This window comes from Miscanthus floridulus, chromosome 2 (genome assembly GCF_019320115.1).
Source record: "Miscanthus floridulus cultivar M001 chromosome 2, ASM1932011v1, whole genome shotgun sequence".
NCBI classification, from domain to species: domain Eukaryota; kingdom Viridiplantae; phylum Streptophyta; class Magnoliopsida; order Poales; family Poaceae; genus Miscanthus; species Miscanthus floridulus.
The window spans coordinates 6,049,811-6,120,763 of NC_089581.1; the positions used below are offsets into that span (position 1 = coordinate 6,049,811).

At 46.9% G+C, this 70,953-nt stretch overlaps 5 protein-coding genes and 1 pseudogene across 6 annotated transcripts; 5 read left to right on the forward strand and 1 right to left on the reverse strand.

Moving 5' to 3' along the window:
* Positions 1-10,887: 10,887 nt before the first annotated feature.
* LOC136537755 (uncharacterized) lies at positions 10,888-12,501 on the forward strand. Its single transcript, XM_066529714.1, has 2 exons — positions 10,888-11,156; positions 12,150-12,501. Exons 1-2 carry the CDS (start codon positions 10,963-10,965, stop codon positions 12,235-12,237), a joined length of 282 nt encoding a protein of 93 aa, XP_066385811.1. The 5' UTR covers positions 10,888-10,962; the 3' UTR covers positions 12,238-12,501.
* A 1,957-nt stretch (positions 12,502-14,458) lies between these two features.
* Positions 14,459-15,176, reverse strand: LOC136537756 (splicing factor 3B subunit 6-like protein). The gene has a single exon (XM_066529715.1). It carries the CDS (start codon positions 15,076-15,078, stop codon positions 14,686-14,688), a length of 393 nt encoding a protein of 130 aa, XP_066385812.1. The 5' UTR covers positions 15,079-15,176; the 3' UTR covers positions 14,459-14,685.
* Positions 15,177-23,134: 7,958 nt separating this feature from the next.
* On the forward strand, positions 23,135-26,589 carry LOC136537757 (peptidyl-prolyl cis-trans isomerase CYP22-like). 2 transcript variants are annotated; one of them, XM_066529716.1, is made up of 7 exons: positions 23,139-23,510; positions 23,629-23,652; positions 24,456-24,543; positions 24,839-24,931; positions 25,506-25,538; positions 25,774-25,830; positions 26,148-26,589. In XM_066529716.1, the coding sequence occupies exons 1-7, from the start codon at positions 23,311-23,313 to the stop codon at positions 26,256-26,258; spliced, it is 606 nt and encodes a 201-aa protein (XP_066385813.1). In that variant the 5' UTR covers positions 23,139-23,310; the 3' UTR covers positions 26,259-26,589. The 2 variants fall into 2 exon arrangements, with proteins under 2 accessions (XP_066385814.1, XP_066385813.1); XM_066529717.1 differs by lacking the exon at positions 25,506-25,538 and having other exon boundaries at positions 23,135-23,510.
* A 946-nt stretch (positions 26,590-27,535) lies between these two features.
* LOC136537759 (protein MIZU-KUSSEI 1-like) lies at positions 27,536-28,670 on the forward strand (annotated as a pseudogene).
* A 24,631-nt stretch (positions 28,671-53,301) lies between these two features.
* On the forward strand, positions 53,302-54,281 carry LOC136536013 (uncharacterized). The gene is made up of 2 exons (XM_066528446.1): positions 53,302-54,160; positions 54,265-54,281. The coding sequence occupies exons 1-2, from the start codon at positions 53,302-53,304 to the stop codon at positions 54,279-54,281; spliced, it is 876 nt and encodes a 291-aa protein (XP_066384543.1).
* A 5,285-nt stretch (positions 54,282-59,566) lies between these two features.
* On the forward strand, positions 59,567-64,067 carry LOC136537760 (uncharacterized). The gene is made up of 7 exons (XM_066529718.1): positions 59,567-60,000; positions 60,536-61,131; positions 62,248-62,812; positions 62,889-62,989; positions 63,082-63,162; positions 63,249-63,376; positions 63,507-64,067. Exons 2-7 carry the CDS (start codon positions 60,592-60,594, stop codon positions 63,787-63,789), a joined length of 1,698 nt encoding a protein of 565 aa, XP_066385815.1. The 5' UTR covers positions 59,567-60,000; positions 60,536-60,591; the 3' UTR covers positions 63,790-64,067.
* Positions 64,068-70,953: the final 6,886 nt, after the last annotated feature.

Consider the following 70,953-nt stretch of genomic DNA (forward strand, 5'->3'; position numbering starts at 1 on the left):
AATAGTGTGGTAAAATTTTACAAAGTGCAATGGCAAAACCATTCAGAAGATGAGGCCATGTGGGAGCAAGAGAGTTACCTATTGAAGCATTACCCACACCTTCTCTCTGGTTCTAATAGTTAGTTGCTGCGCGGAATGTAATTCCTATCTCCTTCTCACACTAGGCACATGAAATCTCAGGTCAAAATTTTGTTTTAGGGGGGTAGATTTGTAACACTCTCGGTGTTATGTTGCACAGTTTTTGCTAAAAACACTGCATGAGCATCAACTTGTGTGTAAATGCATGTAATATAGAGTATAAATCAATATTCGGAGCTTGAAACATTCAGTTGAAACATGAAACGAAGGTTATATTTCGTGTCTCATATTATCACTTAGGATTCTAAATGAATTTTTATCAGACGGAAATGCTACAGAACGCATCGGTGGAACATAGTAAAGTGGGTAGCCCAAACTTCGTAGGTGACGTTGAAATATGTGCGGTCAAGGATGAGGTTCGCTAGCTAGTATATCAAGTAGGTCAGAATTGGAATTCAACGTGAAACCGTTCGAGGTCTAGCCATTCCACGTAAGTCTATAAATAGGTTGACGAAGCCATGTTCAGTAATTTTTGTAGAGCGATCGGCTTAAGAAGTGGCGAGATGTCGTGGCTTAGGTCAGCTCTACATACCCTCTTGAGTGTAGAAGAAGTGGTTTGACGTTTGGACCATCGGGTAGAATTTTTCAATAGCTTTAAAAAACATCCAACTCTCATATTTTTGAACGAAGCCAGCGCTAGCCGCGGTCACCGCCCCTGCTCGGGCTGACACCGTTGCTAGCCACCTAGCAAGCATTGTTGCACCGACCGCATCACCACCATTGTGCCTATGCAGCCATGTGCGCACGCGTGACTCCCTGCGTTGTGGGCCATGACCTCCTGCCGCCACGGTCTAGCGTGGCTCATGCATGCCGCACGCGCCCAGTCGCCACTGCCATCCACCGTCGCAGTGCGCTGGCCGTTTGGCCATCACTATTGCCCGGTCATCACCGCTGTTGCATGCCTAGCTCATGACTCATGCACACGCATGAGCATTGGGACCCGACAAGCCTGGATGCTTTGCCCTTCTATCACGTCCGCATGCACCACTGCTCATCGTCGTGTCTACCGACGTGTTCGGCTCGTCCAGACCAGTGTCGCCACTCGCCTGAGCACGCTCACGTGCACCACCTACACAACCACTGCTCTCGTTGACATTGCGACTGCGCACGCATGGGTTGGCCCCACCGACCCTCGTCTCCATGGTTGCGTGCGTGTTCACGCCACGCCTTCCTGTTGCCTCATCTGGAAAGTCACTGGCCAGTCATGCCACGCCAAGGCCTAACTCTAGGGGCCTGTCCCCTCTCACATTTGCCCATGTTCGGAGGACGAGTGGGGGTACAGCATTGGGCCTAACTTGCCTGGGGCGGTAGTACGTTGGCAGGCGCTGATTTAAGCTTTTGTCATTGCCATTGTCACCTCTAAGCCAAACGCTGTCGCCCTCAAAATTGGCCGCGTACCGTCAATCCCTTTCCAATTCACCGTGCGCCCAAATAGCTAGAGTAGTTAGCTTCCAATTGGAGTCAATTCAACAGGCTTCCTTCCTTCGGTGAGGTAATGGGGAGAGTTGTCCCCTTGGCGGCCCACCATGGCCGGCAAGACGAGTTCTCGGCCCGAGGCACTGCTCCTTGCTCCTTTGTTTCAATCGAGCACGGTTGTTGCCTCTCCTTGACTCAATTGCCTCGCCCATGCAGTGGCCCCACCGATGGTGCAGCAGGTCACCGGGAACATCTTCTCTGTGGCCAACGTGAACTGGAACCACCTCGCGTGCGTGGCTAGGCCACTGCCATTCCTCGTGACTCCAACTAGCCTGTCCATCGCATCGCTGGTGAGGTCCTCTTGCTTTTAGAGTAGCTGGTTGACTCAATTAGGGCCGAGGCTCGTCGGAGCACGGGGGCGGCCATCAGTGAATAGGCTTTGATGTTGCTCCTGTCGCCAGCCCGGTTGGGCGCAGCAGCTATTCAATTAGGGCTTCAAGGTGGTTACTTTTAGACTATTGATGGTCACTGAGTTGCAGTAGAGGCGTTCGGGTAGGTGGTTTCACCGGCGTCGGGCTACTGCAGCTAGACCCTACCGCGTCACATGGCCACACCTTCGTGGTGCGCCGTTCTGTGCATTTGTTACGTCAATCGGTCGTGCATGGTACGTAGATGCTCATGGGGGTGCTGGTGTGTGCCAGAGAGGTTGGTGCTCACCGGCGTTTTGCCAGCGAGGCCGTGTCCCTGTAAGTCTAGCCAAGGGCTTCATAAAACATGAATTCGAATAGAAGTAGGGTCCTAGATGCAAACTCTATGACTCGGTGAAATTGTATTCTAGTGGGTTGTGCGAATAAGGTAGAGAACGGGGGCCTTTTCACTAATGAGCCAGCTGCACACGACTCCACTGTGGGGCGCCTGAGATGGGCCGCGTCGTGCGCCGCTGAGGTGGGCCACGCAGGTCGCTGCGTCTGCGCACGGGCGGGACGCCGGGGTGGGCCGAGCCGTCGCTCGCGGGCCGCGCGGTAGAAATTCATGTTTCCATTATCCAGTGAATTACAAATGTTATTCAATATAATTTCTAGTGGAACTTTGATAAATTGTGGTAAATTGTGTAGTTGCCCAAAAATAGGGAGACCAATTTTGTTAGGCTCACAAAAATACCATCTACTTGTTAGTACAGTTAGATTACAGTTAGCTGGGACGATGGTAGGCTCATAAATTCAAACTGGAGAGCTTAATATTATGTAGATTAATAATTATAGGAATTTTTGTGGTAGATTGGTGATAGATATGGCTATGAAAATTTTAGAGTAGGCTGACTAGATTATTAGGTAGTTGCTATAAATTTTGTAGCCCTAGAGTAGGTTGATAAGTAGAGTAGCTATTATCCTTGCTTTATCATATATAACGTAACTCAGCATTAGGAGTAAGGATACCTGTAGTTGCTATAATAATGGATGCCATACTTCATACTTGTTATTGGTAGCAATAGATAACTTAGTACCGTGGTCGGTAGCACTAGCGTAGTAGTTAGACAGAGGTACTTTATTTTAAGAGCTGATGTTGCAAGATTACTAAGTATTGCATCATCATTACATGCATGTAGATCACGAGGAGGAGATCCTCGTGTAGGAGGGAGCCCTGGAGCCGTTTGGTGCTGACCCTACTGACCCGTCGCCTGCCTAAGGCAAGCCCCGGTGCATGACCCCTATTTTAATGATCACCAAATATATATATATATATATATATATATATATATATATATATATATATATATATATGTGTGTGTGTGTGTGTGTGTGTGTGTGTGTGTGTGTGTGTGTGTGTGTGTGTGATGTGCATTTAAGTTACAGGCATTTTATGAAAACTATATGCATAAATATATCTACCCATGAGTCCTACTAGTATAGGTCGAGTAGTGCTATGCTCAAGAATTCGGTAGCGTGAGTAACCTGCCGTTACTCGCAAATAGGTAATAATTATGATCACTCATGATAAATGATGGAAAGGAAAAATGGCTACCAAGCAGGGATATGGTTTGGGTACTGGTAGGTGTAAGGGGTTGTGTCCTGCGGCCAATATGGCATAGCTCGGTTACACTTTTTCCCTGTTTGTGTCAATTAAGGACCGGACGTTGCATAAGGCATCGTGGGCAAGTCACAAATTTATTATCCCAAGCACATACTTGGGTATGGGCGTAGGGAAGACTCGTTGCTCTCTTGTCATGGATTTGGCTCTTTTTGAACCGACTGATTGGATTCGGGGATGGTGGAGGTCCTTGCACCACACTGAGTCCGGGACTTAGAAGTGGGGGCTTGGAGTCCAAGTTTGGATGGGGACCTGGACACCCAGGACAGGAGGGTGATGGGTTAGTCCCGCTTGTGCCTGGGGTGCAAGCGGGGCATGTGTTTTTTGGGTACCTAGCTAGGGGCATTGATTCATGAATCACCGGGCGATCTGGTACTACTTGTTTCGTGTCTAGCACCGTAGTAAGAACTAAAAGATGAAAGGTGATAAAATGGAACTGATTGCTCAGCTCTTGCTTAAAAGTAGAACATGTGCTCATATAGACTAGATAGATAATAACTTAATACGGCTGATAATAATAACATAAACAAGGACTCACTATTAGCATCGCTTTCTACTAAAAGAAAACCAGCAAACCATAAAGCTCATCATATTCCTTGGAGTCAAGAAATTATTTCCACTAGTCGGATAAGTCTTGTGAGTACATTGTGTACTCAGGGTTTATTTACCCCTGTTGCAGGTGATGCTTGAGAAGCACCGTTGTGTGGAGGATTCTTTTGGTGAGCTCAGACAGATCCTCGTACTTATCGCTAGATATTTATTTTAAATTATGCTGTTTATCATTCCACACTCTGACATTTGGTATTATAATAATGTACTTTTAAGAAACTCTGATGTATGAAATGGACAAGTATTGTAACTCGTTCTCATTATTGGATCCTTGGGAAAAATGTGGATCTTTCGGGTTCTCCTTTGGTGTGTGCCCAACGGATACCGCCCGCTGTAGCTTACTTTTGGGGTGCTTAGTGTCTAGTGGAAGACGAGCACCTCTGTAAGCGTGTTATTTCGGGTGGTTCTGCCATAGAATCCTTTTCTCATTTTCAAACCTAGAAGTGTGACAGTACTTTTAAGTCACTTGATGTCTCCATTGTCAATAATTTGAATGGCAATCAAAAAGAAATTATTAATGATATCTTGCGGTCTCTCTCCTGCTTGCATTAATGTTGGCTTTGTAAAGAAGAGTGAGAGCAAAGAAGGGAGGAAGGGGTTGAATGACAATCAAAAAGAAATTATTGATGATATCTCACAGTCTCTCTCCTGCTTGCATTAATGTTGGCTTTGCACAGAAGAGTGAGAGCAAAGAAGGGAGGAAGGGAGTGAGCCAAACCAGCGGGAGGCATAGGGGAGGTGAGAGGGGATGTTCTCTTTATTTTCCATTGCAAGGCTGGTATTTATAGAAATGCCACTAGGGGCTACAAATGGATGCAGTGGGGTTTGTATTCACAAAAATGCCACCAAAGACTACAAATGGCCCTCAAATATTATTTTCCGAACTCCTAGGCTATGTAATTGGGCCTTGAACACAATAATAGGGTCCCCAACATATAGGGCCTATTTGGTAGGGCTCCTCTCTGGCTCTAGCTCTAGCTCCTATGGAGGAGCCCTGCCAAACGTTTTCCAAGAGAAGCCGTTTTTCAGCAAAAAGCAGAGGAACCAGAGCCATTTTAGAGGAGCCATAAATTGTGGCTTCTCCAAAATGACTCTGGCTCCTCTAGAAGAGCCTCTCAAGAGGAGCCATGCTAAACACCCCTATAATGTTCCCCTAACAGTAGCCCTTGGCTATTTGGTTTTGGTCAAAAGTACAAATCCCAATAGTTGAATACTACAAAGCGTGGCCCAATTACAACTCAGACTCGTCATGCAACTTTTGTCTGTACATAGATAGTCCAAGGACTACTTTGTCTCTAGCTAGCCTTCGGTATGTCTTGATCTAGTCTTCGGTGGCAACCTTCGCTCTAACCTCCATGCTCCTATACTTGGCAGCTTGCTCCTTTGACCTTGAGCCCTTGGTACCTTATTTTCGTAATTCAGCCTTTGTCAAAGACATTGATGTAGTTGAGGCTGGCGAAGCAATCGACATAAATCATTCAAAAAAAATTTACCGTTCAAAAGAAACAGTCGACACAAGCGAAGTAGTTGTAGACTGAAAGCATCTAGGCCCCTAGTTGGGTTTCGGTGATTAATGACTATGCAAGATTACTGTGACTAATATGTGTTTTATAGAGGCAATTTGAGTTAGGTTATGGTAATGGTAATTGTTTGGGCAATTATGGTTTTCATGCCCCTATCGATGGAAATCGTTTTGGTTTTTAAAGGATAGACGACAAGGTTAAGGATGGACTAGTTCTAAGTGTCGATTGGCATTGGTGAGACACTTAGAGTAGTTTAGAACATTATTTTTCCTTTGGCCGTACTATTAAGGGGGTATGAACTAGTAGCTTGACTTAGGTGAGTCTAATGGTTTAGGTGTGGTGCACACTTGTTAAACTTAGCACTAGGTAGCTCAGGGATAGCCCAAAGATTGATTGGAGTCAAACTTATTCACAAATGTTCTCATTTTAGAAGTGAATGGAGTGTTGATCGTCTAACCCAAAGCTGGTTCTATTAGGACCGGACGCTACTGTGCAGAGTCCGGTCAGTTCATCTGTTCGACAGTAGAAGCTTGATTAGGACCAGACGCTGCTATATAGAGTCTGGTCAGTTCATCTGTTCGGTAGTGGAAGCTTGATTACGATCAGACGCTGAAATAGAAGGGGGACCGGATGCACCGCTACCTACAACTGTAGTAGCGAGGCTTCGGTACTATGTAGGATCGGATGCTGGAGAGGTTGTGACCGAACTCTGGTAAGGCTAAGTCCGGTCAACAATAGAAAGGTTCCAGAGAAGGAATTTAATGACCGGACGCGTCCGGTGGGTATTGACCGGACGTTGTTCAGGGTCCGGTCAGAGCAACGGTCTTCTCTGACAACTGACGTGTCTGTAGCTAATGGCTACTGACCGATGCATCTGGTCACTACATAATGTGCTGAGTTGGACCCTAACGGTTATGTTTTCAATGAGGGTGTATAAATGCGTCTCCTACTCGTCCAAATCATCTCTCTTGCCCATTTGTTCAGCTGATGAAACACCTTAGAATGCAAGGGAGAGCAAGAGCCTAGTAGGGTGATTGAGATTTGAGAATCCAAGATTAAGGACCTCATTAGTGCATAGGGAGTAGCAAGTGTACATCTACCTTTCTCATTAGGCTTGTCTTGGTCAAGTGAGAGTTTGTGCTCGTTACTCTTAGTGATCGTCATCACCTAGACGGCTCGGTGGTGATTGAAAGCTTGGTGATCCGATGGAGCTTGTGGATGACCCACGCCATGGTGTGAGCGGTTGTGGGAAATTCACCGTGATGGAGTGTCGAAGAATCAGTCTGTAGAGAGCACTTGATCCTTGTGCAGATCAAGGGGGAGCTACACCCTTGCGCGGGTGCTCCACGAGGACTAGTGGGGAGTGGTGACTCTCAGATACCTCAAAAAAACATCATCGTGTTCTTCTCGCTTTCTTTACTTTAAGCATTTACTTTTGAGCAATTCAACTCATGTCTTTACATTCTTAGAATTTCCATACTAGAGTAGAATTGGAACCTATGGTGCAAAACTTTTATGCAGTAGATCAATAGAGAACACATTTAGGCAATAGGGGTGAAGTGTAGGGCTTAATTATTGTAAGAAATTTAGAATTAGCCCAATTCACCCTCCCCTCTTAGGCATCTTGATCCTTTCATAGATGATCACGACATGTCCTGAAGCTTTCATTCATAGGTGCCAAGCAAAGCTTTTGTCTTTGGATAGATTGCTTGTTGAATGCGCTCATCGCCAACCCCTCTTGGCTTGCGCTTGTGAGAAATTATTTTGAGGATATTGATGGCGATCGCTCCACTCCAAAAATTTGGCAAAGGTGAAGTGGACACCTCGCCGAACTATTGATGGAGGTGTTGTTGATGATGTCGAAGTCATGGCAAGATCCCTTATCGAAACATTGGTGAAGGCATTGTCGATGGTGCAAGAATTGGTGGCGAAGCCTCTCGTCAGAAAGTTGGCGAAGGCATTTGAATGAAGCCGAAGTAGTTGGCAAAGCCCCTCGTCAAAAAGTTAGTGAAGGCATTGTCGAATGATGTTGAAGTCATTGACGAAGCCCCTCATTAGAAAGTTGGTGAAGGCGTAGTCGATGGCGCCAAAGTTGACGGTGAAGGTATAGTCAAGGCGTTGGTGAAATGGTCGTCAACTGACACCAAAGCTAATGGTGAAACCCCTAGCGAAGATGTTAGTGAAGGAATTTTTGTTGACACCAGAGTCGATGGTGAAACCTCTCATAGTTGATGATGCCGAAGTAGATGTCGAAACCCTTCATTGAAAACTTGGCGAATGCATTGTGGATGATGGAGGTGATGCTGCGCCCTCCTCACCAACCCCTCTTGGCTAGCTCATATGATAAATTCTTTCACATAGTTGAGTTGGTAGATGTTAGAAATGATGTAACTAGAGATCCTCCTGATCCGATTGGCGGAGATAGCAGCATTTTTAAATTATTTTGGAGCCAACCCCCATACCTCTTGGGGCAACAGGGCGAGGAGAGGTGAAAGGATCCCCTCGATGATTTTAGATTTATAGGACGAGAGGCGGCGAAGAGAATCCCTCGGCATTTTCATATAATGAGTCACTCGATGCTTTTAGATTGGTTTGGCGCCAACCCCTCACACTTTTTGAGGCGAGGTGCGAGAGGTCACGAGACAAGCCCTCAGTGCTAGCTTTTAGATTCGTTCTGCGTTGACCCCTCACACTTTTCAAGGCGAAGGGCGAAGGGTAGCAAAATGAGCTCGTCAGCACTAGCTTTTAGATTAGTTCTACGCCAACCCCTCACCCCTTTTTTTGGGTGAGGGACAAAGGTAGCGAAATGAACCCCTCGTCTTTGGCTTTTAGATTAGTTCGGCGCCAACCCCTCACACCTTTTTGGGCAAGGGGCGCGGGGGTCGCGAAATGAGACCCTCGGTACTAGCTTTTAGATTAGTTCAGTGCCAACCCCTCACACCTTTTTTGGCTGAGGGACAAAGGGTCACAAAATGAGCCTCTCGATGCTGGCTTTTAGATTAGTTCTTGTGCCAACTCATGGTCAATGTCGTAGATGGCGAAGCCCCTCACCGGGATGTTGGCAAAAGCTTAGACGATAACACTAGTGCTGATTGCAAAAATGAATTAGAGCAAATTTGCAAAACATTGAACTCATGGTCAATGTCACCAATGGTGAAGCCCCTCATTGGGGTGTTGGCAAAAGCTTAGATGATGACACTGGTGCTAATTGCAAAATGAATTAGAACAAAGTCTGCAAAACGTTGATGCACATTTTGCTTTTGTTGTACATTTATTCTTCACGTCTTTGAAGAGTTTGAACATTCAGGTCTCTAGAGATTCTAAAAGGATCAAGTTATAATATTTGCTACGCTGCGTTTTAATCTTCATAATCTTTAGAACCCACTAATATTGGCATTATCAAGCACTTTGAGACTTTGGACTACCGAAGGCTCATCTCCACGATTGAATTCACGAAATTGCAAAAAGTTTCAGAATTGTTCCTTGGTCGCCTCTAGCAATTATACCACGAATGCTATCCCAAAAGCAAAACCATGAAACACCATCAATTTGCTAGCATTGGCACTTCGACCTCCTTGGTCGTTGGCCGACGGTCCATTTCCATCGCCTTGCAAACCAACAACGTGAATGGACTCTTAAATCCTAATGGTGGTTGATGTCCAATCAACCTTGTTAGAGGCGGTTTGGTGCACATGGGCCGTCGCAAGATGCCCACTGGAGCCCTCTATCATTGACCTTGAGGTGGTGCACTCATCTTCTGTCCTCTAGAGCATTGGTACAAAGTTTGACCGAAGTTGGACTCTCCCTTCTTTAGTTATGGATCATGGTTGGGTTGACCAACCATGGCTAGGGTTACCTGAACTCTCATTTGGGCCTATGGGTGATCAAGGCTTCCATTTGGCTCCTTGTTGAGTGTAGCGGCCCTGTACCAAGTTTGGAGGCCATTGGACACAGGTCCAGGTCAGTTGACCTTGGCCTAGGTTGTCCGACATCCCTCTTTGTCAAACTCTAGCCCTGCCCATGTTGAAATCTTCCGTGAGTGATAACTTTGCCATCCAAACTCTGAATTAGGTGAACCAGAAGTCAATTCGTGTATCTCAATGAGATATTCGACGTGGTGTAGTCAAAATAGGCATTTGATGAAGTGTTTTTACTATGTATGTAGCCACCTTGTTCCTACACTCACATAGCCATTATAACTTGTGGAAATGGTTAAAAGTAAACCATATAACCATGGTTTATGTCATTTTTATCACTAATTTAGGTATGGTTGATGGAATAAAATGAGGTGTTAATGATCACCAATAAGCTCCCCCACATCGAACCTTTGCTTGTCTCGAGTAAAGGATTCGAACAAGAAAGGAGACTGAGCCAAGACTCGGGTGGATTTGATACACAACTTTCTTAGGATATGATGCGAGCATAAAAGATATTCCAAGTCATACTCATACCTGTGGGTTTTGAAGTGGCTACAACATCACAGTATGGTTCTGATTGGTTTGTGACCAAAATTTGCCATGCCATGGATTTGGCAAGTTGGCAAGGCAAACATGAGAGGTTGGCAAGTTTTGGTGCAAACCAAACAATAGCCAAAGTCATGGCTTGCCCGCCAAATCCTTGGCATGGCAGATTATGGCTGCAAACCAATCAGGCCCATAGATCCCTTCTCTTTCACAAGTAAGATTGGAGTTTTTGACAATGTTTTTTCAAAACAAGTCATAGCTCATGTTACTCCTCGTATGGTTCTTTTAGATCACTAAGTGGTTTTGTATATATATCCTCACTGGGATCTTTTCTTTGCCTCAAGATCCTACAACTATAGCTTATGTGGAGTTTTGGGTAGAAGAACTTAAAAGGCATATGTGGAGTTTTGGGTAGAAGAACTTAAAAGGCATACTTAGATTATTTATATTGTAAAGTTAAAGCATGAATCCATGGAGGAAAACAGTATACAAACTATAGTCAATAGTGCAAGTGTGTGGATATGAGTAGAAGCTTGACTCTTTACACTGCCATTTAATGGGCCCAATCTTTTACGGGCCGGCCTTCCTCTGATACTGATCGCCTGGCCCATGCGTTCCACCACCAAACCCTAACCAAGGATCCGACTCGGCGCTAGACTAATCAGACGGAAGGAAGACGAGAAGGGCCCGAGGCAGGAGGCGAGCGCCCGAGCGGGGGAACGAAGATGAAGGTCCGCGCGTCGGTGAAGCGCCTGTGTGGGTTCTGCAAGGTGGTGAAGCGCCGGGGCATCGTCTTCATCCACTGCACCGCCAACCCCAAGCACAAGCAGCGCCAGGGCTTCTCCACCATCGCCGAAGCCGCCGCCTCGTGCGTCCACCTGCCGCCGCCACCGTCCGCCTCCGCCGCAGCGTTCGCGGAGTAAGATGAGCCTCCACTCTCCTGCCCGGATTGTCCTTATTCATTGTTTACTTGTTAACGAGCAAGCAGTTCCGGAGTCACTAATGCGCCACGGATTACTGGCCGAATTAGGTTTCTGATTAGAGTAAGGTCAGATTTGCGCTGGATCTTTGCTCCTAGCTACGCATACAAGCTAGTAGTTATGCTAGATATCAAGATGACCAAGATTAAAACATTTGTTTTTGAAGTAATCGGTCATCTGAATCATGTACCTTGCAATCTAGGATCCTTAAATGCCCTCCAGAAGTCTGCTGTTTGTCATTTGAACTTGCATTAATAAGATTTAATCTCTTTTTCAAAGACATCAATTAAAAGGAACCTGACTAGAAGTTTGCGTTTGAAGATAATCTAGCTATATATTTATTAAAGAGGTGACCACTGTATTCTATTTGATCTTCTGGGGTTCTATGAGAAGTCAACTTATGTTACCACGATTGGCGAGGCTATGGGCACTGCTGATACAGGCTTCTTGTCAATTCTGTTAATTTTTTGTCAGCTGTTTCAGCGCATATTTGAGCTATAGGAGGCATTCTGAATTTCTGATATCTCATTTGCCTCCTTAGTCCTTACTGATTTCACTGAGCTACAGCCATTTTGGCATGGGGTGGGGCATCAGTTTTTTTCTGTGCATTTTGCATGACTGTATAATTTCGTGTTGGAAAAAGAATTACTTGGATATATACCTACTTTCTTGGATAATCAATACCATATTATGCTTGTTCTTTGGAGCTACGAGGATCTTGACTATGTACATGCCCTTAAGTGCCTTAAGCTCCGAACTGTTCTAAGTTTAGTATGTGATATGATGATCTCCATTTTCAGATAAAGTATTTAGAATGTAAGTAGTGATACTTTTGTCAAGATGACATTATAGCTTGGGACACATTTCTGTTTGAAGAATACAATAACATATTGCCAAATTTGACATTGACTGCTCTGATCTATGTTTTTCAGGGCTTCGAAGGTGGCGAGGCAAGAGATGTCTATGAAGTTCAATTGGCCGCTAGGTTTAGCTGCCTTGCTCAAGAATGGAGAAAAATAATGCATCAGGTCTACCATACGCTGACATTTTTAAGCAGATGTTGAATAGAGCCAGTTGGTATCATGATATCAAGAGAAGCATGTAGCAAAAACTTGAAACTGTACCATCATCATGTATTTGCAGTTACTACCCATCAGTTGAAGTCATGCTACGGTGGAATAATATCAGCACATATTGTTTCTCTCTTAAAATGTTTGATTCTTGAATGTTTAAATGTAATAGCACTTGCAGAAAGCTGCTATGCTTAACTCTGTTATTCGTCTTGCTGGGTGGCCCTTTTATCTTATCTGGTGGCACCGAAATCTGCTGCGATTGCATGACATGTTGTGGCTTTTCAAGGAAGAGATATTGCTGGACTCACAAGGCAGGGTTTAGCGTTTGTGAAATTGCTGGAACCAAAGGAATGCGCTCGTTTTTTTTACAGTATGCAGTTAACTTAAGAATTACAATATGCAATTAACTAAAGAATTAAAAAGGTGTAGGACTGTAGTCAAAAGGAGACGCCACCTTTAGAATTCAGGATGATACTAGTGGCCTAAGATATAAAAAAATTGTACAATTTTGCTGTGGTATATCATCTCTAATAATTGCAAACTCAGCGAATTCAAATTCTAAAACGACTGCGTTCCATTGCGTCCTGCACGGTAGAGATAAAAAGGACGAGCCGATCACAATCAGGACACCAGGACGAAGCTAGAACGAGAATTGGAAGGGAGAGAGATGCAGCGGGGCACGGCGAGGTGGAGGTTGGTGTCCATGGCGAGCCACCGCGGCGGGAATCCGGCCCGTGGCCGATCCCGGCGAGGAGAGGCGCTGCAAGCGAGTCAAGGAGGTGCGCGAGAGCGAGGTGAAGCTGTGAGCCAGAGGAATTGGGCGGAGATGGATTGGTGGCGGCGAATTTCCGCCGGGGTCATGAATTTAGCATGCACCAATAATTAGTTATGAAAATAACAAGAATCAGCACTTTAAATTCATTTCTGAAAAAGAATAAACCAACGAAAACCTTTTCTCACTCACCCACTCCCTACCCCAGTGGCTGACAAGCGGGACCAGGTCAACTGTGCAGGGCTGACCGTGTTGACCACGGCTCCCGGCCGTTTGACCGGCGATTCCTCGCCACTGGTGAGGTTTCCGGCGACGGCGAGGGCACCTACGTGCTCGGGGCAACCTCGCGCATCATCCTATGGTGACGGTTTAACGAGTGAAGCTTCGCGGCGAGGTCGACACTACAGAGATGATGAGTTAGATTTAGCACCGGTTCATATACTGCAAGTCGCTTAGGTTCCCCTCTATAGTTGGACACGTTGTGCGCTCACCTAGGCAGGATCGTCATCGCTTCTCCAGGACTAGGGGCGTGTGAGATGTTAGGAAGGCCATAGCACAATCTTACAGTATTACAAAATTACGGATATATAATCGATTGCCATAGCACAATCTTAGAGTATTACAAAATTACAGTTATATAACGGTGAATGTAAACTCCACATCACACATGACGCAAACTGTTACGAAATCGATAAGTGAAGCCTGATAGTGATCCATAATCACCACAGCAAAAGCTACTAAGCAGGATCGAATGGTCTGACCAATACATCAATTATAATACACCCTACAATCTACTTCGCTGACTAAAGCGCAACGCCATGACCTCCATCAACACAATCATCATTTTTCCACTGGAATGATGAAATCCACAAATTCTGACTAACCCTCAACTGATGAAATCCACAGAAGTTGATTAAGTGCACAGAAACACACTTTGACCTTGCAAAGGCATCTGAACATTTTCCAGTCACTCATCCTGAAATGTACGTTTAAAAGAACATAGTTTTGATATGGAAAACATATCTGTCAACATCCCACAAGGCATACACAAACATTCAATTGAACAACAATATAATGAACTAACAAGGGAATATCAGTCCAATCCCATACTAATAAGCACAAATGCTCAACATCACAAAGGAGTTTGAGAAAACATCACAAAGTAGAACCCAAGTAGGAGGCTCTGAAAATTCATTTTAATTTTGCATATAGTGGACCAACAACATTCTACTTGAACTTTTAGTGTATGGTAACACATACCAGCTACCCAAAAAAAAAAAAACTAACCAAACACTGATCCCAAATTTAACAGCCTAACCACGCTACTCCCAGTCTCACTACAGAAGACAGATCACCAATTCAAACATAGCCACAGGTGTATACTAACTCATTCATCTTGTTTTTAGTAGAAGCTAAACATTCCGTGGCGATTAGAAAAGCCCAAAAGGAACAGGCATTGTAGCACATTAACAGTTCATGATAAGCACATATCTATTCAATTGACCGAATAACAACACAGAGTAATTAGCAACACTGGATGAAACACAGCACAGCGCTACCAATTTGTTCCCTCTGATTACTCTTCACCATACAAGAGGCTGCAGAGGCAATACCCCTGGCCGCTCAGTCGCTGGAGCCAGGGCCGGGCGTCTTGGACCCTACTCCGTACTTCTCCTGGAGCCTGGTGATCTCGTCCTCCTTCTTCTTGACATCCGACTTCTTGGACATCTTGGCGGGCTGGTAGTAGAGCACGATGAGGTAGCGGTTGGCGACGTTGAAGCCGGAGAGGTGGTCGACGGCGTTCTTGGCGTCGTAGATGTCCTCGTACACGACGTACGCGGTGCCGCGCGTGTCCTTGGCGTCGCCCAGCCGGATCTGCCTGATCGCGCCGTACTTGCCGAAGATGTCGTACATCTCCTCGCTCGAGATGTTGAACGGCAGGTTCCGCACGTACAGCACCCGGTTCACCTCCGGAGGGAGGCGCGCGTTCCCCTTCCGCAGGCCCGCCGCCGCCATCGCCGCCGCGCCGAAGCTCGCCTAGGGTTTGGGGATTTGGGGGTGCTTTGCTTGCTGCGTGTAGCCGCCTCTTTCTCTCGCGTCTTCGTTTGCGTTATTGGCGGCCTTTTACATTTTTATCATTATAAAGACGGATACTCATTCGAATATCGTTTTTATGATGACACTTGTAACTTTATCAGATGAGAGAAATATTAGTTATAAATTTATCATTTTTGCGCATGTGGTATGCTACGCTAGCTCGACATGCTGGCGCTTAGTCAACATGAGCACGTGAAATGTCGTTGCTACCCCTGTCGTGCTTCTCTCTCCATCCCCGACAGCTGGGTATCGCGGCACTTGTCACTGTCACGTGGGCCCTACTAGTCAGCTTTGTCTTTCAGCTCCAGCGTCTAGATAGGAGACAACCAGACAGGCCACGCTCCTCCGTTCGCTCGTAGGAGCACCATCGGGCACCGCTCGCCATGGCCAGAGCTCCATTGCCCAACGTCTAGATGTGGCACGCACCACAGGCTTGGCACGACCTTCACGCCCAGCTCGCCGGAGCAGCTGCTCCCCATACGAGCTCCCCAGCGGGTGAGCCACCACCTCGGCCTCCCTCTCCACGCGCTCGCGAGGCCGCGGCGGAGCTGCTGCTCGCACGTGCGCCGACGAGGCCGCGGGGGAGCTGCTCGTGCCCGTGCCGGCGAGGCCACGGCGGAGCTCCTCGCGCGTCTCCTCCTCGGCTTCCTCACGGCGTGCTGCTCTGAACTCCATTCGACCGTCCCCCACGCGGCCACGCCTCCTCCTCCGCTAACTGTTGTGTGCTGCTCCATCCTCCATCCTCTTGCCCACGATATCGAAGAGTAGCAACCGTGGGGAACCGGCCACGAGCTGGAAGACGAAGCTGACTAGTAGGGCCCACCTAGCAGTGACTGGTGCCGCGGGACCCAGCTATCGGGGATGAAGAGAGAGGAGCAAGGCAGGGGTAGCAACGACATTTCACGTGCTCCTGCTGACTAGGCGCCAGCATGTCGAGCTAGCGTGGTATGCCACATGCGCAAAAGTGATAAATCTATAACTAAAACTTCTCGCATGTGATAAAGTTATAAGTATCATCCTAATAGTAATATTCGGATGAGTGCCAATCTTTATAATAGTAAAAATATAAAAGGCCCACTTATTGGAGAGGTGGAGCGGGCGCACGGGGGTGATTCGTTGCCGACTCTGGGAGAGTTCCCATCGACATGTGGCCAAATGTGGCCCTCCAATTTCAAGTGATTTTTTTTAATTTTAACACTTTTTGATAACTAATTTTAAAACTAACACTGTAAGTTTTTTTAAAACTAACACTTTTGGCCGTGCCTATTATCCTGGCGTGGCCAAATGCCTGTGTCGCGCCATGCATGGTGGTGCGGCAGAGGTCTGACGTGGCGACGACCAGTTTCGGTGACCGTTGACGTGGCAGCTCTTGCCGCGCCACCTACCTTGGCGCGGCAGTGCCACGCCCTGATCCATGGCGCGATAGAGCCGAATAAATACCACATGGTCGGCCGGCCGCCCGCACGCACCCTGCCCGCACGCCTGCCGCTAGTGCCCGCACTTGCCCATCCGCCGCCAGCGCCCGCCCGGCCACGCCACGCCCGCGCCCGCCCAGCCTCGCCCGCCCGACCACACCGCGCTCGGCCACTCCCGCCGCGCAGCTTCCGCGCCGGCCGCGCCACGAACGCCGACGCGTCAAGGCCGCCCGCTCCTAAGGTACCTCCTCTCGATTTCATATTTTTTTTATTATTATTGATTTAGGATAATTAGTGATTTAGGATAGTTAGTAATTTAGGATAGTTAGGGTTGATTTCATATTATTATTATTATTATTATTGATTTAGGATAATTAGTGATTTAGGATAGTTAGGATTTTATGATTGGTACCGATTTATGATAGTTAGTGATTTAGGATAGTTAGGTTAATGAATTTATTTATGATTTACGTAGGTTTGAGGTTGTGTGTTCTAGTATAGTTAGAATTTTGGATTTAGGGATTGTTTATGTATTTATTATTTAGTTTATAGTTAGTTATTTAGTTAGGGATTTTGGGTATAGATACTAGTTTACTCTAAACCCAAAAGGGTTTAGGTATTTTAGGGATTGATTATGTATTTATTATCTAGTATAGTTAGGATTTTGGGTTTAGGGATTTAGGATAGTTAGGTTAGTGATTTCTTTGTGAACTTACTAATGTTAATTTAAATTTTATTAATTTGAATACTCTAACGTTTTATTTATCAATTCGTAACAGGATGGTTCCTCCCACGCAGCACCCGTTATACCCTATTCTCGAGGTGGAATACGACGACCAACACCAAGCACACATCTTGAGTGACAATAACGCAGAGGTGGCCTTGCCTCCTTTGAGGCCCCGCACGCACACCAGGGCGCACCAGTGGGACGAGCGTTATGCGCCGTACATACGGCGTGCCGGCTTCCTTGAGCTTGTCCGTGTTGTCAACCACGGTCTTACGCCCCTTGACCCAGCACTACTTACTGCAGCTGTAGACAGGTGCGAGTGTATTCTTTATACGTAAACTTTCTTCTAACAAATTTGAGGCAACTAACAGTCGTTCTATTCTTATAATAGGTGGAGGCCTGAGACCCACATGTTCCACCTACCTTGTGGTGAGATGACCTTGACGTTGCAGGACGTGAATGCTATTTTAGCCCTTCGGTTGGGGGAACTTCCAGTGACAGGGATAGTTGACAACGATCACTGGAGGGAGCTGGTGGCTCAGTTTACTAGCCTTCTTCCACTGGACGACAATGCTTCCAAAAAAATAAGTGAGTAATTGAAGCCTATTTAATACCTGCATTGCTTTCCTGTAGCCACGAGGTCTTATTTTTTTGGGTCAATTTCAGGAAAAGTTCCGGGGTTTCGTCGTCCTAGATCACGGAGCGCTTTGATTATTTGGACCCATAGGCTGAGGAGGCTCTGATCGATAGGTTCGCTCGTGTGTGGCTCTAGCACTTTCTTGGTGCTTTTCTCTCCTCAGATGCCTCGAGCAACACGATCAGCTAGATGTTCCTTGACATACTACGACAGCCGTGGGAGAACATAGCGGTGTATAGCTAGGGCAGCGTAGTCATAGCATGGACGTATCGATAGCTATGCGTTGCCTACCGTTGTACATCAGGATATGCGAACCTTGGGGGTTGCTCGTACCTACTTCAGGTGTGGTGTTGGGAACGATGGCCCATTGGGAGGCTCCTTAATAATGATTTACCGGTAAGTACTTCGGTTCACTATATTCTTGGAGGCAGTTACATATGAATTCATTATTAATGGCTAATTCATTATCGTGTTTAATGCAGCGATGGAACGGGCAGAATACACTTCCTATAGCTCTGTATATCTGGACGGAATCAGCGTTAGTTAGAGGGAATGCGTGGCGCAAGTACAGGGAGTACACGAACGGCCTCGACATCTTGACACAGCACCAGGTTACGCTCTCTTTACTATCATACATGTGTCTTGTTCGATCTACACTATATCACAACCTAACTCAATTACGAAATTTCAGGTGCATTAGTGTCCTTAGGATGCTCCGGAACTCCAGAACTATCTCAGTCCTGTTACTAGGGACGAGTCAGACGAGTATCACTGCGACATCCCTCTTATTTTCTTCCATGTGGTCGAGATTCACTTACCCATCTGGGTCTACAGACAGTTTGGGAGAATGACAGGCTGCCCACCACCGCTTTACTCCACCAACCAAGAATTGCACGGGTGCGTTATCGATTAATAACAATGCTACAATCCAGAGGTGTGTGGTATAACTAACATCGTTTTGTTGTAGGTATGACCGCAGGAAGATGTACAAGACCAAGGATTGGTGCGTGACACACAACTCGCGCATCCATTTGTGGCAGAACAGGGTACGACATCCGGTCCATGCGGGTCCTCCACACGACCAGCACACCTTCGACGAGTACCTGCGCTGGCTTCACAGGTCTACGAGGACACATATCAAGCCCCCGTACACTGACGTGGCGACTGACGAGGACTCGGAGAAAGATGTCATCGAAGATGTGTATGACGTTACCACTAGGGAGGACACACAGCTACAGAGAGCACCGCTACAAAGATACGTGGTAAGATACTTGAATGGTACAATTTGTTATCTATTTGGTATTAAGTATGTATACTAAAAATGTTCAACCGCGTTTCTATACCCAGGCGACACAATTGTCGAGACTGTCCAACGAAGCAGCGTACCGGCTTCATGAGTCTAGAGGGCTGGGGCCAGGCGTTCTCGTAGCTTTTGTGAAGGTAAACATAAACTTGTCCGTTCTAAAAATGTTTGTTCAGTGTATATGCGTTTGGAAAATGCACTAACTTTAACGTCTATTTATGCAGAAGATGAAGAAGAGCTGTAGGAATCTAGCTCAGAAGCTGAGCTACATGGACACTCCTTATGAGGAACCGCCACTCCCGGCGCGGTCGGGTGCCACGTCTTCATCCTCTTTGAGGACACCAGCCGACTCTTCTCAGTAGATGACAAGTGCCACTTCCGCGGTGCGTACACCACCACATCATAGCGCTGGGAAGGACCCTGCAACCGAGGACGACAATGACGACGACCCTCCGGGCTTCCGCAGACAGCACGACTAGTGGGACGATTGGCCGCAGGACAAGATCGGCTTGTCTCAGCTAGGTGGTGCCCTGCTTGGTACCCAAGGAGCCTCACAGGTACTATCAAAGATAGTTTATTTAAATACGTAGGCTCCATAAACTAACGATCATAAAGAATTATAAGTAATCGTGTGTATCATATACTTGCAGGGTACGAGCCGTACGTACCGTCGACGCGACCATACCGATGTTGGCTACACTCCTAATGTGTTGCCAACAAATCCGAAGAGACAGAGGTGTCCGAGGGATCCTTACACTCCTGGGTCTTAGTGAAAGGACCTAGGATGCCGCCTAGAGGGGGGTGAATAGGCGTTTCTGAAAATTAACACCTTTAAATGCGGAAACAATTAGAAAGGGGAGTTTCCAAAATGGAAACTCCAAAGTAAGAGTACTACCACCCCTCACAAGTTAGCCACAAAGAACAAGGTATAAAGAATATATCTAGAAGCTACAACCCTGCAACACCAAGTTAGAACAGAGAATAAATATTTTCAGTGCAGGCAGGAAATACCGGACGTGTCCGGTATGAATACCGGACGTGTCCGGTATACACGATTTCTGCAGATCGGCCCCGAACTTGCTCCTTTCGATTTCTATCTTCAAACCAAACTGCAGGCACCTAGTGGAGATGACAATATACACAGAGAACCTGCAGAACAGCTAGAGCAACACAAATATCAAATGAAATATGAATTTAGACACGATATTTGTTTTACCGAAGTTCGGACTCGTTCGAGTCCTACTCTCCGTTGAGGGGGCTACGGGCGACCCAGCGAAGGTCAGCCCTAGAGGGTACCACGAAGGTCACTCTAGCCAGAGTCTTTTCCAACTCCTTTTCCTCCTTCCACTAATTTGATTCCGAGGCGGTGGAATCGACCGTTACAAACTTTCCGAAGCAACCACAATCTCTCGGTTGCTCTCCGGCGACGCCTAGCCGTCTAGGACCGAAGAGTCCAAGAGTAACAAATGCGAATCACGAGATTGACAATATGCACAAGTGCTCAAGTGGTGGCTTGCTCTCTTTTTCAAATTCTCTCTTAACCCACAAATTGATTTTGTAATTTGGATCACACACTCACTAAGAGAGGGTTTAGGAGAGTTGGCAAGGCTCAAAAACATGTGTCTATCTTAGCAGAATCAGCAGCCTCCAAAGGTGGAGGCTTGGGGCTATTTATAGCCCCCTTGAAAAACTAGCCGTTTTATAGCCGTTGCAATACCGGACACGTCCGGTATGTATACCGGACACGTCCGGTATGACTCATACTACGCCAACGGTAACTAAGTTACAGTAATGTTGTGAGGAGTCGGAACTCCCGAAGTATGCCGGGACTTCCGACCGTCGGAACTCCCGACTCAAGTCGGAACCCCCGACCCTCAGCAATTTTGAAAAACATGTAACTGAGTTAAAGTTAATGAGGTGTTGGAACTCCCGACGTATGTCGGAACTCCCGACTCACGTCGGAACTCCCGACCCTCAAGGCTTTTGAAAACTAGCCGTTGGCTTCTGGTCATCCATACCGGACACGTCCGGTATGACCAGGACAGTGAAACCTTCAAGTCTGTTGAAGTGCGAGACGTCGGAACTCCCGACCCATGCCGGGACTCCCGACCTACGTCGGAACTCCCGACGAACCAACCCGAAAACAACAATTTTACAGCTGCTGGACAAACACCGGACACGTCTGGTATGAATACCGGATACGTCCGGTATTGCCAGACCAGCAAGAAATCAGTTAGCACTTTTGTCGCTCAAATAATCAAACCTCAGTTGGGTTGGCTTGAGCACTTATGAAACATTATCTATCAACATGATGCATCCCTCTTAGTAGTACGGCATACCTATTAAACCCAAGATAATCGGAAATATGAATGTGTACCACTTGAGTTGTTCTTTTGAATTGATGCCGTCCCTTCCAATATTCATTAAGTAAGGGTGCTAATATGTTGATGTTGATCTTTTCACTTGAGCATAGCCATCTTGAGCATGTGACTTGATTCCATTCATCAAATTTGAATAACCCCAAATGTATCAAGTCACTTGCATCAAATACTTCATTATAGATTTGATTCTTCACATCAATATGACCATCTTAGCTTGATTAGTACCTTAACTAAATGCAAGTACTTTCTTCTTCACCCTAGCTAGGTTCTTCGGCCGCCAAGCCGTCGCTTGCCCTTCACCCTTGCTTAGTACCTCGAAGCCTTTCCTTGCTATCTTCACCATTTCAAGCCATCAAGTCATATCTTGTGTTGAATTATCCATTCATATGTATTGTTATCTTTTTCATTTTAATTTAGCAAGCTTCAAATATGAGACCATTCCATATACAATCCCTCATGTCTCATTAACTAATAATCATGAGCTTGCTTTCACATAGTACATGGAAATCTCACAAGAAATAAGCCTTCACATGAATTCCACTTGCATTGTTGTCTTGTGCTTGAACTAGATTGTTTATACAACAATACATCATTTTGGTTTTCATTAAGTATCTGTGAGATAACCTATTACCTGTTCACACTTAGCAAACGGGTTAGTCCTTTAATCACGTTGTCATTCAATCATCCAAAACCCACTAAAGGGCTAGATGCACTTTCACTTAGTTTGTTAGGTCAAACGAATATTGGCGTTTGAAACTTGCGGGGTTATTTGGTTATGTTATGTCAAACTTATGTCAAAACAATGAAAATGTTATGTGCCAGCTTGTCAACTTGCGCACGGATTTTATTTATCTGTTTCATATTCGTTTCTTTGCGTTGCGGCAGCACTGTCGATGAGATTAAGTATCAACTAGTTCGGGAACCGGCAGTCCCGGCGTATCTCGACGCCGGTGGCAATTTTTCATAATCGATTAGTTAAATTGGTGGTTAACCGTATTATGAAAGACGGAAAACAAATCATTGGCTTATCAAATTCTCTATTCGGCCGTGAAAAAAATTCAACAAAAGACAGAAACAAATATACTATTGATTTTACGTCAAGCAATACTTAGAATAACTTCCATTATCGGCGTGACGCGTTCGGATTAAACCATTCAGGTACCGCCGGCAGAGCGGCGGGCGCGGCGGCTAGGCGGGCTTGCTGCTCGGGCAGGCGGGACTGGGCACGATATTTATTCGGTTCTGCCGCGCCACGGATCAGGGCGCGGCACTGCTGCGTCATGGTAGGTGGCGCAGCAAGAGCTGCCACGTCAACGGTCACCGAAACCGGTCGTCGCCACGTCAGACCTCTACCGCGCCACCATGCATGGCGCGGCACAAGCATTTGACCGCGCCAGGGCAATAGGTGCGGCCAAAAGTGTTAGTTTAAAAAAAACTTGCAGTGTTAGTTTTAAAATTAGTTATAAAAAAGTGTTAAAATTAAAAAAAATCTTTCAAGCGGGGCCCATATGTCGGCGTCAAGTCTCGAAGCTTCGTTGGCGAACCTTGGCGCATAAACGCGAGCTGAGCCGGCTTCGAGCCTCGGCTTCGACTCCCCGGTGACCCCCTCCCAGAAGCTGCTTCTACCGGCCGCCGGCTGGGCCTCGGACCTTCGAGAAGCTTCCGGCGCTAGTCTATCGAGCACCGCAATGGCGTCCGGCGGAGCGGCCATCTCGGCGGGGCCGACGCCACCGTCGTCGACGGCGTCGGCGGTGGAGTGGCACCAGCGGCCGCCGAACCCGAAGAACCCCGTGGTGTTCTTCGACGTGACCATCGGGTCCATCCCCGCCGGCCGCATCAAGATGGAGCTCTTCGCCGACATCGCCCCCAAGACCGCGGAGAACTTCCGGTGATGGCCTAAACCCTCCACTAGCCATAAACCCTAGGTTCCATTGGTTTCATTCTTCTGCCGCTGATGTGTTTGACACTGGGATAGATCTCTAATCGTGTTGCTTTGTTGGTTTCAGGCAGTTCTGCACTGGGGAGCATAGGTAAGAGACTTCCAGAGATTGGTTATCTCCTTGCTGTGGGCATGTTCGGAGGTTAATTGTGCTAATCTGGCTCCATCCTGATGTGAAACCATTTATCCTACTTCGATAAGTTTGCTTTAGAGTTGCTATTTTACTGATGCCTATAGTGGTTAGCATGGTCATTTGCTTGGGAGACTAGCTGATGTGAAAAAAGGAAAGAACAATATTAAACTATATGCATTCTTAAGAGCAGGGTTTATCTTCGTTCAAAAAGGAAAGATAGAATGAATCAAGGAAGAGCAATTTTTTTCTGTACTTCTGTTGATTGTTATGGTTGGTGAGAACTTGAGCTTATAGGGGATGCTTTCTGTAACTTACAGACCTACTAGTTGATGTAAGGAGTATTCTTGTGTTGTTTGGTATAATAATAAGTTGCTCCTTGCTTCATCTCCATGTTTAATTTTATTTGAACTGATGTTGGGACTATGCAAGGATATGAATTTGGGTCTTTAGGATAATGTGCATAATTGTGGCATGACAACATAGCACTGCTACTTGGAAGGGTGTTTTTCCTATGGGTACAATGTATTGCATTTCGAACCTGTAGGTGGGCGGTGGGTCATGTGAATGACCATGACACAGGAGTGTGAATTAGTCTAGGAGGAAGTTGGATTCTTTCTGATTTTATTAGCTGCTGGTGGTTGTTATTGATTAACGACTTGATGAGGATTTGAGGAAAAAGTTGCTCCAGCAATTATGAAATTACTTTGCAGACAGCAGTCTGATATACGATTTCTGATGCTCAGTTTTGATGTTGATTGCAGAAAAAATGCTTTGCCACAGGGTTATAAGGGCTGTCAATTCCATAGAGTGATCAAAGATTTCATGATTCAGGGTGGTGACTTCTTGAAGGTTTGTCTGCCAAGCTTCAACCATCAATTTTATTACTTAGCATAGATTTTAACCCAGTGCTATCCTAGAACTAAACTTGTGTATATGTGTATGTATGTATGTATACTTATTTGTAATAGGCAACAAAAATCGAGGGGGAGTCTGATATATTGTTTTACTCTTTGGACCCTTCTGGTGATTTTGTTTCTGGAGTGATTAACTACTTTTAGTAATCTCCAAGCAGAAATTGGAACTACTTCATAAGTTCATATTGTATTCAGTACATAAACTAAACCCCCTGTTTTGTGTCCTGCAGAATGATGGTACTGGATGCACATCAATCTATGGTACCAAATTTGATGATGAAAATTTTATTGCAAAGCATACAGGGCCTGGACTGCTCTCAATGGTACTCTTTCTTTCCACCTCGATGTTTTTTCAATTAAAATGTTTTCAGAAGATACTTCTTTTATAATTTCTGTTTGTTTGCACTGGATCTATTGCCTGGACCCAGTGTAGTTAGATTTGTATTTCTGGCATTCTATAGTTGCACATATAACTTTTATACACTTCTTTGGAATGGGGATCATCATATGAGCATAACAAATTACTAGGCCCCCTGCCCCTTTACCATGTATGTGCTTAATTTATAGGATCTTGCACAAATGCGCTATATGTTGCCCTAAGATATTCTGTAATTTGTCCATAGTATCAGCCAATTTCGATGTTGTTTTATCTATATTCTTTCTTCATGTTCTACATCATTTGCAACGGTTTAGGGTAGATTACCTCTGTCTGTCCCAGATCTTATTTTCATCAATGCTTCATCGGCTGCCTTTTAAAATTTAAAATTATTTTGTAAGCATTTAACTGGTTAATATCACTTCGTTTCTTCTTCAAAGCATGTTTGATGCTCCAACAATACGTTAGCTTCTGTCTTATGATATCAACATCTGGTATTTGTCCCCCCCCCCTTCTTGCAGGCAAACAGTGGAATGAACTCTAATGGATCTCAGGTACATTTGCCTCCTCTAAAATTGCACATAGCCTTAATGCCTGAGTCAGATTTATTCCGCAATAAGTTTGAAGTAATATTATTTATTACTGCACTACTGTAAGTAAAACTCAGTTGGGCAATGCCTTTTCCTTCAGGTCATGTTTATAAGAACAAAAAACAGACTAGATATTTTCTTGTACACCCTGTTAGAGACTTGAGTACCTGATGAAAACCTTACTTTCTTGTGCTTGCAGTTCTTTATAACATGTGCAAAGTGTGACTGGCTTGACAACAAACATGTGGTATTTGGGGTAAGCTTACTTGATTCAAATGCTTCCTTTTTTGTGACCATTCCTCAGGATATTGGTTTTATTGCAAGTATGTATATGCATGCCTACAGTATTATGGTTTAAAGGTTAACATGATACATTATAATTGGTTTAGTTTGTTGATAATAAGATTTGAGCAAGATAAATCAAATGTTAGGATTCAAATGTTCGTGATATAGAATTGTAGACTGCGGGGCAATATGGTATTGTAGCGGCCTTTGTGTTTTCCTTTTCCTTTTCCTTTTCAGCTATCACTATGTGAGTTTAATGCCCAGCATTGTCATGTTTATTCAATTCAGAGAGTGCTTGGAGACGGTTTGCTCGTCTTGAGGAAGATTGAAAATGTTGCAACTGGAGCGAATAACAAACCAAAGCTTGCCTGCATTATAAGCGAGTGTGGTGAGATGTAGCTTGATTCCTGAATGCGGCTAATCGTGCACTCTTGGACGCTGCTGATGTAGACCATGTTTGGTTGATGAGAGTACTTAAGCTGTGGAAGCAATATAGAGCATGTAGTGATGTACTGGCATATCAAAATTTTCATTGAGGGAAGTGTATTGTGTCCATGCAACCTGTAGAATAATACTCCCAAAAAAAACTAATGTTCTTGTTTGACTTGGGAGTTGGGTCTTCTGTTCTGCTGAACATGTTTGATCCTATTGTTCCTGGTTTAGTTATCAAGAAGTTTACTATGGTGTGCTTCAATGATTCAGGAAGCAAAGCAAGCATTTTTTGGATTCAGCTCAGTCGAGTAAAACTTGCTTGAATGATTTTGGCGTGCTTGCCATTTTATTTTCTGTTGATGTATTGCAACCTGCAAGAGGCTTCCATGAACAAACAGGTCATCATTTACAAGTCGAGCCGTTGAGGAATCCACAGTTGTCGTATGTTCTATATGATTAGGCTTTGAGGCCTCGTTTGGATCAAAGGAAAAGCATAGGAAATGTACAGGAAACTCATTCCAGAGGAATTATCTTCTCTCTCATCGTTTGGAATAAAGGAAACCACAGGAAACTTTCCAAAGGAATGGCAGCTACACCTATACTTTTGGAGGAATCACAAAATGAGGTCTGAGCTCATTGGAAACTTTCCTACGGCTGTTCAACGCTTCTCTGCGTTTTTCCTGTGTTATGGATTCCTGTGTTCTAAACACCCCTTCTAGTTATTTTTCATGTTTTTCCTTTCATCTGTTTTACCACTACACACTCACCTAATTCCTGTGTTTTTTCCTATTCCCGTGTTTTTGATTCATACGTTCCAAACAGGCCCTGACAGAGCATTTTCCACGAGGATAACATATTCTGGGCACCCCCAATGGAGTTGTCCACCAATAGAGTCTAACACACTTCTAGTGGTTCTAGTACAAATAAAGTGGTCCACATGGATTAGAAAATGTTGAGACTACTATTCACATAATACAAACTATCACCACATGTTGTTTTCATTTTATCACACCTCACCTTTATTTTTCTTTTCTCCTTCTCTTTTAGCATGGATCACCTTCTCTCTCCCAAACATACCTAGTTTCTGCAAGCTATTATGATAGATCATCTACTTTTTTTTATCTGATTCTACGTGGCCATGGACTACTAGTAAAAAAGCAGCGATGGCGAAGCCTGGAATGTCAAGCCTGCCGTCAGCTAATTAGCTTGCACGGTTGCACCTGATGCGTTCTACCGATGTCACAAACAAATCGCAGCATTTTGCACTCGATACTCGTACGTGCGTGCCATTAACCATTCTGTCTGTCATCAGCTCCCTTTTTAAGGCCCCAAGGACTCCCTTGATCCCCGCACGTCGTCATTCCTTGTCCCCCTGTAGCATGCCAACCATGTCACGCACGACGCCGTCGAGCCTGTTGACGCGCGGCACGCCCCCGCTCTCCCCGACGGCCGGCGGCACTCCGAGTCGCCTGGCCGTCGCGCCGGCCTCCCCGTCCACCCCGCAGTGCGCCATCCCAGCGTCGCCCCACACGCCGGGCAGGGGCAGGGCGAGCGCTCCCACCCCGCCGCCGGCCACGCCGCGCACGCCTCGTCCGGAGATCACGCTCCGGCAGCCGACGTCGCAGGCGTCGCAGAAGCGCGCGCCCGCCGCCGTCAGGAAGCCGTCGCGCGCGCTCCGCGCGATCCGCGCGCTGATCCGGTCGCTGCCCATCGTCGCGCCCGCGGCGTGCCGCCCGGCGTCCGCGCTCCCGCGCCGCTACACCAAGCCGCACGACGGGCACGGCGGCAGCGGCGGCGCGCGCGTCACCGGCACGTTCTACGGGCACCGCCGCGCGCGCATCACCCTCGCCGTCCAGGAGCGCCCCGCAGCCTCCCGTCGCTCGTGCTCGAGATCGGCGTGCCCACGGGGAAGCTCATGCAGGAGCTCTCCGCCGGCGGGCACGTCCGCATCGCCCTCGAGTGCGAGAAGAAGTCCAAGAAGTCGACGCCGCCAGAAGGCGGCGGCAACGTGAGCCTGCTGGAGGAGGCGATGTGGACGGCGTACGTGAACGGGCGGCGCGTGGGGTACGCGGTGAGGCGGGAGGCCTCGGAGGGCGATCTCGCCGTGATGCAGCTCCTGAGTACGGTCTCGGTGGGCGCCGGCGTGCTACCCGGGGACGTGGTGGACACGCCAACCGGGTCGGAGGCCGACGGCGAGGTGGCGTACATGCGCGCGGGGTTCGACAGGGTGGTCGGAAGCAAGGACTCGGAGTCGTTCTACATGATTAACCCGGAGGGCGGCGCCGGCGGTGGCACGGAGCTCAGCATATTTCTTGTCAGGGTGTAGACGTCTATGAGAAATTCGTTTTACTTTACGCTTACATGCCGTTTGAATGTAGATTTGGAATGGGAAAAGGAATGACATTGGATATGAGACGTTGGTTACTCATATGATCAAATTGCCGTTTTCCGTTTCTAACATATTTGAGTATGGAATATATCTTTGAATGAAGTGGCAAATGCATGCAATTGACTATATATGCCCATTTCTCGTATGCAAGATTGCCTTTTTATATAGGGGTGTGTCTCTAACGGTTTGCATTTCCGTCGATCATCTTCAACGCCCTCCCCTCCTTCCGCGGAGCTCCGGCCATGGAGTCCTCTTTGTCCTCACGCCCCACCTCCGCCTTCCTCATCGGCGGCCGCGCCCTCCTCCTCCTCGTCCTCGCCCCCGCCGCTGCCATCGCGGAGCTCTGGCGAAACCCTAGCGCGCTCACGGCGATCGCCTTCTTCCCATCCCTCCTCCTTCCACAGTGAGCTCCAGCCATGGAGCACCCCGACCCGACCGCCTCCACTGCTGCCAGGGCCCTAAATCACCCTGCTGTCGTCCCCACCGCTCAGCCGGCCCTCCTCCCTCAAACCCCTTCTATGCCCGCCAGAGATGGAGAAGAAGAGAGGGAGAGTCAGAGAGAGAGGGCACTAAACTTACCCGACACTGGCGAGGTCCATGCCGGAACCCTAGCCACGGGCGTGTGGGCATGGGTTACTGACGCGAAGCCAAAGTATTGGACGAGAGCGCGAGGAAAGGCAAGTGAAGCCATTAAGGGAACCGAACACAACACTCTATTGCTTGACAACTAATACTAGAGTTAAGATAGCTAGCGTGTTCTTTAAAAAAAGGATATGCTGGTATATTAACAGCAAGAGCAATACAACATCGCCTTATAAAATGGTGTTGAAAACATCATTGTCAAGCAAGTCCAAATGTCCACAACACATGAAAATATAGAAGTGTTGGGTATCGATATTAGGGATACCCAAAGCAAGGAAGTTAGCGTCCACGTTGACTTCCCCGGATGGCTCCAGACGTATTAAAAGGTCTCGCCTGATGCCAAGGCCATGGGCTTCGTCTCGCCCAACCTCGAGGCCGCGATCTCCGTCTCACCCGACCTCGAGACCGTGGGCTCCGTCTTGCCCGACCCCTTGGGTGTGGGCTCCGTCTCCTCCGACCCCTTGGGTGCGGGCTCTGTCTCACCCGATCCCAAGGACACGGGTTCCGTCTCGTCTGACCCCTTGGGTGCGGGCTTCGTCTCGTCTGACCCCAAGGACGCGATTTTCGTCTCGCCCAAGGTCGCGGGCTCTGTCTCGCCCGACCTCGAGGACGTGGGTTCCATCACATCTAACGGAGACCCCATACCGCCGCCAACCACTCTAGGTCCAAGCGTATGGGCCTGGATTAAAACTCTAACGCCAAGGAAGAGGCTGGCACGCAACGATGTTGTAACGTCCCGCCTCTACAAGGCCGGGCCCGCTTACATCTGGCAGCTTTTCTAGGACATAGACTGCCCTCACAGACCCACATAAGTCTTTTCTACACACTTTGTCCTCACTCATGCGCACCCGGGAAGGACTTCCCGGTCGGTCACCCATCCTGAAATTGCTCTAGACCAAGCACGCTTAACCTCAGAGTTCTTTACAGATGGGCTTTCGGAAAAAAAGTTACAACTTGTTGGTATGAGTATCCTATTAATCCTGTTAAGCCTTGGGGCGGGATGTTACAGATGTAACCCGTGGCCATGACAGGCCATACCTGGGGATTCACATCAAGAACAGTATTGGGGTACCGGTGCTGTTCTGCCTAATCCTCGTACGGACGCTGACAGACGCGTTAGTTCACCACGACGTCCATCGAGATAGAGTGGAACGCCATGACTGGCAGATGACGCATGCACATGGCACGAGTGATGAATAGGGCCATGACATGGAGCCATCCCTGTTGACATCTACATGATTGGTGGGACCCACATGAAGGACAAGAAGGACCCGGCAACCCTAAAAGTCTTCTCTCTCTCATTCTTCTCCTTTTCCTCCTCTGTAACCCACGCTTTCCCTTCGCCTATAAAAGGAGAAGCAGGGCACCCCATGAAAAGGGAGATCTAGACACAAGAGCACGACACGAGCATACGGCTGAGTGGCAAGCGAGCTCTCAGCACCCGTTCACTCCTTCCACCAGAGACTTGTGATCCTCTCCCTCTCTCGCATGTTTGTAACCCCTATTGCAAACCAAGTGCCAGTAACACGAGCAGCAGTGAACTGGACGTAGGGACGTTCTGCCTGAATTAGTATAAACCCTTGTGTCCTTCGAGCACATCATCCGAGCCATACACGCAAATACAAATTTACTCGTCGGTTGTCCAAAAACACCGACAGTTGGCGCATCAGGTAAGGGCTTTTTGCACATCTCGACGTCCACATCAGGCCTCAGATGGCTAGTCACAGCGTTAGCTGGGTCCCAAGCGCACACGTGCGCTTCGAGAACCTGGACTTCATCGTTATGATGGAGGAAGAGTTGGCATAGGTTCCCACCACCGTCTAGCCTCTCCACTCCACCGGCCTTGACACGATTGCCGAGACACTTGAGGAGCTGCAGCTGCACGCACCGGAGGCCCATGCCCCCAGGAGCGACCAGCTCCTCGGCTTGAATTACGGGAGGCTAGAGCGCCAGCTCAGCGTCTTCCTAGGACCCTGTCGACAGAATATGCTCGGCAGTCCACCGAGGGGTATCCCACGATGGTAGATTTGTCGGTGGGGGTGCACGTGATCAGGAACTGAATGGTGACACAAGGCGCAGAGACATCGATTTAGACAGGTTTGGGTCGTCTGATCGACGTAAAACCCTATGTCCTGTGTCTTTGGTGTATTGTATTGATCTATATGTAGATCCGATCTGATAGATCCTGATGGATCCTATATGCTAGGGAACCCCTGCCTCTCCTTATATACTCTAGAGGAGGTAGGGTTACAAGTAAAGTAGCCTATTTGGTACTATACAATATCTTGTGGTGCACGCCGAGCAGCGCCGTGCATGCCTTGATCTTGTGGGCTGAGCCACCTCCGATGGTGCGGCCCATGTCTTGGGGGCCATACCCCCATAGACCCCCATCGTCCCAGGAGGACCGGTGCTGACTCACTTTCTCGTTCGCCAATGTCATGACACAGCTTGTCGGAGGATAGCCGCTCTCCTAGGAATACCTCATCTGGAGCGCCCCGATAGTGCCCTGTTTGGTCCACGCGCAACGCAGCAGAGACCGTTGGCCACCTTGTGGCGCAGCGCATGCCCCCATCCCGTACGAACGATGAGTTCATGGGGATGACTAAATACATCGCGAAATCTTTCCACAACCTTCTCGTAGGAGAATCAGAGTCGCCCTCCGACTCTAACTCCAACAGGGGGAGCCATCACCCCTCACGAGAATATTTCATGGTAGGTACCTCCGAGGGATACATCGAAAGCATCCACGAGGGAGGGGCTACCCCAATAGATGACCTCAATGATAAGGTCGAGGGGGATGCAGGGGCCCCACCTCGCTTGTGGGTAGAGCAGCTGAGGGTGTGGCACCAAGAGCTCGAAGAAGCATGACTTTAGCTTGAGCAGGAATGTGCGGAGCTTGAGCGAGAGATCGAGCACCACGGAGACAGTGGGCGTGCGTGCGCCATGGCCCATGATCTGAACCGGAGGATCATCGAGGATGATGAAGGCCTCCCACACTTCACCCGGGCAAGCCAGAACATCGCTGTCGCGATGGCCTTGCTCTAGGGGCTTTCGGAGCCCGCGACACCTGAGGATCGTCGGGCCCATCGTGAGATTCACACGCTACTCGAGTGTGCGGCGGTGCAACAGGCCGAGAGCTCACTGTACCGATGACGCGAGCTCGACACTAGCCAATGCGCGCCCTCAGAGCGACCTGATAGGGACGTGTTAGTCTACCAGGCGCAGCGAGGCGGCAGGCCGTGCACCGCATCCCTGGTGCATGAGCGTCTTGGCCTCTACCATGACGCGCACAACACCCTAGATGCCTGCAGGCATGCCCACGACGATGAGAGGGAGGAGGCTAGCCGCGGCTACCACCCTTGTCGTGGCAGACGCTATGACAGCGGTGAGGACCAAAGCCTAAACCATGACTTGCTGAGACCTCAGGCCTTTGGTCGACACATCCTCAATACCGTCTTCCCATCGCGGTACCGACCGCCAACCAACATCCCAAAATACTCTGGGGAAACAAACCCCTGACCGTGGCTCGAGGATTATCGGCTTGCTTGCCAAACCGGTGGAGCAAATAGTGATAATTTCATTATCCGCAACCTTCCATTGTTCCTGGCTGATTCGGTGCGAACGTGGTTGAAACACCTTCCGCCCAACCGAATCCAAAGTTGGGTGGACCTAAAAGAGATCTTCGTGGAAAACTTCTAGGGCACATACGCACGTCCTGGGTAACCATGGGATCTCAAAAACTACCGACAAAAGTCTGGAAAAACTCTTTGTGGGTACATTCGGTGCTTTCTCCCGATAGTGCAACGAGCTGCCCAATGTCGACGACGCCGACGTCATAGGAGCTTTCTTGTCTGGGACCACCTGCGAGTCCCTGGTTCACAAGCTGGGACGTAAGGGCCTATGAACCACCAAAGAGCTCCTCGACATCGCCACCAGCCACGCCTCGAGCGAGGAGGCGGTCGAGATGATTTTTGACTGCCCTAAGGGCAAGGCAAAGAGGGATGAGGCCACCGGTGAAGGCGCCTCCAACCGCCCCAACAAGAAGAAGAACAAGCAGCCGTGCGAGGGCTCAGTCATGGCCACTACCGACCGCAATAGGGGTCGGAAGCCCACCGAGGGTATCCTAGACCACTTTCGAGAAGTTGCTCAAAGGGCCATGCCCGAACCATGCTTTCCCCGTCAAGCACCTATACAAGAACTGTATCCACATGAAGCGGTTCTTGTCTAGAGGCTCCAACAAGGGGAATCATAGGAAGGAGCACAAGCTAGCCATAGACGACGCTAAGGGGAAGGACAGCGGATGTTTGATGTTGGATGGATGCCTCATGATCTTCAGAGGGTCGGTGGCCTATGACTCCAAGCGCCGCCAGAAGCTTGCACGCCGCGAGGTCTATACGGTTGAGCCGCCCGCACCTTCCTTCCTCCGATGGCCGGAGTTCGCCATAACCTTTGATCGGACCGACCACCCAAAAAGCGTCCCACAACTTGTGGTTGACCTGATCATCGACACAAAGTGGCTCACCAAGGTGCTCATGGATGGAGGCAGTGGCCTCAACATCATGTACGCTGAAACGCTCGACGCCATGGGCATCGATCGATCGCGCATCCGGCCGACCAGGGTTCCTTTCCATGGCATCGTTCCTGAAAAGCAGGTCGTACCATTTGGGCAGATCAATCTGCCCATTACCTTTGGGGATCTGACCAATTATAGGATGGAGACCCTTACCATTGAGGTGGTTGGGTTCCACGGGACCTACCACGCCTTCCTAGGACGACCATGCTGCGTGAAGTTCGTGGCCATCCCCAACTACACCTATCTGAAGTTGAAGATACTAGGTCCATGCAGGATCATCACCATCAGCACCTCCTTCCAGCGCACCTATGAGTGCGAGGTCAAGTGCTGCGAACACGCCACGACAATTGTCGCCTCCAAAGAGCTTGTAGCCATCAGGGAGAAGGTCGTCGAAGAAGCGCCTAACCCCAAGAGGTTGGTCGGGTCTTTCGAGCCTATAGAGGGTGCCAAAGAGGTCCTCATAGACCCTAGCGGCTCTGAGGGCAAAGTGGTGCGCATTGGCACCACACTTTCCTCCAAATAGGAAAGTGCGCTCGCCGACTTCCTCCACGCCAACAGAGACATCTTTGTGTGGAGACCCTCGAACATGCTAGGCATTCTGAGAGAAGTCGCCGAGCATGCCTTGAAGATTAGGCCAGGCTCTAAGCTGGTGAAGCAGCGCCTGTGTCGCTTCGACGAGGAGAAATGCAGGGCCATCGGCGAGGAGATTGCGAAGCTTTTAGCGGCCAGGTTCATCAAGGAAGTATACCACCCCGAGTGGTTAGCTAATCCCGTTCTTGTATGAAAAAAGAGTGGGAAATGGAGAATATGTGTTGACTACACGGGTCTCAACAAAGCGTGTCCAAAGGATCTATTTCCTTTGCCACGCATAGACCAAGTAGTCGACTCGACCTCATGGTGCAAAACCCTTTGCTTCCTTGATGCATACTCTAGGTACCATCAAATCATGATGAAAGAGTTTGACCAGCTCGCGACATCTTTCATCACCCCATTCGAATCAGTCTGCTACGTCACAATGTTGTTTGGCCTAAAGAACGCAGGAGCTATGTACCAACACTGCATGCTCAAGTGTTTTGGTGATCTCATCGGTAGACCGTCGAGGCCTATGTCGATGACATCATGGTCAAATCTAAACCGACTAACCAGGTTATAGCCGACCTAGAGTAGACCTTCGTGAAACTTCGAGCAAATGGTATCAAACTCAACCCCAAGAATTATGTTTTTGGGGTTCCAAGGGGTATGCTGCTAGGTTTTATCGTCTCCAAGCACGACATCGAAACCAACCTAGAGAAGATCTTGGCCATCACAAGGATGGGCCCAATCCAGAACATAAAGGTGGTATAGTGAGTTACAGGGTGCCTCACCGTGCTCAGCCGCTTTATCTCATGCCTCGGTGAACGAGGTCTTCCCCTCTATCAGCTTCTGAAGAAGGCCGACCGCTTCGAATGGACACCTGAGGCCCAAGAGGCACTTGACAAGGTCAAGCAGCTCCTGATGAAGGCCCCAATCCTAGTCCCCCCAATGGACGGGGAATCGCTTCTGCTTTACATTACGGCCACCATGCAAGTGGTCATCGCCGCCCTGGTGGTAGAATAAGAAGAAGAGGGACATGCCCGCAAAGTGCAGCGTCTCTTGTACTTCATTATCGAGGTCTTGTCTAATTCTAAGACTCACTACCCCCAAATCCAGAAACTCCTATATGCCGTCCTTATCGCTAAGAGGAAGTTGCATCACTACTTTGGGTTGCATCCAGTGATGGTCGTGACGTCCTTCCTTCTTGGCGAGGTCATCCAAAACCGAGATGCCACATGAAAAATCATGAAGTGGGCACTCGAGCTGATGGGTCAAGGCATTTCATATGCCCCTCGGACGGCCATAAAGTCCCAAGTGCTGGCTGATTTCATTGCAGAGTGGATAGAGATCCAAATGCCACCAGCAGTTGTCGACCAAGAGTACTGGACGATGTACTTTGATGGATCGCTGATGAAGAAAGGCGCTGGCATGGAACTGGTCTTTGTTTTGTCCTTAGGGGTACACATGAGGTAGGTTCGCATCCATTTCTCCTCCTCTAACAATGTGGCCAAGTATGAGGCACTCATCAACGACCTGTGCATCGCCATCGAGTTGGGTATCCGATGGCTTGACGTCTAGGGTGACTCCCAGCTGGTCATTGACCAAGTCATGAAGGAATCAAGCTGCCACAATGCCAAGATGGCTACGTATTGTCGAGAAGTCCACCAGCCAGAGGACAAGTTCGACGGTCTTGAGCTCAATCACATCCTAAGGCATCTCAACGAGGCGGCCGACATGCTAGCAAAAATGATGTCTGGCCAAGAGCCGGTGCCGATAGGCATCTTTGCTAGCGATCAGTACAAGCCCTCGGTCCACTACGAGGAGCCGAAATAGACTGATGATGGGTCACCTGCCCTGGGCTCGAGGGCTAACTAGCCGGTGGTTCCATCCGACCCTGAAGTCATGGAGCTTAATGAGGATCTAGCGACAGAGCCCGACCCTCTGGCCAATTGGAGGATGCCTTACCTTGACTACCTCCTCCATGAGGCGCTACCAACGGACAAAACAGAGGCTCGACGGCTCGCGTGTCGTGCCAAGTCCTTTGTTGTTATTAAGGGTGAGCTCTATAGGTGAAGCCACATTAGGATCTTGCGGCGCTACATCCCCATCGAACAAGGGAAGCAGTTGCTGAGTGATATCCGTGATGAGGTCTATGGGCACCATGCCACACCTAGGACCCTGGTCGAAAACATGTTCCGACAAGGCTTCTACTAGCTGACCGTAGTAGCCGACGCTGAACAGATTTGTACGCACCTATGAATGGTGTCAATACTGCACTTGATAGACCTACCTACAGGCCCAAGCACTCCAAACGATCCTCATCATGTGGCCATTCATGGTCTAGGGGCTCAATCTGGTTGGACCTCTCAAGAGGGCACCTAGGGGCTATATGCACTTGCTTGTCACCATAGACAAGTTTACAAAGTGGATAGAGGCTCGATCGATCTTCGTGATCAAGTCCGAGCAAGCCGTGCTATTCTTCCTTGACATCATCCATCGCTTTAGAGTCCTAAACTCCATTATCACGGATAATGATACACAATTCACTAGGAAAAAGTTCCTCTGATTCTGCGATGAATACCACATCCACGTCGATTGGGCTGTTGTGGTGCATCCCCAAATGAACGGGCAGGTCGAGCACGCGAATGACATGGTCGTACAAGGCCTTGAGCCTATGATCTTCAACCGGTTGAATAAGTTTGGTAGATGATGGGTCGCGGAGCTTTCCGTGGTGCTCTAGAGCCTGAGGACAACCCAGTCGGGCCACCGGCTACACGCCATTCTTCATGGTCTATGGTTTCGAGGCTATCCTCCCGACCGACCTCGATTATGGAGCGTCGAGGGTCAGGGCGTACGATGAACAGGGAGCCAAGGTGTCCCTCGAGAATGCCATGGACTAGCTAGATGAAGCACGTGACATTGCCCTCCTCCGCTTTGCCAAGTACCAGCAAGCGTTACATCGGTACCATAGCCGTCGAGTGTGGAGTCGGGCCTTTAACGCTGGGGACCTGGTGCTCCGCCTCATCCAGAGCAACAAGAACCGCCACAAGCTCTCTCTACCATGGGAGGGACCGTATGTCATCGCGGAGGTGCTCCAACCTAGCACCTATAAGCTCAAGACCATCGATGATGAAGTCTTCATCAACGCCTAAAACATCGAATAGCTACGTCGCTTTTACCCTTAATCTACGCATGCTTTCTCTTATCGGTTTTGCTATCGACTCCTCGATCTTTAGTGACACCCGACCCCAACAACGACAAGGGGTCGGGCCTCACTTGGGGGCTGATAAGAGCATATCTATCTGGTAGACATTCTCTATGCCCGACCCTTTCTCACGTTAAGATCTAGAAGCAAGGGTTGCGAAAATAAACGCTGAGTAAAACTGGTCAGACCACAAAAAACCTACGCCCTAGCGGCTATGATATTTTTGCTCACCAACGTGATCAGAGTTTTTTGCCCGCACCCCGAGCTTTTTAGCCTTAACTACGGAAAGAGTTAGAACACATTAAAGAGTATATCTATCTGGTAGACATTCTCTATGCCCGACCCATTCTCATGTTAAGATTTAGAAGCAAGGGTTGTGGAAACAAATGCTGAGTAAAACTAGTCGGACCACAAGAAACCTATGCCCCAGTGGCTATGACATTTTTGCTCACCAGCATGATCAGAGTTTTTTGCCCACACCACGAGCTTTTTAGCCTTAACTACGAAAAGATTCAGAACACATTAAAGAGTATATCTATCCGGCAAACATTCTCTATGCCCAACCCTTTCTCACATTAAGATCTAGAAGCAAGGGTTGTAGAAACAAACGCTGAGTAAAACTGGTCGGACTGCAAGAAACCTACGCCCTAGCGGCTACGATGTTTTTGCTCACTAGCATGATTAGAGTTTTTTCACCCACACCCTGAGATTTACAACCTTAATGACGAAAAGGGTCAGAATGCATTAACCTTTTTATAAAAAAAGGAGAGAAGAGATAAAAATATGTTTGGCCATGATGAAATTTAAGAGCTTGTCCACTTATTACAAGTTCGCCGGCTAGCTTATCTACTTAACTAATTTCTTAGGGGGTGATCTCATCCTCTATCTCAGTAGGTAAGTCCTATGCTAGAGGGGCCACCTCCTTCTTGATGTCATCTAGCTCGGCATCGGTGTAGACAGACGCAAGAACCGTCACAAGTAAGGAGGGATACGGAGCTAAAAATGCACCTATGGCCCATTCAGGACCAGGAGTTCGAAGGCTGGCCCGCCGATGGGTTCACAGCCACTCCAGGGCACCCTTAGAGTGAGGGGTGGAAAGGGATGGGCCCACTAGCGGCCAGTACCCGGGCACACGAGCGCCATGGGCATCCCGACCCATGTTCGAGTCTTAGTCGGTTCCTAGTCTATGGTTTTTTCTCAAAGAAAGGCAACGAGCCCTTGGGACCGGTCGAACGGACCCAAGAACTATATGGATTGGCCGCCAAGAGTCTAGAGTCGGTCACCAGCTGACCCATGCTGAACCCCCGCGAATGGGAAGCCAGGGCCCCACTCAGACTAGCCCGTTAACAGCCCACCAAGCACCATGTTTCGTCCATCGAGGAAAAACATGGCATGGCTTAGCCCCTTCATTTTATCAAAAAATGTTTGAGGTATGACGATCACGAAGACGAGCTAACCCTCGACCGAACCCTTGCTACGCGTGGGGGCTCGAGGGAAGTTAGACTCATAAGGAGACCGAACACGTGGTCGCAGTATGAGTGACGGCAGACCGATCTGATCCTAGGGGACCAAAATCAAGAAAAATCTTTCTGACCTCCCGAATCCTATGGTTACATGCCCCCAAGAAGACCGATCACGACAAAAGGGAATTACAGTCCTACCAGGACACCTCGCGGGCTACAAAAAGAAGGCCAAGGCCCTCAGAGTCCTCTCGTCCGGAAAAGCCTCCAAAGGAGTATTCTACTCCTTCGTAGGCTTGGGGTTATTGTTGGGTATCGATATTAGGGATACCTAAAGCAAGGAAGTTAGCGCCCACGCTGACTTCCCTAGATGGCTCGAGACGTATTAAAAGGTCTCGGCCAGCCCCAAGGCCGCGGGCTCCGTCTTGTCCGACCTTGAGTCCGCAGGCTACATCTCTCCTGACCCCTTGGGTATGGGCTCCATCTCACCTGACCCCAAGGATGTGGGTTCCATCTCGCCTAAGGCCACGGGCTTCGTCTCACCCAACCCCAAGGACACGGTTTCTGTCTTGCCCAAGGTCGTAGGCTCCGTCTCGCTCGACCTCAAGGACACGGGTTCTATCTCATCCGATGGGGACCCATACTACTGTCAACCACTCTAGGTCTAAGTGTATGGGCCTGGTGAAAGGTCCTAATGGCTAAAGGGGGGTGAATAGCCTAATAAAAATTCTTCAACAACAACACTTAACAAAAGGTTAGACAATTATGAGGCGAAGCAAGTGTTGCGCTAGCCTACTTAAAATGCAAGCCACCTACCACAATTCTAGTTTAGATAGTATCGATTCACACAAGAGGTATGACACTACCCTATGTTAGTGTGCTCTCAAAGACTAACTAAAGAGCCACACCAACCAAGCAAGCAAGCTCTCACAACTAGCTACACTAAAGAGCTTGTCAACTAGTTTGCGGTAAAGTAAAGAGAGTGATTAAGATAGTTATACCGCCGTGTAGATGAAGAACCAATCAATCACAAAGATGAATAACAATGAAGACCAATCACCTCGGAATCAATGATGAATATAATGATTTTTACCGAGGTTCACTTGCTTGCCGTCAACCTAGTCCTCGTTGTGGTGATTCACTCACTTGGAGGTTCATGCACTAATTGGCTTCATACGCCAAACCCTCAATAGGGTGCCGCACAACCAACACAAGATGAGGATCACACAAGCCATGAGCAATTCACTAGAGTACCTTTTGGCTCTCCACCGGGGAAAGGTCAAGAACCCCTCACAATCACCATGATCGGAGCCAGAGACAATCACCACCTCCGCTCAACGATCCTCGCTGCTCCAAGCCATCTAGGTGGCGGCAACCACCAAGAGTAACAAGCAAAATCTGCAGCGAAATACGAACATCAAGTGCCTCTAGATGCAATCACTCAAGTAATGCACTTGGTTCACTCCTAATCTCACTATGATGATGAATCAATGATGTAGATGAGTGGGAGGACTTTGGCTTAGCTCACAAGGTTGCTATGTCAATGAAAATGGCCAAAAATTTGAGCTACAACCATCCATGGGGCTTAAATAGAAGCCCCCACGAAATAGAGCCATTGTACCCCTTCACTGGGTACACTGTGCTCTGACCGGATGCTCCGGTCTTACTAACCAGACCTTGGACTCAGCGTCCGGTCCACTGATGAATGCCACGCGTCATCAGCTTCAAACGTTGTTCATCAGATTCCAACGGCTACGAAGTTGACCGGACGCTCCGGTAAAACTGACCGGACGCTGGAGCCTCAGCGTCCGGTCGAGTACAGTAAGGGTTGAAACCTAGTTTTCCTTGACCGGACGCATCCGGTCCACCTCGACCGGACACAGCCCAGCGTCCGGTGGTAAACCCTAGCCTCTGTACCGCCAGTCAACGTGACCGGACGTAGGCGTCAGCGTCCGGTGCTTTTGGATCCAGCGTCCGGTCACTTGACCGATGCTGGCATCTCCTCTGTTTTCACTTCTAACTTCTCCACCCTTGCTCCAATGTGCCAACCACCAAGTGTATCACCTTGTGCACATGTGTTAGCATATTTTCACAAACATTTTCAAGGGTGTTAGCATTCCACTAGATCCTAAATGCATATGCAATGAGTTAGAGCATCTAGTGGCACTTTGATAACTGTATTCCGATACGAGTTTCACCCCTCTTAATAGTACGGCTATCAAACCTAAATATGATCACACTCTCTAAGTGTCTTGATCACCAAAACAAAATAGCTCCTACAAGTTATACCTTTGCCTTGAGCTTTTTGTTTTTCTCTTTCTTCTTTTCAAGTTTAAGCCCTTGATCATCGCCATGCCATTACCATTGTCATGCTATGATCTCCATTAGCTTCTCTTCTTGAAGTGTGCTACCTATCTCATGATCACTTGATAAACTAGGTTAGCACTTAGGGTTTCATCAATTCACCAAAACCAAACTAGAGCTTTCAATCTCCTCCTTTTTGGTAATTGATGACAACCCTTATACAAAGATATGAATTTAAATTCAATTGAATCCATGTTGCTTGCCCAAGCATATTTACCATTTGTAAAAGGATATGGACAAGTTTCATGGACCCTAAGTGGTAGCAATTGCTCCCCCTACATATGTGCTAAGAGTTTGGATTGTAGCTTGCACATATGCTTAGATAGGAAATGTAGGAGTCAATGTCTACCAAATGATGCTAAGGTATAAAAGATAGACCTTTGAAGCGTGATACCAATCGGAGTGCACCAATATACCATCCTTAGCACCATGGTTAGTTCTATATCACTTGGAAACATATTTTGAAAAGATATCACTTGTAAAGACTTACTTGGAAAAGAAAGTTATCTAGTGATTTCATTTCACCATTCAATCTTACAACTAACATTCATCACACAAGCATGGATGTGTAAATTTAATACTTGTGCTATGCAAGCAAACATATGAGATGCACATACAAATGCACCATACAAGTTCATGAGCTTGCTCCCCCTACTTGTGTGCTCAAAATTTTAGTTGATCCCTTTCCTTTGTTATATCTCTCCCCCTATGTCATATATAAAGATATCTTTCTTTATGTTTGTTTCTCTCCCTCTTATTTCTCTTTCCCCCTTATCTTTGTTTCTCTCCCCCTTTGTCATCAATGGCCACAAAGGTTCTAAATGTAGATAGAATGACTTGTAGGGTCGAGATTATCAAAGTCAATCAATGGGGTGAGGGTTATTTTCCCAAATTTGGTTCAATTCTAGATTATTACCCAAAGATATTTAACTCGGTTTGATCCAAGGATAAACTTCTTAACACCTCCAAATAAGGGTTATCTTGTACCATGTTGAGTTAAACACTTATAGTTCATTTTCTAGATTAAACACTAGGTTTACAAGCCCATAAACATGTCATATACCATCACTAGATCAAGTCAAGCATAGAAGTAATAGTGATACCATATAGACATCAAAATCATTTGAGTTTCATGAATGAGCCTAATGAAATAGAACCACTTGCAAGGTCCTAATAAGATTGAAAATATGACTAGATGCACTTAACATGTCCTTAGCAAGGATGTATGTCATGCCAATTAACTTTTACCTTGGATTGCTCGAAGGAGAGGCATGTCATATGAGTGAGGTGCATCAACACATATTTGAGAAATCCAATATGTTCAACTCATTCCTTAGTTTGCAAAACATTTTCTCATCCAATGGCTTGGTGAATATATCGACAAGTTGATCTTCGGTGCCTACACTCTCAATGCAAATGTCCCCTTTTTGTTGGTGATCTCTTATGAAATGGTGGTGGACATCAATGTGCTTTGTTCTTGCATGTTGAACCGGATTGTTTGTCAACTTAATTGCACTCTCATTGTCACATAGCAATGGCACTTTCTTGAACTTGATTCCAAAATCACTCAAAGTGGCCTTCATCCAAAGTATTTGTGCACAACAACTACCGGTGGATATGTATTCAGCTTCGGCGGTTGATAATGCAACACTATTTTGCTTCTTTAATGACCATGAAACAAGTGATCTTCTCAACAATTGACATGTGCCCGAGGTGCTCTTCCTTTCAACCTTGCATCCCGCATAATCCGAATCGGAGTAACCAACTAGCTCAAACTTTGCTCCTTTGGGATACCATAAACCAACATTTGGTGTATGCTTAAAGTACCTCAATATCCTCTTTGTAGCCTTCAAATGACTTTCTCTTGGTGAGGCTTAAAATCTTGCACACATGCATGCACTAAACATAACATCTGGCCTTGATGCGGTCACATAGAGTAGGCTTCCAATCATAGACCAATACAACTTTTGATCTACCATATTTCTACTTGCATCACTATCCAAGTTGCCATTGGTTCCCATTGGTGTGCTAATGACTTTGCTATCGATCATGCCAAACTCCTTGATCATGTCCTTGATGTACTTGCCTTGACTCATAAATGTACCATTCTTTAATTGCTTGATTTGAAGACCAAGGAAGTAACTCAATTCTCCAATCATGGACATTTCAAACTCATTAGCCATCATCTTTCCAAACTCATCACAAAATTCTTAATTGGTTGATCCAAATATGATATCATCAACATAGATTTGCAATACAAATAGATCTTTTCCAGTCTTCTTGATGAAAAGAGTGGTGTCAACCTTGCCCATTATGAACCCTTTAGAGAGAAGGAAGTCCCTCAATCTCTCATACCATGCTCTAGGTGCTTGCTTCAAGCCATATAATGCCTTCTTCAACTTGTACACATGGTTGGGTTTCTTGTCATCTTCAAAACCGGGAGGTTGCTCAACATATACTTCTTCATTGATATATTCGTTGAGAAATGCACTCTTGACATCCATTTGATAGAGCTTGATGTTGTGAGCACAAGCATAGGCTAGCAAGATTCTTATTGCTTCCAATCTAGCAATGGGGGCATATGTTTCTCCAAAATCAAGACCTTCAACTTGTGTATAGCCTTGTGCTACTAATCTTACTTTGTTCCTTACTACTATCCCATCTTGATCTTGCTTGTTTCTAAAGACCCATTTGGTTCCAATCACATTGTGTCCCTTTGGTCTTTCTATCATTTCCCATACTTGATTTCTTGTGAAGTTGTTTAGCTCTTCATGCATAGCATTGACCCAATCAACATCCTTTAAAGCTTCATCTATCTTCTTTGGTTCAATGGATGACACAAATGAGAAGTGTTCACAAAATGATGTCAATCTTGATCTTGTTTGTACACCTCTTAAAATATCACCAATGATTGTATCCAAAGGATGATCTCTTGCAATACTTGTTGGTTGGAGGATTGGAACTTGATTGCTTGCACTTGCTTGATTATTGGGTTGAGATGATGTACTAGCCACTTGATCTTGATTAATGTCATGAGTGTTACTTGCACTAGCTTGATTTGTATCATCTTGCACATTTGAGTTGGAGAGCACTTGCACTTGATCATCTTCATCATCATTCACTTGCCTTGGCCTCAATTCACCAACATCCATGTTCTTCATGGCATTTGAAAGTTGAATGCCTCTAACATCTTCCAAGTTTTCATCCTCTTCTTGTGAACCCTTGGTTTCATCAAATTCAACATCATGAACTTCCTCAAGAGTACCACTTTCCAAATTACAAACTCTATATGCTTTGCTTGTAGTGGAGTAACCAAGTAGGAATCATTCATCACATTTCTTGTCAAACTTGCCCAATCTTGTGCCTTTCTTCAAGATATAGCATTTGCAACCAAAGACCTGAAAATATGCAATGTTGGGCTTTCTACCATTCAAGAGCTCATATGGTGTCTTCTCTTTCAATCGGTGACAATAGAGGCGGTTGCTACAATAGCAAGCCGTGTTGATAGCTTCAGCCCAAAAGGATTGACTCACATTGTACTCACTAAGCATAGACCTTGACATATCAATGAGTGTTCTATTCTTCCTCTCAACAAGGCATTTGATTGTGGAGAGTACTTGGTCGAGAATTGATGTCTAATTCCAAATTCATTACATAACTCATCAATTCTAGTGTTCTTGAACTCATTACCATTGTCACTTCTAACTCTCTTGATGGTTGTTTCAAACTCATTATGAATGCCTTTGACAAATGATTTGAATGTTGCAAATACATCACTTTTGTCTACTAGAAAGAATGCCCATGTGTATCTAGTGTAGTCATCCACTATCACAAAGCCATACTTGTTACCACTGATACTAGTGTATTGTGTTGGCCAAAACAAATCCATGTGCAATAACTCAAATGCTTTACTAGTGCTCGTCATACTTTTCTTAGGATGGGTGTTCCCAACTTGTTTGCCAGCTTGACAAGAGCTACAAAGCTTATCCTTTTCAAACACAACATCTTTCAAGCCTTTAACTAAGTCATGCTTAATCAATCTATTCAATTGTTTCATTCCAACATGACCAAGTCTTCTATGCCATAACCAACCCATGCTAGACTTAGTGAACAAGCATGTAGATAATTTAGCTTCACTAGCATTAAAATCAACCAAGTAGAGATTCTCATATTTAAAGCCTTTGAAGATCAAGTTAGAGTCATCTACACTTATGATTTCTACATTATCTACTCCAAATATGCATTTGAATCTAAGATCACACAATTGAGCTATGGATAGCAAATTGAAGTTCAAGCTCTCTACTAGCAACACATTGGATATGCTCATGTCATTTGATATTGCAATCTTACTAAGCCCTTTGACCTTGCCTTTGCCATTATCACCAAATGTGATACTATCATAACCATCATTGCCATTGGTGTTGATTGAGTTGAATATTCTTGCATCACCGGTCATGTGTTGAGTACACCCACTATCAAAAACCCAATGCCTTCCTCCGGCTTTGTAATTGACCTATAAAAGAAGATCAATTCTTTTTAGGTACCCAAACTTGCTTGGGTCCTTGAAGGTTAGTCACTAGGCTCTTTGGTACCCAAATGGCTTTCTTCTTTGAGCCCATCCATGGTTTACCAATAAACTTAGCCTTTACACCATTTATACCCTTAGTAAGCATATAGCATGAATCAAGCTTAATAAAGGATACATTAGCATTTTTGTTCTTATTTTTGCATTCTTGCTCTTTGTGGCCCATTTGCTTGCAACTAGTGCAAAACCGACCATTGTTCTTCACAAAACTTGTCTTGTGAGGATCAAAGGCCGCTTTGCCTTTATTGGGGGTATAGCCCAATCCCTCTTTGTAGAGAGACGTTTTTTGGCTACCTAAGCACATAAGCAAGCGGTCCTCACCACCATAAGCCTTAGCTAGGTTGTGAGTGAGCTTAGTGACCTCCTTCTTAAGGTTCTCATTCTCAACCACTAGTGAGGCGTCACAAGTGAGACCATCACTACTAGATGAGGTAGAAGTGGAAGTGCTACAAGAAGGGTTAGTAGGAGTGACAATAATAGGCATAGATAGTGGTTCATCAATTATGTCACAAGTTAAACCTACATTGTATGTTTCAACATGCTTTTTATTTTGCTCATCAAGCAAAGAGGAATGAGCCTTTTCAAGCTTTTTGTGAGTTTTGCCAAGCTTCTCATTGGCTTCCTCTAGCCTCCCATGAGATGTATTGAGCTCATCAAAGGCTTGCTTAAGGGCTTTTAGTTCCTTACGCAAGCTTTTGCATTCCCTTCTTTTGATATCAAAGTGTTCTCTAGCATCTTCTAGCATGTCAAATAATTCATCCTTAGTGGGTTCATCATCATCACTATCACTATCATTTTCATTTTTATGTTCATTATCATCATCATGTTCTTCATCACTTTCATCATCGCAAGATTGTACCTTGGTGGCCTTAGCCATGAAGCATGATGAAGATTCGAAGAGAGAAGGCTTCTCATTTATGGCAATGCTTGCAAGAACCTTCTTCTTGGTGGTCTTGTGATCATCACTATCATCATCATCATCACTTGAGGAAGCATCACTATCCCAAGTGACTACATATGAACCACCCTTCTTCTTCTTGAAGGCCATCTTGTCCTTCTTCTCTCTCTTTTCCTTCTTGTCCTTCTTGTTCTTCTTGTTGTCATCATCATTTTCACTATTGTATGGGCATTGAGCAATAAGATAATCTTTGCTTCCACACTTGAAACACCTTCTTGACTCTTCTTTGTTCTTGAATGAAGATTTCTTTCTTCTTGCATGATATCCCTTCTTCACCATGAACTTGCCAAATCTCTTAACAAATAGAGCCATCTTCTCATCATCATCATCATCCCATGATTCATCTTCTTCACTTGATGTTTCTTGCTTAGCTTTGCCCTTGGATGATGTGGCCTTGAATGCCACGCTCTTCTTCTTGTCAGCTTTCTTCTCTTCTTTCTTCTCTCTCTTTTCTTCCTTCTCATCATCATCTCTATAGGCATCATCGGTCATGATATCTCCCAAGACTTGATTTGGTGTCATTGTATCCAAACCGGACCTCACTAGAATAGTGATCAATGTACCAAATCTTGAGGGTAAGCATCTTAAGAACTTATTTGAGAACTCCTTGTCCTCTATCTTCTCACCAAGTGCCTTGAGATCATTTACAATTACTTCCATCCAATGGAACATGTCCGGCACACTTTCATCTTCCTTCATCTTGAAACTAGCAAATTTATCCTTGAGAATGTATGCCTTTGTACCTTCGATTGCCTTGGTGCCCTCAAATGATTCTTCCAATTTCTTCCATGCCTCATGAGCTCTCTCAATGTTCTTGATTTGCTCAAATGTTCTCTCATCCAAAGCATCATGGATGGCACTAAGAGCAATGTCATTGTTTTGGAGTAGCAATTCTTCGGTGGTGGTGGGAGTCTCTTCATCTTTAATCTCAATTTTTGTTTCTACCACCTTCCAAATCTTCCTATTGATTGACTTGATATATGTTGTCATCTTAGCCTTCCAATAGGGGTAATTTGTGCCATCAAATTGGGGTGGCTTCTTGGTGTTGTTGATTTGAGCCATTTTTACACCGAAGGTTGTTAAGCCTCAAATCACGGTGACCTCGGCTCTGATACCACTTGAAAGGTCCTAATGGCTAGAGGGGGGTGAATAGCCTAATAAAAATTCTTCAACAACAACACTTAACAAAAGGTTAGACAATTATGAGGCGAAGCAAGTGTTGCGCTAGCCTACTTAAAATGCAAGCCACCTACCACAATTCTAGTTTAGATAGTGTCGATTCACACAAGAGGTATGACACTACCCTATGTTAGTGTGCTCTCAAAGACTAACTAAAGAGCCACACCAACCAAGCAAGCAAGCTCTCACAACTAGCTACACTAAAGAACTTGTCAACTAGTTTGCGGTAAAGTAAAGAGAGTGATTAAGATAGTTATACCGCCGTGTAGATGAAGAACCAATCAATCACAAAGATGAATAACAATAAAGACCAATCACCTCGGAATCAATGATGAACACAATGATTTTTACCGAGGTTCACTTGCTTGCCATCAAGCTAGTCCTCGTTGTGGCGATTCACTCACTTGGAGGTTCACGCGCTAATTGGCTTCATACGCCAAACCCTCAATAGGGTGCTGCACAACCAACACAAGATGAGGATCACATAAGCCACGAGCAATTCACTAGAGTACCTTTGGCTCTTCACCGGGAAAAGGTCAAGAACCCCTCACAATCACCACGATCGGAGCCGGAGACAATCACCACCTCCGCTCGACGATCCTTGCTGCTCCAAGCCGTCTAGGTGGCGGCAACCACCAAGAGTAACAAGCGAAATCCGCAGCGAAACACGAACACCAAGTGCCTCTAGATGCAATCACTCAAGCAATGCACTTGGTTCACTCCCAATCTTACTATGATGATGAATCAATGATGTAGATGAGTGGGAGGACTTTGGCTTAGCTCACAAGGTTGCTATGTCAATGAAAATGGCCAAAAATTTGAGCTACAACCGGCCATGGGGCTTAAATAGAAGCCCCCACGAAATAGAGCCGTTGTACCCCTTCACTGGGTACACTGCGCTCTGACCGGACGCTCCGGTCTTACTGACTGGACCCTGGACTCCGCGTTCGGTCCACCGATGAACGCCACACGTCATCAGCTTCAAACGTTGTTCGTCAGATTCCAACGGCTACGAAGTTGACCGGACGCTCCGGTAAAACTGACCGGATGCTGGAGCCTCAGCGTCCGATCGAGTACAGTAAGGGTCAAAACCTGGTTTTCCTCGACCGGACGTGTCCAGTCCACCTCGACCGGACACAACCCAGCGTCCGGTGGTAAACCCTAGCCTCTGTACCGCCAGTCAACGCGACCGGACGCAGGCGTCAGCATCCGGTGCTTTTGGATCTAGCGTCCGGTCACTTGACCGACGCTGGCATCTCCTCTGTTTTCACTTCTAACTTCTCCACCCTTGCTCCAATGTGCCAACCACCAAGTGTATCACCTTGTGCACATGTGTTAGCATATTTTCACAAACATTTTCAAGGGTGTTAGCATTCCACTAGATCCTAAATGCATATGCAATGAGTTAGAGCATCTAGTGGCACTTTGATAACTGTATTCCGATACGAGTTTCACCCCTCTTAATAGTACGGCTATCAAACCTAAATGTGATCACACTCTCTAAGTGTCTTGATCACCAAAACAAAATAGCTCCTACAAGTTATACCTTTGCCTTGAGCTTTTTGTTTTTCTCTTTCTTCTTTTCAAGTTTAAGCCCTTGATCATCGCCATGCCATCACCATTGTCATGCTATGATCTCCATTAGCTTCTCTTCTTGAAGTCTGCTACCTATCTCATGATCACTTGATAAACTAGGTTAGCACTTAGGGTTTCATCAATTCACCAAAACCAAACTAGAGCTTTCACTTGGGTCAAAACTCTAACGCCAGGGAAGAGGCTGGCATGCCTCGATGTAACCCGTGGCCATAATGAGCCATACCTGGGGATTCACATCAAGAACAGTGTCGGACGTGCTGGTGCTGTTCTGCCTAATCCTCGTACGGACACTCAGTTCACCACAACATCCGCCAGGACGGAGTGGAATGCCATGACCGACAGATGATGCTTGCGCATGGCGCCAGTGACGAATAGGGCCATGATATGGAGCCGTCCCTGTTGACATCTATAGGATCAATGGGACCCGTATGAAGGAGAAGAAGGACTCGGCAACCTTGGAAGCCTTCTTCTCTCTCGTTCTTCTCCTTTTCCTCCTCTGTAACCCATGCTTTCCCTTTGCCTATAAAAGGGGAAGCAAGGCGCCCCAAGAAAAGGGAGATCTGGAAGCAAGAGCACGACATGAGCACATGGCTGAGCAGCAAGCGAGCTCTTAGCACCCGTTCACTCCTTCCACCAGAGACTTAGGATCCTCTCTCTCTCGCCTGTTTGTACCCCCTACTGCAGACCAAGTATCGGTAACACGAGCAGCAGTGAACTAGACATAGGGACGTTCCTCCCGAACCAGTATAAACCCTTGTGTCCTCCGAGCACACCATCTAAGCCAGACGCGCAAGTACAAATTTACTCGTCGATGGTCCAAAAACACCGACAAGAAGATACACTAGATGAATTAGGGAGCTTCTGTTAGGAGTATGCCCTAGAGATAATCATAGAGATGATTATATTGCCTTGTATCCATGATATATTATGAGTTCATTGAATTTCCATTAAAGACAACCTGTATCGATTAGCAATTATGTGAATTGTTTGTGAAACTCTTTTACTTGAATGGTTATTCTAATGTTGTCCCTAGTCAGAGTTCATGTGAGGACACACATGAATAATGGATCAACACATTATTAGTTGATGACTATGTTTCACAAGTCATAGACATGGAGATGTCAAACTAATAATGTGGGCACATGTATGACATGGGGCTGGACTGACCCAACATGAGATGTCGTTATTATCTCTATTCACATTATGTACGTTATGTCCTTAGACCTGAGATTGTTGTATGTATTCAAGATGTGAAATGACCTGCTCAGGGACTATCAAACGCTACTCCGTAATAGGGTAGTTATAAAGATGGTTTTCGGGTTTGTCGGGAAACATGCTATGAGACATAGACAATTAAGATGGATTTGCCCCTCTCTATATATGAGAGAGATATCACTGATCACTCTAATGATTAGATCAAGAAATGCATGGCCGTGCTTGGGTTAAGTGTTAACCTATGAGTTGGACCAAATATCGTGAGGCAAGGGAATAACAAGTATGTGGTTTTGTGGTGGTTCGTCTGATATGATCTTTGCATACGCATAGGAGTTGACATGCCTTGCTAGAGGCCGTTATCAACTAATGGCTGAGTAGGAGTACTCGGGCCGTGTCTATGTGTACGTGAACCCATAGGGTCGCACGCTTAAGGGGCTGGAAGCCTAGTTCGGATTGGATCCGAATTAGACAAGGCTTAGGGTTACTAATGGACCTCCAACTCAGGAGCTCATTAGGGATGCCTATAAATATGTGGGGTGGGGCAATGGGGCAAATCAATCCACGCCTTTTGGCAGCCGCCGCCGCCCATCCTACGCCCGCATCTGCTGCTCCTCACGGACCTAGCAGTCCAGAGGCGCAACGCTTCCTCCCTGCACGTGTGGATACCTCGGAGGTGCTGCATCTGGAGCACAAGGATGAACCGCACGAAGGGGACGGATGAACGGACGACCTCACAACTGCACGGCACTGCTACGACGCATTCGACTACATCGAGTCACTTCCGCTGCACCTACGCGTCTAGTGGTAATCCCGTGATCTATAACTAGCAGTAGATCCTGGTTTATGAGGTCAAAATTTTTGTTTTTCGGCTAGCATAGCATCCTCATAACCCTTCAGTGGCATCGGAGCCATTACTGTGTCATTATAGGTTCGGATGAGTGCGTATGGAGATATGCGCAGTTGTAGATGAGTCTCTGATCTTGGTTCGTGATTTTACCGTGTTGGTCTTGTAACGATCTACTCGTACCGGTCGGAATTCCGCCATCCGAGTTAAGTGATACATGTAAATCTAGTCATGGCAAGATAGAGATCAATTAGATTGATCGAATCAAACCTAGATCAAGTGCTGAGCACATGTGATGCGCAACGGTGATAGATTGGATCTACTGCCGGGCGCCGGGGTGCAAGAGAAAAGTGTTGTTCGGTAAAACAGCCATAACTTTTGCATACGACCTCTAATTGAGACGAATTCTATATGAAAATTGTAGAGAAAATTTTTTTACATCCGATTCTCACCTGCTTCGTCGGTTTCGCTGAAATTAGATTTGCGAAAAAAGGCCGGGAAGATGGTGTTTTCGGTGTTTTAAGATTAGACGTCGGAATCGGTTAACTCTGTTTTGCAGGAATTTATGACAGGTATAGCCCTTATGTGTATGTGATGCATGTATGTAATTAATTCATGGCTTGCATGTCGTGAGTATGACAATATGGCTAGAGCCACTAAGATATTGTCAAATTGATGTAATGGCCTGCGTGCCAAACTGTGATGATCCTATCCGCGACTATGTATTCTTCTTCATTGCCTTGCGTTAGTGATAGCTAGTCTTGGTGGACTCATCACTGAAGGATGGCATACATGGATCATGGAGATGGAGATCATCATGAGGAACAGTTCAATGGAGATGGAGATCCCTAAAGGAACATTGGGCTATACCATGTCATATCTGTGTTAATGTCGTTCTTACTATATTCTACTTTCACGTGCGATAATGTTTTTTGTCTACATGCGATGGTGAAGTAGAACGTTCCCTCGGCAATGTTTAAGTTAAAATGCTTCCCCAAACCTTGTATTGTCAGGCGTCTTGTACAATCGGTGGTGGGTCTATGAAATTAGGGTGCCACTGGTTTTCCTTGACTAGACAGGTTCGTATCGGATACTTACAACAGAAGGGTTGGTTACTTGAACAAGGTCATCCTAACGGTTAGGGACCTTGGAGCATGAGTAGTTGGGCACCAAAGCATAGAGATGCTACCCAACAACAAGAGTCATATGTGATATGATTAGCAAAGAGTTGCTTACCAATCTACCATGTCTTCTAGCGGTGATGCTAAAGCTCACTAGTAGACTTGTTAGTTGTGGGTCTTGAATCACTAAGTTTCAATAGAGGGATATTGATTTTAGTGGGAGTAGATTATATTAAAGTTTTAATATTGTTTACTCTATCTTGGATACATTGTCTTAGTATTTTGCATTACTTTTGTTGTAGATAAATGGCACCTAGCAATCAACCATTTACTTTGCGTTCAATTCTTGAGAAAGATAAGTTGAATGGAACAAACTATGCGAATTGGATCCGCAACCTGAGAATTGTTCTCAGGGCAAAGAAAAAGGAAGAAATTCTAGACACCCCATTACCAGATGAGCCTGCTGATAATGCACCTGCTGTAGAGAAAAACGCTTACAAGAAAGCATGTGATGCTGATCTTGAAGTGAGTTGCCTTATGCTTGCTTGTATGGAACCAGATCTACAGTTGCAGTTTGACAATAACAATGCAGCACACGATATGATCGTGGCGCTCAATGATATGTTCCAGACTCAAGCCAGGACTGAAAGGTTCAATGTCTCAAAGGCTTTTGCTGAAACCAAGCTAGCAGAGGGCGCAACAGTTGGGCCACATGTGATCAAAATGGTTGGTTACACTCAGAGGTTGGAGAAGCCGGGCTTCTCAATTGGCCCTGAATTAGCTACTGATTTTATTCTCGTGTCTCTTCCGCCCAGCTATGGAAATTTCGTCATGAACTACCATATGCATGGGGCGGAAAAGGGCTTGAATGAGTTATGTGGCATGCTTAAAACAGCAGAGGCTGACATCAAGAAAGGTGCTGGCAGTAGCCATGTGATGGCGGTCCAAAACAAGCCTAAGTTTAAGAAGAAGGGCAATTCTTGGAAGAAGAAAAAGGGCAAGGCTAAAGATGAGATCTCTAAGCCAAACCCACCTGCACCCAAGGCTGGACCACCTGCTGATGCTGAGTGCTTTCATTGTCATGGGAAAGGTCATTGGAAGAGGAACTGCAAGCTGTACCTGGAATCCATTAAGGATCGCGGTAGTAAAGATACTCCCGTAGCTTGTACACTTGTTGTTTATGTTACAGACATTTTCCTTGCTAATTCTTATATTAATTCTTGGGTATTTGATACCGGATCGGTTGCTCATATTTGCAATACGATGTAGGGAATGATAAGAAGTAGAAGCGTGGAAAAGGGAGAAGTTGATTTCCGCGTGGGCAATAATGCAAGAGTTGCCGCGTTGAACGTCGGGACGATGCAACTTCACCTCCCATCAGGATTTATTATGGAGTTGAATAATTGTTATTTTGTTCCTAGTTTAAGTCAAAACATTGTGTCACCTTCATGTTTGATGAAGGATGGTTATTCATTTGCGAGTAAAGACAATGGTTGTGTGATCTCTAAAAATGACATGTTTGTGGCTTCTGCATCCATTGTGAATGGGTTATTTATTTTAAATCTTGAAGATGCTTCCTGTCTGTAATATAAGTGCTAAAAGGCCTCGGCTTAATGAGTTAAGTCCTACCTATATGTGGCATTGTCGTTTAGGTCATATAAGTGAGAATCGCATGAAGAGGCTCCATTCTGATGGGCTTTTAACTTCGTTTGATTTTGAATCATACGAGACATGTGAGGCTTGCCTGCTGGGCAAGATGACCAAGACGCCTTTCACAGGTTTTCCTGAGAGGGCGGCAGACTTGCTGGAACTCATACATACTGATGTATGCGGACCAATGAGTACGATAGTAAGAGGCGGATTCCAATACTTCATAACCTTCACTTATGACTTTAGTACATATGGCTATGTCTACTTAATGAAACATAAGTCTGAGACATTTGAAAAGTTCAAGGAGTTTCAGAGTGAAGTAGAGAATCAACGTGGCAAGAAAATTAAGGCTTTGTGATCTAATCATGGAGGCGAATATTTGAGCCATGAGTTTAGCAATTATCTAAAGAGTTGCGGAATTGTTCCACAGCTTACGCCACCTAGAACGCCTCAGAGAAATGGCGTGTCCGAGCAACGTAATCGGACTTTGTTGGACATGGTTCGGTCTATGATGAGCCAGTCAGACCTACCGTTATCATTTTAGGGATACGCTCTAGAAACAGCCACTTTCACATTGAATAGGGTATCATCTAAGTCAGTAGTTAAGACACCACATGAGATGTGGACTGGTAAGAGTCCCAGTTTGTCTTTTCTGAAAATTTGGGGTTGTGAAGTTTATGTCAAACAACTTATGACAGATAAACTAACACCCAAATCAGACAAATGCTTTTTCATGGGATATCCGAAGGAAACTTTAGGGTATTACTTCTACAACCGATCAGAGGGCAAAGTGTTTGTTGCTCGGAATGGTGTTTTCTTAGAGAAAGAGTTTCTCAAAAGAGAGAAAAGTGGACAGAAGGTGTATCTTGAAGAAGTTCAAGATGAGCTAGTTGGGAAGGACTCTACGAGTGATGCTAATATAACAGAACAAGTTGAGATACCCATGGCAATAGAAACACCGCCACAACCACAAAGGTTAGCAAGAATCCATGAGTTGCGTGGGGATTTGTTATTGTTAGACGATGACGAACCTGTGACTTATGCGGAAGCAATGATGGACCTAGATTCCAAGAAATGGCAAAGTGCCATGAGATCCGAGATAGATTCCATGGGAAACAATCAATTTTGGAACTTGGTTGACTCGCCTGATGGGGTTAGACCCATAGAGTGCAAATGGATCTATAAAAAGAAAAAGGATATGGATGGAAACGTTCACATCTATAAAGCTCGACTTGTTGCAAAGGGTTTTCGGCAAGTTCAAGGAATTGACTACGACAAGACTTTCTCACCGGTAGCGATGCTTAAATCTATCCGGAATCATTCTAGCAATAGCTGCTTGTTTCGATTATGAGATATGGTAGATGGATGTTAAAACAGCCTTTCTAAATGGAAATTTGGATGAGGACGTGTATATGATACATCCCAAAGGTTTTGTTGATCCAAACAATGCTGGAAAAATATGCAAGCTTCAGAAATCCATTTATGGGTTAAAGCAAGCATCTCAGAGTTGGAACATTCATTTTGATGAAGTGGTCAAAGGGTTTGGCTTCTGTCAGAATGAAGAAGAACCTTGTGTTTACAAGAAGGAAAGTGGGAGCGCTGTTGTATTTCTGATCTTGTATGTGGATGACATATTATTGATTGGGAATGACATTCCTATGTTGCAATTCGTAAAGCCTTCATTGAATAATAGTTTTTCTATGAAGGATTTAGGAGAAGCAGCATATATATTGGGCATCAAGATCTATAGAGATAGATCGAAGAGGCTTATAGGATTAAGCCAAGATACGTACATTGACAAGGTGTTGAAATGATTCAAAATGGAACAGTCCAAGAAAGGGTTCTTGCCTATGTCACATGGTATGCGCTTTAGGGATAAACATTGTCCTTCGACAACTGATGAGCGGAAGCACATGAGTAAGGTTCCATATGCCTTGGCAGTTGGTTCCATCATGTACGCCATGATATGTACTCGCCCAGATGTCTCATATGCTCTAAGTGTTGCGAGCAGGTACCAAGCTGATCCAGGCGAGAGTCACTGGACACTTGTTAAAAACATTCTTAAGTACTTGAGAAGGACTAAAGATGTGTTCCTAATCTATGGAGGTGAGGAGGAGCTCATTGTAAATGGTTACACCGATGCTAGCTTCCAAACTGACATGGATGATTCATAGTCTCAATCAGGTTTTGTGTTCATAATAAATGGTGGTGCTGTAAGTTGGAAAAGTTCCAAGCAGGAGACGGTGACCGATTCTACAACAGAGGCCGAGTACATTGTAGCTTCTAGAGCTGCGAAGGAAGGTGTTTGGATGAGGAGGTTCCTCATTGAACTTGGTGTGTTTCCGAATGTGTCCAGCCCATTGAATCTACATTGTGACAACAATAGGGTAATTGCGCAGGCTAAGGAGCCAAGGAATCACCAAAAGAGCAAACATGTACTGCGGAAATTTCACCTCATTCGAGAGTTTGTTAGACGAGATGAGATCAAGATGTGCAAGATACACACAGATTTGAATGTTGCAGATCCTTTGACAAAGGCTCTTCCACAGCCTAAGCATGAGGCGCACATAAGAGCTATGGGTATTAGATATCTTCGAGATTAACTCTAGTGCAAGTGGGAGATTGTTAGGAGTATGCCCTAGAGATAATCATAGAGATGATTATATTGCCTTGTATCCATGATATATTATGAGTTCATTAAATTTCCATTAAAGACAACCTGTATCGATTAGCAATTATGTGAATTGTTTGTGAAACTCTTTTACTTGAATGGTTATTCTAATATTGTCCCTGGTCAGAGTTCGTGTGAGGACACACATGAATAATGGATCAGCACATTATTAGTTGATGACTATGTTTCATAAGTCATAGACATGGAGATGTCAAACTAATAATGTGGGCACATGTATGACATGGGGCTGGACTGACCCAACGTGAGATGTCGTTATTATCTCTATTCATATCATATACGTTATGTCCTTAGACCTGAGATTGTTGTATGTATTCAAGATGTGAAACGACCTGCTCAGGGACTATCAAACGCTACTCCGTAACAGGGTAGTTATAAATGTGGTTTTCGGGTTTATCGGGAAACATGCTATGAGACATAGATAATTAAGATGGATTTGCCCCTCTCTATATATGAGAGAGATATCACTGATCACTCTAATGATTAGATCAAGAAATGCATGGCCGTGCTTGGGTTAAGTGTTAACCTATAAGTTGGACTAAATATCGTGAGGCAAGGGAATAACAAGTATGTGAATTTGTGGTGGTTCGTCTGATATGATCTTTGCGTACGCATAGGAGTTGACATGCCTTGCTAGAGGCCGCTATCAACTAATGGCCGAGTAGGAGTACTCGGGCCGTGTCTATGTGTGCGTGAACCCATAGGGTCGCACGCTTAAGGGACTGGAAGCCTAGTTCGGATTGGATTCGAATTAGACAAGGCTTAGGGTTACTAATGGGCCTCCAACCAGGAGCTCATTAGGGATGCCTATAAATATGTGGGGTGGGGCAACGGGGCAAATCAATCCACGCCTTTTGGCAGCCGCCGCCACCCATCCTACGCCCGCATCTGCTGCTCCTCGCGGACCTAGCAGTCCGGAGGCGCAACGCTTCCTCCCTATACGTGTGGATACCTCGGAGGTGCTGCATCTGGAGCACAAGGACGAACCGTACGAAGGGGACGGACGAACGGACGACCTCACAACTGCACGGCACTGCTACGACGCGTTCGACTACATCGAGTCGCTTTCGCTGCACCTACGCGTCTAGTGGTAATCCCGTGATCTATAACTAGCAGTAGATCCTGATTTATGAGGTCAAAATTTTTGTTTTTTGGCTAGCGTAGCATCCTCATAACCCTTCAGCTTCTTGCATATATGGCATGTGATGAAGGCATGCTTCATTGGGATGATCGGGTGGAGGTTGCTAAGCATCATCATGTCGGGGTAAAAGGGCCTCCGCAATGGTGGTTGGAGTGGTCTCTACTCGTTGTCTTGGAGGACGCCTCCACTGTAAGATATATTGGATGTGCGCCAGCGAACTATAAATGAACGATAACACAAAGAACCTTAGTGGGTGGCATTTGACATAGCAAATGAAGCCACATATGAGAGCTATGAAGATCTTGACGACAGGATGGTCACAGGCAGTTGCTCAAAGTCAAAGTAGGGTGGTGGAGCCTTTCTAGCCATCGACCCAAGCGAGGATGAGGTGCAATATAGATGCGATGTGGACAACTCGATCTAGGGTGACAGAGAACGAATCTAGGCCGAGAAGAGTAGGGGCATAACAATGACAGTGAAGGCGGAGGTGGTGAGACACACTAATAGACCTCGAAAGCTCAAACTCCGTGGCAACGATAGTGAAGAGTGGTCCACTAAATCCATGTGTGAGGTTGGGTAGACACAACCAGGTGGAGGGGAGAAGGGCATTTATTTTATTGTCACTCACCTCACGCTCGTGACAAAACTGACGATGACAACAACGACAAGGCATGAATGATGGGAGGAAAACAACGAAATTCACAAGTTATCCGAGACACTCACTAGCAGGACAAAAGTAGCAGAACTGTAGCCAGAGGAAGCAGGACCCTCCCTCTCGGCTCCGGCAAGCTCGTCGGCGACGAAGAAGGGGAGGAAATGTAGCAGAGGAAAGTTGGGTTACTTTGCGTGCTTTCTTAGCCTTCTACTTATATTGGCTAGGATGCATTTAGGCATGGACTTAATTTGAAGAATGAGGCAAAAGGTTTTGCAATGAAGTTGTCATAAACGTAACTTAAACTTGGTATGTAGACTAGAAGATTTACATTTCGTGTTTAAGTCCCAACAGCCTCCTTGACTTTAGGTTCCGAGAATTCGTGGACACCCCAAGGACGTCAACGCAAAACACCCCGGAAAGAACCGTAGCGGGAGGGAGGGGGCGCCATCCAGCCAGCGAAAGGGGGGAGAGGAGAGGAGGGAGAAGGCAACGGGAAGGGATAGCCTGTGCCGGGCGCGCGTGGGCGTGGTGGGATTGACGGCAAAGCAAGCGGGGGCGCGAGCTGAGCGTGCAGAGAGAGGGAGAGATGGGAGAAATTACGCGTCGCCCAGCAGCAGCAGCAGCAGCCAGCAGCACGAGCCCCAGCCGCCCGCCCGCCCACCCCCACCCGCGCGCTCCTCCCCCTCCCCCCGTCCTCACCCGCGTCATCCACCCGGCACCACTCTTCTCGTCTTCCCCTCCACCTCGTCACGCCGCACGGGCCCGGCCCAAATACTCTCGCCCTCGCGCTCTCGCCACAAACCCTAACCCTACCTCCCCACCGGCTCGCCGCCGCCGCCGGTCCGTCGTCGTCGGGCCACTCCGTTCAAGGTAAAGCTCCCCCGTGCGTCGCTCGCCGTGTCCCGTCCTCGGTCCTCCTAGGGTCCTTGCTCGCCGCCGCGGTTGCTTGTCGGGCTTTTCGTTTGCTCTCCTGTGCTTGCGCTGCTTGATTTCTCTCGGTGTGTGTGGGGTGGTGGGGGGTCGGGGGTTGGGGGGAGCTCGAGGGGTTTTGGGTTCGAGGTTCATTCTTCACGCTGCGGATCGCGGCTGCTCGTCGGCGTTCGCTGCAGCTCCCGTGCCGCTCTCTCGCGGAGGCTGCGAGTTGCTTCGGTTTTTTTTTTTTTTGGGCTCTCTCAGTCTGTGCTCTCGCTTTCATGGCCGGCGGTTTGTTGGGCGATTATGTATCTCGGTTCATTCGTGAGGGATTTGATTATCCCACATACAGGTATGTTAGAGGGTCTATTTGGCTTATCGTCTGTCTGGTGGTTGCAACTTGATTCAGTGACATATATGAGTTTTTTTTTTCATAAGGAATGAACGAATGATATATATATACTAGTTGTAATGCCGTGTTTGATACATGCAGGCAGCGGAGTTGGCTGGCGCGAAGCTCACTTGGTCTGGAGTTAAGCGTGTGGTGTAATGGAGGGGCGCGGGAACCCTCCGCTCAACGCCACTGATGCTGTGATCAAGAAGCCAAGGAGTGTCGCATCCAGGAAGCCAAGGTCCACGGAGCAGCTCACCTCTGAGTACAATGGCATTTGCCCGCCGTCTCGGAGCGCTCCCCATGACGAGGACACTGGCGTTGAAGCTGGTGGGCATCGGAGGAAAGAGCTACACCTAAACAGCCCTGAAATGAAGGGCTCCACGGCTCATAGGAGTGACGCGCGGTCTGGAGGCGACCATGATGGCCATGGTCGGAGCAGCAAAACGAAGGATGCCGCCAAGCATGGAAGTGATGGTGTTCTTGCCCTAGAGTGCACAGCAAGAAACAATGGATCCCCTGATAACCCACAGTTGGTCCCCAGAGATGACTCTGTGCCTGGTGAAAATAGGCTGAGAAAAGTAAAGCTCAAAGTTGTTGGGATTAATCGAACCCTACATACCAAAATTGGCCAGGATGCTGGTGGCAGTGGCATTCCTGCCACGTCGGATGGCTCTATTCATCAATACAAGCAAAAGGTTTGTTCAATGTGCTTGAGATCATAATGTACTTTCGTATCTTTACTTATCACCTAGTTTTGTCCACTTAGATACTTTAAAGAATGTGTTCACCCCTCAGTTAATACTGGCATATTATTTTGGTTGAAGGTTGGATACATACCAGAATGCCAGCAAAACTTTCCAGTTTTCTACATGTACGGCCAAAGTTTGCTGGCTCAGTTTAATGCTGTTAAACTTTAACTTTCCCAAACTTGTTTGATTCCTCCCCTCTCCTTCTGTTTTATACAGCCCCTGTCCGTTTTCATAATCGATACCGTCCCCATCAGTGCAGCAATTCCTCATTCCTCTCGTGCGCCGTAAAGCCTATATCCTTCCCCATTCCTCTCGTGCGCCGTAAAGCCTATATCCTTCCTCTGGCTGGCTCCATCTCTGTCCCATGCTGGTTAACTCTGTCCATAGGGTCTTTGCTGCGCCCCTTCTAGGGTTCGCTTGCAAGTCTGCTGTGGCCTCCGCGCTGCTGCCACCACCACCGGGAGAGATGCCACGAGGCTCGTCGAGCAGGGGCGCAAGAGGGGGCCGCGGAAGGAATCAGGGAAGGGGCGGCGCTAGGGGAAAGGTGCGCAGGGAAACCCTGGTCTGGTCAGATCTGGTATTCCGCATCCGCCTCTTTTTTTCCCCCTTCGTAGAAAGATTGATCTTCGCTAGCAATCTATGGTGACTCGCATATTGAGGATCTGAAACTTTGGTGGTCAGGTCGGGCCAACACAGCTTCTATGTTTCAGATTTTAGTTATCTTTGCTCAGTATGGGTTGTCTGCAGGAGTCTGATTTTAATTTTGGTTCCATACTCATCATGGCTTTGCAAGTGAGTGGGTTTTGTACGGCGTCAATCCCCTTATCCTTTTCTTCTTAATATAATGATACACAGCTCTCTTGCATGTTTGATAAAAAAATTTCTTGCTTTGCAATGTTGGCTTACTGTTCATACGACGATTTGGCTGACTTAAATTGTAATTGTAAGTTCGGATTCTTATTTCTACCAATTATCGAATATATATGTTCATTATTTTGCTGTTTATGTTTTCTTTTGTCATTACATAAGTGTTCATTACTTGCTCGCCCTTTTTTTTAAAAGGATTCTGCTGGTCAAGCAAACAAAGATACCCATGGTAATCGTGTTGAAGGAAAACATGGCAACAGGCACAAAATTTCTGCGTCTTCTGACCTTGTTCGCAAGAGCAAAAGGATTCCTAAGAAGAAAACACTTGACGGAGATTCTGATGATGAAGATGGTGAATTGCGCTACCTGGAAAAACTCAAAGGGGCTAAAGTTGCACCAGATCCTGTGAACACTGGCCATGAAGCTTATGATTTTGGTGATGATGCTCTCAAGAAAAAGAAGCTATCCAAGCTTTCTAAAAATAAGAGCACCCCATATGAAGTGGACGAGGACTTCAGAATGTCTCGATCTGGCAGGGATGGTAGGAAGAAGTTGAATTTAGGGGATGACAATGAGTTTATAGAAGAGGAGGAATCTGAGATGGATGAAAAGAATGGGCTAAAGGAAGCTGATTCACCTCAAGATGTGAAGATTGAAACCCCTGGTCTTACAACAAGACAGCGAGCCCTTCAAGGCAGGGGTGGGAATGGTGAAAGCTTTATTGAATTTCCTGATGGATTACCAGCAGCTTCATCAAGAAGTAAATTCTTAGCTTATGTTTTGAGCTTTTTGTTGCATTTAACATTTAACAAATTCCATCACTAATTATGTTACAGGGCAAAAGGAGAAGCTCTCAGATGTGGAGATACAAGCCAAAAAAGCAGAAGCTGCGCAGAGGCGTAAGATGCAAGTTGAGAAGGCAGAGAAAGAACAACAGGTTTGCTTCTGTGCTTCTAGTTCAGAGCTTTATTTGCCAGTTCTTTTCTGTTGGGTGACCGTGATGCAATTTTACAACCTCAAACTGTACAGGCTGAAGCAATGAGGAAGATACTGGGTATAGATTCTGAGAAGAAAAAGGAAGAGAAGAAGCTGAAAGAACGGGAAGAGAGGGTACAACTTCCTATTTGATATCATGACAGTATCTGCATTTCCCTATTTGCTATCATGGACTTATCTTTGCATTCTCTCTTTTCCAGGAAAAACAAGCAAGATTGGAAGAATACAGGAAAAACTGTGTCCGGACTGTCATGAGCCCAACTGGAACTGTGATTACATTCCCTGAGAGTATGGGGCTTCCGAGCATATTTAACTCCAAACCTGTCAGGTTACGTTGATCACTAGTACTTATATCTGTTCATTTAGTCATTTCGACTGCAGCTCTGCAGGTTTATTCTCCTCTTGCAGTCTTAACTTGTGATTGATTCCCTTCTACCTGCTTGATTTCATTTCATCAGCTATCCACCTCCAAGGGAGAAGTGTGCAGGCCCATCGTGCACAAACCCGTACAAGTACCGCGACTCCAAGACGCTGCTCCCTCTCTGCAGCCTGGCGTGCTACAAGGCTGTCCAGGGCCGTCCTCCTGCCCAGGGAAGTGAAGGTGGCCAGGGAAGCAGTGCTGCCCAAGGGACTGAAGCTGGCCATGGAAGCAGTGCTGCCCAGGGTAGCGATGCTGGCAAGGGAAGTGTCCCTACCCAGGGAACTGACGCTGCCCAGGAAAGTGCTGGGAAGCAAGCATGATGAATCTAGTTACCTGACGTGATTCAACCGTGACCGTCAGTTGGCTGGAGAAGTGTATGTCGACATGGGCAGCTCGCTGGTGTGTTGTTTTCTTGGTTTCCTTTGGTAGTAGTCTAACAATCAACCTGACAAAAAATGAGGTTTTTCCTTGTGCCCGTGGTAAACCAAGCCGGGCTTCGTTATGGTGGATCGAGTTTAAACTTATGGTGACATGGTGTGGTCGGTTCGGTGTATGGGACTAGTCGAGAAATATGAAGAAGAAAAAAGTTGTACAGCAATCATGTGCTTGCGCGGTTTGTTTGGAGCTGTGGCCTTGGTCGTGCGAGACCTCGAGCTGTGGCCTTATTTCAATATTTAGCTGGTGCGTGGTGGTGTAGTGCTTGCTTGCTATGGTGTACGATGCTTGTGGTGAGCGGCCATGGGCGCTGCCGGGCTCGTCTCATGGTTCAAATTGGTTTGGTTGTAGGCCTGTGATGTTGATGCTGCAATTGACAGCAAGGTCGTGTTGCCTGCGGTGGTTTGGTTGTAGGCCTGTCGTGTTGATGCTGCAATTGACTGCAAGGTCGTGTTGTCTGCGGGCAGGTCGTGTTGCTTGCGGGCTTCGTCAGAGGAAACTAGCTCTTAAGTGCTCAACATGTCCCTTTAAATTTAAACCCGAGTGCAAGATCTCTCACAGATAACACCCAGGCCGTTCTAAAAAACATTTGGAAAAACACTTCTTTACCGCCAAAAATCAAAACTTTTTGCCTGGCGTCTTCTTCGGCATGCTCTAGCAACAGCAGAAAGAGCAGGTAGATATTAAAGCCACATCGATACAGCCTGCAGCTCTTGTGGCTGAACTGAAACAGACAGACATCTGTTCTTTGATTGTGATTTCGCCAGAGCTTTTTGGTTCTCCTCAGACCCACCTCTAAGACTGTCTCCAACGGTGTGACCCAAACGAAAAAATGCGCCATGCACAGTGTTTTGGGTACCAAAATCACCCTCCAACGGAAGACGGAAACCAGATACCCATTCTGGTTACTCGGCGAGTCGGAAGGCATTTCTGCGTCTTCGAAGAGAGACGACGCAAACATGCGGTGGTGGGCCCGTAGGAGCCGTCGGGGCAGGGCGCGGCCAGCTCGACTCGGCGAGGCGGGTCCGCGGCGGAGCGCGGCCGGCGGGGCGAGGCGGGCTCGAGGCGAGGAGCGCTCGGAGCGGCGCGGCGTGGCGAGGCGGATTCGGGGAGGAGTGGAGTGGAGGAGGCGGGCCACCGCGGGAGGAGTTGACGAAGGAGAGAGCGTCGGGGGTCCGCCGCCACGCGCGAGCTTGGGGAGCCACCGTCGCTTGGATCCGGGGGGCCACAGCCGCGCGCGCCTGGATCTCGCCGGCCGCGAGTCAAGAGCTCGCCGGCGGGGCCTCTGCTCGGCGGGGAGGGAGGGAGAGGCTCGGCACTTGGCGGGGAAGGAGGCGGGTGGGCGGCGGCGCATGCAGGGAGGCGCGGGATCTGCGGCCGGCGAGGAGCGAGGAAGAGAGAGAGAGAGGGCAAGGGGAGATCGGGAGGAAGAGGGAGGGAGGGGAAGAGAAGTGACGAGGGAAGAGAGAGGAGATATTTTTACCGGTGTACAGTGATTTGGGTCGTCTGTTGGAGAAGCTGAATTTTGCATGCGGATCATTTTTACTATGCAGTACCCAAACCAAAGAATGGGTGTTGTGTCTGGGTACTCATGGTTGGAGACAGTCTAAGAACTCATCTTGTTCCTCAGGACCAAGACGGGGTTCAGGAAGCAATAGCTGCAATCCTGCCTCAAGATTCTACACCAGAAAGAATACAAAAATTCTTCACTTCCCTCTGGTACTTGTGGAAAGCAAGGAATGACATCAGGTTCAATAACAAAAGGTGGACCATTCTTAAGGTTCATTATGAAACGAATGCACACATCACTGTTGCTACAAACCTTTTGCTGGCAGAGGATGATCCTGCATATACAGATCAACAACAACAGGTTCCATCAAGGCGCCCAAGGGTATATACCATCCCTGCGCTTATTAGTGGCCCCAGATGCTATGTAGATGCTGCAATCAATCTGGATGGTGGAGGAAATCATCCAAGATCTGCAGGTATTGGAATCTGCACTTCCACCCATCTCCAAGGTTCCAGCTATTTATTCAGGCTCGGATGCACAGCTCTACCTCTGTTTTGGTGGCTGAAGCAGGTGGTTTAGCTCTAGCAGCGAGATGCTGCAGGCTCCTCAATCTTCAGGAAGTGTCCTTCTTTTCAGACAACGAAACTCTGGTCAACATTATAAATGACAGGTTCCAGAGTTCTAAGCCCTGGTCTATCAAACCTTTTACAGCTGATTTCAGTTTTCAAGTTCAGAACAAGAGGTTCCAAGTGCTCAAAATAAATAGAGTGGATAATGTATCTGCTCAAAGTCTTGCCTCCCAAGCAAGATCCTCTGTTTCCTCTCCTTGCTTCTCCTGCTCTAACCAGTCGCATGTACCTTCTTGTCTGTTTAGATCTTTTTACTCTTTCAGGCTTCTTGGGAGCCTTTCTCCCTTGTTAATGTAAATTGTTCCTAACTTTAATAAAAGCGTTTGTTATAAAAAAAAAGAGGTCGTCAGAGGAACTTTGCACTTCCACCCGTTTGCCGCCGATGCTGCTAGCACTGTACTGCTATCCTGAGTCCTGACAGGTAGCCAGCTGTTTCTGTTACTACGACATGGGCCGGTTGTCATGGGCTAGTATTTTAACATGGGCTGCCTGGCATGAGCTGCTCTGAGAGATGGGCCGTAAGATCAACTGGGCCGATCAAAGAATAGGAAAGGAACGTAGGTGCAAGTATTTTTCCTTTTTTCAGCTGTGCTGCCGGGCGCCGGCGCCGGCGTGGGGAAATTTCAATGGCAAAAGTGGCACAGCACAACAGTTGGTGCCTGACCCGCGCCTACTGGATGAGCTGATGATGGCGCGTCACGCTCGGCGGCTGCTGACCCACCCCGGGCTGTCTGTCTGTCCATGTCCTCCGATCAACAGCGTGGACCAGCGCGGCGATCGAGTCCGACCGATCCACAGGCAAACAGGATCCGGACCGGGGGCCTGCCTGCCTGCGCCTGTACGCGTACTGCGTACATGTACGTAGGACTACGTGTTGACCTCGAAAGCTCCTCTCCTCTGACTTTTCCCCGGCCCGCTGCTGCGTGCGGCAGCAATCAATGCCACGACCACGACCGAAAGCGACCGGTGGCCGGCCGGATGGACGTCGGCCGCTGCTCGCCGGCCCGGCCGCCCGGCCACCACACCATGAGTCCCTGCCTGCGCACACGCACAGCGCAGTGCAGCTTTGCTTTCCGCGAAAGCTGTGGCACTTGCTGCTGCTGGCCTGGGCTGAAAAGATCGGAACGGCGTCTCTGTAGTACGTAGTATGCCTCTGTGAGCTGCGAGTGCAATAAGCGCAAGCAGGGAGGAGAGGACAGGCTAGGAACGGTCGCCATCGTCTTTTTTTTCTTTTTCTTTTTCTCGCCCCAATCATATAACTGAATCTGAATCCGCCGCGGGACAAGTGCCCGTAACTGTGCCACGGTCTGTAGCCTACTACTACTAGCATTGTAGCTGCCTGCCTGTATGCACAAAAGCTACTGTACCTGGAGGATCGGGCGACGTACCATGCATGGCATACAGCACTAGCTACGGTCGTACACATATGCATGGTTTTATTTGCATTGTTCAGCTCAGCATCCTAATCAGAGGATAACTAACAGCGCTGTTCATCGATCATTCGGCTAAACTAAACAGTTTGTGAGAGCGCCGCCTGATGCTGCATGCGTGGTATGATGGTAGATGCATGCATGCGTGTGATGCGCGCGCTTTCGATCTAGAAGACAGAGCATGCATGTACTTGCTTCCATCGCGTCCGTTCCAGAGCAAGGAAGGACGAAGCTGTAGATCGTGTCCGGTGCCCTGCCCGCCTGTGGGGAAAGTAGCTTTTGGGGCCGGCCGGACCTTTTCCCTTTTTTCATTCCATGCCTGCTTGCAGTTGCAGCAACATGCGTGCTGCTTCTCACGGGCAACAGTGCATAGTAACACAAACTGATGATGGGTGTGGTGCACACGCACACGGGCATGGCGCCATGGCGAGGTGAGAGCCGGCCGATCCAGAGCCACAGCCCACAGCCCACGGCCACACGATCGATCTCAGGACCAGCAATCCGGCATGCAGCTGCTTTATGGTTTTGGACATTTCACTCACATTCACTCGCTCATAGCAAAGATCCCTAGCTTTTGCCTGCTGCTTGCTTGCTCTCGCATGCATGGTAGGACTAGGAGTACTTGGTACACTGTTGCATTGTTTTTTTTACTACTGCATCTGCATGGTGCTGCGTGGAGGGCTGGGACTGACTGACAGGAGACATGGAAACATTGCACAGGTGGACTCTGAATCCATCTCGTCTTTTCATTCGATTCCTCCTGCGCTGCTGCGATGCAGTGGCAGTGCAGTGCAAGAGAGCAAGCAAGCATTCTCTGACTCTGCTGGTTTGCCCCATCTTTTGCCGCCCGCCCATGATCGCCCATGCATCTCCACGGTTAATCATGGCCTCTCAAGCGCGCATGTCAAAAGCCACCTCCTACTTATTGCCTCTCGCCTTTTCACTTTCATCCCAGAGTAATCGAGTGGTAACTCACAAAACCCTGCACTCCTGGCTATAGCTAGCTGTGTCGTCGTTCGTTCCCACTTCACTTGCTATTCAGAACTGATGCTGTGCATGCAATTCATAAAAGAAACAGAATATTGGATTGGCCATTTCAAAACTTTTGGCAATCAGGTAGCTAAGGTAGGGGAAGCTGGCTACAATCTATACATCTTAACCAAATTTAGAGCCTGTTTGGTTGGCTTTCAAAACTTGCCAAGGCAAAGATTTTGCAACAAAAAGTTGCTAAAAGTTGGGCAAAAAAATATTTGCCACAGATTTGACAAGCTAAATGTGAGATGTTGGTAAATTTTGACAACAAATCCAATAGAGGCAAAAAAATAACCTTTTAATGCCTTTGTAGTTTTTTTTGGATAGCATGGATGAAATTCGTATTTCTTAGTAACAATATATAGTGCCGAAATAACACCAGACTGAAACTAAGTGAAAAGAAAATAAGTTTAATCTCAGAGACTATGAAGCTTGTTTATCTGTAGAAAGCGTTTTTTTTTCCCTCTTTTTTCACGGTGCCCTCTACCAAAAAAAATCATGGTTTAGTGGTGTGGTTCAGTAGTACAAAAAAAGTGTGTAAATTTGTAAGCAAACAAACGAACATGATTTTGAGCTAAAATATATATATGCAGTGTCAGTGAGCAGCAAATGCCAGACATTAGAATGCCGTGCATCTATGTTTCCTATCCACTAGTCAAGAGCTAAAGAGCCATGTCACGGTCATCCCAAAATAAATGAATTCTTAGATTCAGCTTCCGTCAAACTATGTTAAGTTTGACCAATTTTATAGAAAAGTATAATAACATCTATAACACCAAATCAGTACATTGTAAAGATATATTTTATAAAGGGAAAATTGTATTCTTACCCCTGTCCAGTAAGCTAATTGTGATTTTGCCCTTGCTTTTTCAACTTTGTGTTTTTACCCCTGTTATTTTGAACCGAATGGTCCGTTTGCCCCTGCTTCTGACGTCCGTCAGATGGACATGGATTAAACGAATTAAAAATTCTAAATCTGAAAAACAAAGGCCAAATGACCATAGTGCCCCTTATCCTTATCTCCTCATCCCAAACGCACGGGGCGTCGTCACTCGCATCGGGCTTGGGCGCGGCTTTTCCAGCGGCGGCTGCAGAAGCACCAAAGGGAAGGGGAGGCCACGACTACAGGTTCGGGCGCATGGAGGGGCTGCTTCTAGGGCGTGGGGCTGCCTCCCAGCCGTGGCTCCAAGGTGCGGGCACGACCTTCCTCCAGGCGCGGGGAGGCCACGACTGCCCGCCCGCGGGTCGGCGTGCGTGCGTCGGGCGGCGGCGGCGGCGCCCTACCAGTGGCTCACCGGCAGCGTCCGCCTGCAGGTCCCAGCGTCCGCCCACAGGTCCCGGCGGCGCCCAGCCGTGGGTCATCTTCTTCCTCTGGGCGTCCGGCTTCGTGGCTGTAGGGGCGCGCGCGGAGAGCCCCACGCCATGCGGATATCCTGCTCAGCACACGACGCTCAGGACACCTCCTGGACACTGGATCTCTCGAATCGATCAACATGGAAGAGCAAAGGTGGTTTCAGCAAACCCTAACCCTTATGTATTGTTCTTTTGTTGCCAGAGTGACTGCATTGTTGATGGTTTGAGTCGGATTAGCTAACCGCATACTACTTGCTGTGGTTTGTAGGCCAAATCACAGGGGTATACAGCTTGTTGTTAGACTTCGATCTTTTTTTAGCTTGCCAGGCAGTGTGCCAAAGTGATGGCAGCAGGGTAAAACTTTGCCAACTAAAGTTGTTGATGACATACATAGCTTTGGGCTGCTTCAATTGATTGATTTCATAGCTGAGCATTGCATGTGGGGTTCTAAGCAATACATAACCTTATGGCGTGATCTAAAAAATGACTCATTTGAGATCAAAACTGATGAACATCTTTTAGAGTGGTTTGTACTCAATGTAGACAAGGGGGTAGCTTGCATCAATGCCTAGATAAATGATTTTGATGGGCCATTGCAGTTTTCACCAACCAAATGTAGGTGTCATCCTAGTGTGAGGAGTAGAGTACACCTAATTGAGGAGAGCACAAATGAGGGAGCCAGCACAAATGAGGGAGGCACCACAAATGATGATGAGGGGGTAGGAGATGATGATAAGGGCATATTCTCTGATAGCAGCTATGATGATGATTTAGCTGCATCATCTGACTCTGATGATGATTGCTCTGACATAGAGTTTGATCCTGATGGTCAAATAGTTGATGATGTTGATGAGTATGATGCTCCCATGTTTTCATATGATCCTGATGATCCATGCATTGATGTAAATGTGGTGTTCCCAGATGTGGATCAGTGCAAGTCTACAGTTACACATCATGCTATCTTGCATGACCATGCTTTTAAGATTGTGAAAAAAGATCAAGAAAGATTTAGAGCCATATGCAAGAGAGCTGATAAGGATTGTAAGTGGACTTTTTTCGCATCTACAAGCAAGAAGTACATTGGATGCAAGGTAA

Coding starts and splice junctions, on each gene's coding strand:
- LOC136537755 (XM_066529714.1), top strand. CDS start 10,963: ATGAAGGTCCGCGCGTCGGTGAAGCGCCTGTGTGGGTTCTGCAAGGTG. Junction 11,157..12,149: donor TCCGCCGCAGCGTTCGCGGA/GTAAGATGAGCC, acceptor TATGTTTTTCAG/GGCTTCGAAGGTGGCGAGGC.
- LOC136537756 (XM_066529715.1), bottom strand. CDS start 15,078: ATGGCGGCGGCGGGCCTGCGGAAGGGGAACGCGCGCCTCCCTCCGGAG.
- LOC136537757 (XM_066529716.1), top strand. CDS start 23,311: ATGGCGTCCGGCGGAGCGGCCATCTCGGCGGGGCCGACGCCACCGTCG. Junction 23,653..24,455: donor TTCTGCACTGGGGAGCATAG/GTAAGAGACTTC, acceptor TGTTGATTGCAG/AAAAAATGCTTTGCCACAGG. Junction 24,932..25,505: donor GGCCTGGACTGCTCTCAATG/GTACTCTTTCTT, acceptor CCCTTCTTGCAG/GCAAACAGTGGAATGAACTC.
- LOC136536013 (XM_066528446.1), top strand. CDS start 53,302: ATGGCACCTAGCAATCAACCATTTACTTTGCGTTCAATTCTTGAGAAA.
- LOC136537760 (XM_066529718.1), top strand. CDS start 60,592: ATGGAGGGGCGCGGGAACCCTCCGCTCAACGCCACTGATGCTGTGATC. Junction 61,132..62,247: donor TTCATCAATACAAGCAAAAG/GTTTGTTCAATG, acceptor TTTTTTTAAAAG/GATTCTGCTGGTCAAGCAAA. Junction 62,813..62,888: donor ACCAGCAGCTTCATCAAGAA/GTAAATTCTTAG, acceptor ATTATGTTACAG/GGCAAAAGGAGAAGCTCTCA.